General features: G+C 32.7%; 6 protein-coding genes, 1 long non-coding RNA gene and 6 other non-coding genes across 15 annotated transcripts in view; 4 read left to right on the forward strand and 9 right to left on the reverse strand.

Annotated features, from left to right (window-relative positions):
- Positions 1-6,591: 6,591 nt before the first annotated feature.
- LOC142622531 (glutathione S-transferase F11-like) lies at positions 6,592-11,898 on the forward strand. The gene is made up of 3 exons (XM_075796020.1): positions 6,592-6,797; positions 7,594-7,642; positions 11,075-11,898. Exons 1-3 carry the CDS (start codon positions 6,651-6,653, stop codon positions 11,521-11,523), a joined length of 645 nt encoding a protein of 214 aa, XP_075652135.1. The 5' UTR covers positions 6,592-6,650; the 3' UTR covers positions 11,524-11,898.
- A 6,667-nt stretch (positions 11,899-18,565) lies between these two features.
- Positions 18,566-24,354, reverse strand: LOC142616116 (phytoene synthase 2, chloroplastic). Of its 2 annotated transcripts, none has more exons than XM_075789005.1 (7): positions 23,901-24,354; positions 22,834-23,440; positions 22,662-22,712; positions 21,223-21,395; positions 20,456-20,691; positions 19,559-19,751; positions 18,566-18,842 (listed from the first exon to the last, which is right to left on the reverse strand). In XM_075789005.1, exons 2-7 carry the CDS (start codon positions 23,306-23,308, stop codon positions 18,663-18,665), a joined length of 1,308 nt encoding a protein of 435 aa, XP_075645120.1. In that variant the 5' UTR covers positions 23,309-23,440; positions 23,901-24,354; the 3' UTR covers positions 18,566-18,662. The 2 variants fall into 2 exon arrangements, with proteins under 2 accessions (XP_075645120.1, XP_075645123.1); XM_075789008.1 differs by lacking the exon at positions 23,901-24,354 and adding an exon at positions 23,719-23,885.
- A 5,583-nt stretch (positions 24,355-29,937) lies between these two features.
- On the forward strand, positions 29,938-35,725 carry LOC142638960 (protein SET DOMAIN GROUP 40). The gene is made up of 5 exons (XM_075813038.1): positions 29,938-30,289; positions 30,387-30,518; positions 30,625-30,765; positions 31,295-31,588; positions 34,969-35,725. Exons 1-5 carry the CDS (start codon positions 29,978-29,980, stop codon positions 35,626-35,628), a joined length of 1,539 nt encoding a protein of 512 aa, XP_075669153.1. The 5' UTR covers positions 29,938-29,977; the 3' UTR covers positions 35,629-35,725.
- Positions 35,726-39,615: 3,890 nt separating this feature from the next.
- LOC142640816 (uncharacterized) lies at positions 39,616-41,611 on the reverse strand. The gene is made up of 2 exons (XR_012845261.1): positions 41,364-41,611; positions 39,616-41,001 (listed from the first exon to the last, which is right to left on the reverse strand). It is a non-coding gene; the product is annotated as an uncharacterized LOC142640816 (long non-coding RNA).
- LOC142623024 (small nucleolar RNA Z103) lies at positions 39,712-39,807 on the reverse strand. Its single transcript, XR_012842049.1, has one exon. It is a non-coding gene; the product is annotated as a small nucleolar RNA Z103 (small nucleolar RNA).
- On the reverse strand, positions 39,978-40,099 carry LOC142623001 (small nucleolar RNA SNORD14). Its single transcript, XR_012842027.1, has one exon. It is a non-coding gene; the product is annotated as a small nucleolar RNA SNORD14 (small nucleolar RNA).
- LOC142623027 (small nucleolar RNA Z103) lies at positions 40,310-40,407 on the reverse strand. The gene has a single exon (XR_012842051.1). It is a non-coding gene; the product is annotated as a small nucleolar RNA Z103 (small nucleolar RNA).
- On the reverse strand, positions 40,699-40,797 carry LOC142623025 (small nucleolar RNA Z103). Its single transcript, XR_012842050.1, has one exon. It is a non-coding gene; the product is annotated as a small nucleolar RNA Z103 (small nucleolar RNA).
- On the reverse strand, positions 40,926-41,047 carry LOC142622998 (small nucleolar RNA SNORD14). The gene has a single exon (XR_012842025.1). It is a non-coding gene; the product is annotated as a small nucleolar RNA SNORD14 (small nucleolar RNA).
- LOC142623028 (small nucleolar RNA Z103) lies at positions 41,144-41,247 on the reverse strand. Its single transcript, XR_012842052.1, has one exon. It is a non-coding gene; the product is annotated as a small nucleolar RNA Z103 (small nucleolar RNA).
- Positions 41,612-50,923: 9,312 nt separating the features above from the next.
- Positions 50,924-56,750, forward strand: LOC142642334 (sucrose synthase 5-like). The gene is made up of 15 exons (XM_075816692.1): positions 50,924-51,245; positions 51,361-51,515; positions 51,865-52,057; positions 52,177-52,295; positions 52,370-52,586; positions 52,683-52,778; positions 52,867-53,040; positions 53,222-53,338; positions 53,416-53,582; positions 53,840-54,064; positions 54,178-54,744; positions 54,880-55,018; positions 55,245-55,321; positions 56,385-56,414; positions 56,514-56,750. Exons 1-15 carry the CDS (start codon positions 51,009-51,011, stop codon positions 56,527-56,529), a joined length of 2,529 nt encoding a protein of 842 aa, XP_075672807.1. The 5' UTR covers positions 50,924-51,008; the 3' UTR covers positions 56,530-56,750.
- A 1,448-nt stretch (positions 56,751-58,198) lies between these two features.
- On the forward strand, positions 58,199-61,481 carry LOC142621668 (ALA-interacting subunit 3-like). Its single transcript, XM_075794998.1, has 8 exons — positions 58,199-58,356; positions 58,927-58,985; positions 59,147-59,221; positions 59,352-59,468; positions 59,588-59,658; positions 59,828-60,128; positions 60,316-60,605; positions 61,268-61,481. Exons 1-8 carry the CDS (start codon positions 58,269-58,271, stop codon positions 61,326-61,328), a joined length of 1,062 nt encoding a protein of 353 aa, XP_075651113.1. The 5' UTR covers positions 58,199-58,268; the 3' UTR covers positions 61,329-61,481.
- Positions 61,482-67,318: 5,837 nt separating this feature from the next.
- LOC142607760 (uncharacterized) overlaps positions 67,319-70,808 on the reverse strand; it is a 6,136-nt gene continuing 2,646 nt past the window's right edge. Inside the window, exons 4-11 of one of the 2 annotated variants that reach the window (XM_075779378.1) lie at positions 70,703-70,808; positions 70,498-70,569; positions 70,232-70,318; positions 69,644-69,682; positions 69,053-69,157; positions 68,213-68,378; positions 67,708-67,817; positions 67,319-67,612 (exon numbers count right to left, since the gene is read on the reverse strand). The exon at positions 70,703-70,808 is cut by the window's right edge and continues 113 nt beyond it. In XM_075779378.1, the coding sequence (XP_075635493.1) occupies positions 67,526-67,612; positions 67,708-67,817; positions 68,213-68,378; positions 69,053-69,157; positions 69,644-69,682; positions 70,232-70,318; positions 70,498-70,569; positions 70,703-70,808 (772 nt within the window). In that variant the 3' untranslated portion in view covers positions 67,319-67,525. The remainder of the gene's footprint in view (positions 67,613-67,707; positions 67,818-68,212; positions 68,379-69,052; positions 69,158-69,643; positions 69,683-70,231; positions 70,319-70,497; positions 70,570-70,702) is intronic. The other variant, XM_075779386.1, reaches the window with a different exon arrangement.

A 70,808-nucleotide genomic window follows, 5' to 3' on the forward strand; every position in this document is an offset into this window, starting at 1 on the left:
TAAACTTACATTTAATCCATGTGAGACATTAGTATTATAACAGTTTGATTGGGCAAGAGAATAGGACTCGAAATTATCTAACCAGAATACTAACAATCAAGCATTTTCCAGAAAGCATTGGTGTTTTTCTTCAATGCCAAAATGGGAACTTTTTTCTTACAGCCTTTATATTATTTAATAGATGATCTCAGAATGACAAGTTTTTGAAAGTTACTTAAGAAACTAGATTTGGTTAGATGATTGGTGTGTAACATTCTAATGGCATCAATAATGGCATAGCTGAATCACTTATGATTTCTCTTTATGAACATTTGAAGGACTTGTTAGATTTAAAGAATTTTTGGAAGTTGATTACCTTTTATTCCATTGTTTCGCTCTCTCTGTGTATGTACATGCCATGATTATACTATGCATTTGGTTGTTTTAGTTCAATACCGTTACTTATTGTTGCCATGATTATACTATGCATTTGGTTGTTTTAGTTCAATACCGTTACTTATTGTTTTCCTTCTGCAGCCATGAAGCTGTAGTACAGCATGTAGGGAATATACATGAAACTCCTAGGTATGTGAGATGCACAAATAGAGGAAAAAAAAATATGCACCAAAGAAAATAATTGTACAAGAAAATATTTATATGGTTCGAAATTTGCCTACGTCCACAAAGTTACAGAGATTTCATTATTCATAGGGAAAAAATACAAAGTGCAGCAATACAGTTTTTCTCTCTCTAAACAACACACCAAACCCTAATGTCCAAACAACAATTTGTCTATCCTTGCACAGAATTCACTAGAGCAATGAAAGTTGGTACATGGTTTGAGTAGGTGTTTTCCTTTTTCAAATAATTATTTTACAAATAACTTTAAAAGCTCTGTTTGGAGAGATTTTTTATTGCTAGAACACATATCAAGATTTGATACATTAGGAGTTGGAATCGATTTAAAAGGGGGTGAGTCAAGTATGGAACTCATGTCAATGGGTCACCCATTGACCGCTACCATTATGCTTTCTGTTGAATAATAAGAAAATGTAATTAATAAGTGGAATAAAGTAAGAGACGGTGTAGTTATAGCATTAAGCAACAACATTAATAGTAATGATGCTCAAAATCGTCAGTAAGTCTATTGCCCAAATCTACAGTAGTCTTTAGTGAAATGTGAAGAGTAGTGAACTTGCAAAAAAATAGAAACACCTTCAAAGAGCACCGATGTGATGCCAGCATAAGACCCTTCGAAGATCAAGTCAGAAACCAATAATGAGCCTTTTGGAGAGGAGTTAGTGAAAAGTATTTTTTGCATACCTTGGAATTGGAGCGTCTCAGTGTTTATATAGGAGCTTCCGGATGATCACATTAGCTGAATTGTAGTAATATGGGGTTATCCCCTAGCTAATGTGTAGGAGTTGGGAACTATCGATCCCATAGATGATCCATAAGGAGTGAGGAGTTATCCTCAACTGTTTGTAGGAGATAAAGTTTATCCTATTACCGGCAGCCGTGTGCATCTGGGAGAGTCTTAAGCAATGTAGGCATTGTAACATGAGTTGGGTGCTTGGTCGTACTCAGGGCCGGCCCAAGGCCTAGGCAAGTTAGGCCTAGGCCTAAGGCCCCACCAAAAAATAAAATTTTTCTTAAGAATAAGGGCCCCACTTTCCATAGTTAAAAGCCAAAATTTTTATAAAATTATAGATATATTTTTTAAATGTTGTACATTTTTTTATTTGTGATGTTAAGGATACTACAAATTTTACTATTGACTTACAAATTGCCATGTTATTAATCACAAAAAAGTGATGTAAACATTCATTAGTTAAATTGATAAAATTCATCAATGAGAGACAAAATCACATTATATTTTGAACATTTTATAGTGCTTTTAATTAGCGTATTTTTCTTTTTCATTTCTATTAAGACTCTCAAAGTACGAGATCAATAGAATCTTAACTCAATTGAAACCCTAAAATCCTACAAAGCCACACACTAAATAATATCTATCTCTTTCTCTTAAAATCAAAATATAAAATTAAAAATTAGATTACAATTTTATTTAACTATGCATCGTCTTATATCCAAAATAAAGTATTTTTTTCAATCGCAATATATTTTTATTTCTTTTTATTAATATTTATAGTTCAACTATAATATTCAATTCTCTATATGAAATAAACATTAGTCTAGTTGGTATTATTTATATATTTAATGTATCAAATTAACCTTAATTTGATTAGTATTAACTAATTTTGTTTAATTAATATTTACATATTAAAGGCCTCACATAAATTCTCCGCCTTAGGCCCCAAATTATGTTGGGCCGCCCCTGGTCGTACTCGTCAACTTTTGGTCATTCGTGTATCCATGCTGGTCGCATTTGGTCTTCCACTTCTGGTGAGTAAGTGCTCTTCGGAAGACCAACCTATTTGGGAAAGAGTAGCACACTCCAGAAGAGTAGCTGTGGGGTTAGTCAAAATATTCTTCATCAGATGGCGTTAAGATTAGTTCAAAAATAATCTAAAAGGCATTAGATCTTGACATGTAAATATTTATATTAGCGACAAGTTAGATCATGCTAAAAGAGGTGAGGAATAACATAGATTTGATTCTAGTAGTACTAGCAAAATGTAATTAGTATGCTGATCAAAGTTGAGATTAAAAGCAATATGATCTACTGAGTTATAATAACACGTTTAATGAGGTAAGTGTTATTCATCCAGGAAAGCAATGACAAAATGCTAGTGAAGTCAAAAGAAAAGTTTATGATGAAACTAGGACAAAGCAATCTAGTGATCATAACAAAATTTGTCGAGTTGACCTTGTTGTTAAAGAATTTATCCCTTTTGTGGGTAGGCTTTTGTTATGTTATATGATTTATTCACGTCTTTGGGATAAGTAATATTTTCTTTATGATCATGTTATATGATTTATTCATCTCATTGGGATAAGTTACATTTTTTGTTGCCTAATCAGTCTTGCTAACTTTCTTGGGTAAATTTTTCCACCTCTTTGGCAAATCTCTTTTTATTTCAATGTTAAACATTTTTGGAGAACAATTTCTTCTTTTTCCCGAAAAAGTTTTTCTTGAAAAATTGACCAATTTCTTGTGTTTGGTTGCGACTTGCCACCTTGAAAATGAGCTTGGAAACATTTTTTTTGTATTTATTTGACTCAGTCATAAAATCATTAATATATTTTTGTAATTCCAATATATATTAACAAATGGGTCTTTGATGGAGTGGAGTATTCTTAGAGCAACCACATCAGTCCGTTTAAATTTTTCGTCTATTTTACACTAAAAACCTACTTTTTCTATTTTACACTACTACATTTCCAAAACACCCACATCAAATCATCTATTTTACACCTCTATTCTAATTAAATAATATTATTTATTATTTTATTATTATTATTTATTAATACTCACTCTCACCGTTCCTCTCTATTTTTACTTTTTCAGCTCTCAAGTCTCACCCGTTCTCTCCTTCCCTCACTCTCTGCCTCACAGCCGCCTCACCCACCCCGCCATCGCCGCCAATCCAACTCGCCGCCTCAGCCCTCCACCGGTTCGGCCTCCCTCTTTCCTTCGCCCGTCCCTCTCTCCTCCACCACCGACCCTTCGCCTCCCACCAATCTCTCACTTACAACCGACAAGCACCAATCTCCCACCCCCAACCGACGAGCACCAATCTCCCTAGCTTCGATCCACAAGCACCGATCAAATTCGAGATCTCCCTAGCTCCAATCAGGCAAGACTCATCTCCATTCTAATCAAGCACCGATTGTGTATCTTTGTGTGTTTTTTTTTTTTGAGCAAGTGTATCTCTGTTGATTTGTCTATGTGCGGATGTGTTTGTGTGTGGGGGTGTTTGTGTGTATCTGAGAAAAAAGAAGAAGATAAGGAGAGGAGAAGCAGTTCGTTGAGCACAGAGAAGAGAAAAAAAAAAAACCAGCGAACGTGAAAATAATAAAATAAGATATAGACGTGCTACAGTAACCGTGTAAATATACACGGTTACTGTAGCTCGTGTATGGGTTTGCACATCTTTACCCAACTTTACACCATTGATGTGGGTGTTTTTTTTGCCAAAATGTGTAAAATGAATGAATTTTTGTATTATACAAGATTATCTACTAACTAATATGGATGCTCTTATGTACTCAAAAGAGCACATTTTACAAGCTTTGAATTTTTTTTTTTACTCACTCTATATGTGATTTGTATTGTTTGAACTTTGAAGGGGTTTTGACCTGTTATTTTTGAAGTTATAAATTTCTACGATAATAAACAGTATAAACTTGCAAGTAGATGCCATACGTATCAACTCGTGCTCCAATTCAACTTGTGCTCCAATTTGTTGTGTATTATTGAACCTTGATTATTGGAAGATTAAGGGCCTGAACCCAAAAAGTTGGGAATGTAGACTACAAAACACTTTGAATTTTCCATAATAAAAAAAAAAGGCCCAAAAACCATGACTTCCCTTTTATTTTAATTAAATAGAGATTGGCTCTCAACCAAAGGGAAGAGTCTTAAACCTTTTAAAGTGCGCTCTAGGCCCATTAGAGCTATGGCCTCTTATGATATGATTTTTTTTTTCCACATACGTGTTCTCACTTCGGCCACCTCATCTAAAAAGTCTGCAAGGGAAAAATCCAAATTATGGATTATGGAACAGCTGTGCTGAAAGTGAATAGATAGGTCATAGGTTGGCGAAGCGAAATAGAATCTAAGTAGACCGTGAAATCCTTTTAGCATGGACAGGACACCTACCCTTTTTTGTTTGCCTTTTTTTGGGACTCTCAGAGGGCTTTTCTTTCATCACCAAAAGTAGAAGTGCCTCAAATATAAAAAAAAAATGTGATATTTTTGTTTTCGGCTGTGTTTGTACTACGTAGTTTTGGGTCTGTAATTAATATTTTTGTTTTTGGCTGTGTTTGTACTATGTAGTTTTGGGTCTGTAATTAATATTTTTGTTGTTGTTGTTGTATTTCTGTGGTCATCAACTTAGTCTTTTCCTTTTTGTTTGGTTAATAAATTTCAGTCATTTTCATGAAAAATTTTAAAATTAAAAAGTATACAGAGCACTACAAATTTTACAACGGTCTAATAAGATGAAAAATTATTAATTATAAATAATAAATAATCGTCTATAATGAGTTCATCTTATAATTAATAATAACCCATCAACTTAATAATTGAAATTTGTTGTGAAATTTGTTGAGTCTATAGTGATTTAGTGGTCTGTCTCTACAGGAAAGATTCACAATTTTGCCACGTGAGTTCTTAGAAAGATGACATTGATGTTCCATTTTAGTTAGTTGTTGTTACTGCATGGTGGCTTTGGGGGTTGTCACATGCTACTGCATCAACTGGCGGAGTGGTGGGTATGGGAAGAAATGCCAAAACCAAAACTTTCTAATTGCGTGAAAAGTAATGTACTTCAAATTTGGGAGCAAAGTCTTCACTCAATTTTAACCCACACGGCGAGTCAGCCACGTGAGTGGAACGTCCAGCTGAATATTGAAAACTCAGATGCAATTATAGTTTGAGAAAGTTTATAGACACAAAAAAATTTAACACTCGCTTTTCACCCCATCTATTATATCTGTAGTACATATGATCTGGAAATGGATTGACGATTTTACCAGGAATTGACGATTTTCTTCACAACGCTCAAGTAGTGGTCCTTAATTGTAGTTGTAGATGTTTGATATAAGGGGGTTGTGATATGGATTCCTTGTTCTTATTCTTTTTCCATTAATGAAAGCCTTGTTTTTGGAGTGTGTATAGTAGTTATAGCAATTTTGAGTTTTCAAAGTAGTACTAAAACCATGAACATTAGTTTCGGAATTTTAATTTCAGCTATCGATGGGTTAGGCAAGGGGTGGGTAGGGTTCTATTCAAACGTGTTCTTCAGATGGGGAGCGACGAGAAGTTTGCTATTATAATTTCTGGGTTTTTTATTATTATTTAATTAACCTTTTTTTAATTAAGGAATAAATAATATATTAAATATTAAATTAAGACCAAAACTATGTCGTTTTGGGTAAGTTAACGGTAGGAATGGATGAAATGTTAACAGGTGACTGAATTGAGAAAGATTAAAAACTTAAAGGATTGAAATAACAAAATGTAAATTTAGATGACTGAAATGAAAAGTGGTAAAACTTAAGAAGGTGAATTTTACATTTTGGCCCAAATTTTTTGTATTTATAAACTTTCTCAAACTATAATTGCATCTGAGTTTTCAATATTCAACTGGATGTTCCACTCACGTGGCTGACTTGTGTGGGTTAAAATTGAGTGAAGACTTTGCTCCCAAATTTGAAGTACATTACTTTTCACGCAATTAGAAAGTTTTGGTTTTGGCATTTTGCCCATACCCACCACTCCGCCAGTTGATGCAGAAGCATGTGACAACCCCCAAAGCCACCATGCAGTAACAACAACTAATTAAAATGGAACATCAATGTAATCTTTCTAAGAACTCACGTGGCAACCCCCAAGCCTTGCAAGATGATAAAAACTCACAACAAATCTCTCTCTCTCTCTCTCTCTCTCTGCTATAAATAACAGTTTGGATCTTGGCAAAATTCAAAGAGCTTTATCATAGATAATACAAACTGTTGTGCGGTGCCTTTTTTATTTAGAAAAGATGGCAGTGAAAGTGTATGGTACAGTTGAGTCAGCATGTACACAGAGAGTGATAGCTTGCCTTTTGGAGATGGGGGTGGACTTTGAACTTGTACATGTTGATCTTGATGCCGGAGAACATAAACGACCTGAGTTCCTCGTCCATCAGGTAATAATAATATTAATTAAGATTGCTGATTAGAATTTCTGGCTCCCAATACTTCCCCTTAAGTGTGCACATATATATATGTTGGAAACCCATTTGTTTATATTAGAATGTTGATAAAAGTACAATCATAAAATATGAGGTTAGTTGTTAAAGATTATAGACTGCCAGATTTCTTTCTTGCCAAACATACCTTAGACACTGCTTGTATTTGTCCGTGAAAGAAATAATATGCATACAAAATTATTATATTTATATGTATATGCATGAACTTATGTTCTATCAACAAAAAGAAAAAGAAAAGGCATGTAGCCTATGTAAAGAAAAGATTAAATAAAGTTTCTTCACAATTTCACAACAGATATGTGGTCATTTGAGAACAGCTTATTTAATTTTTTGTTAAAAATATACTAAAGTATACTTATATTTACAAAATGTAAGAAAAAAAAAAAGATTTTAGAAAACTGTATATAGAGCTAAAAAGCTAAAAGTTGAGTTAATAAACTTGGTCATTTTGTTTTTCATTATTTATTTGTGTATAATATACTTTAAAGTTTTTCTTTTTTTAAGAACTTCACTTATTAAAATGAGTTTTTATCTTTAAAAATAAACTCCCCAAAATAAGCCATCATGACCGACACAAAAAATAAGTAATGGGTAGAGCTTAACTAATGGACCCCATAATAGATTATGCGTAGAGCTTAAATTTGGTTTCTTAAGGCTTATTAATGGTTTTTGATATTAATTTTTTTTTATTAAAAAGTATATTGATGGGAAATGTTCTAATTCTTTGGCGCAGCCTTTTGGACAAGTTCCGGTCATAGAGGATGGCGACTTCAGACTTTATGGTGAGAACCCGGATCACCACTTTCACAAATATACGTGGGAAATGTTAACAAGCACCGCGTGGTGCTTGTTAACCTTTTTTTTTTTTTTTTGTATTTCATTTAAAATAAGAAAAAAAAATTTTATCACAAAAATTGTTAAAAAAAGTTTAAAAAAAATTTGCCAAAAACTGAAAAAGTATCAAAAGTTAAAAAATTATATAAAAAATTACATAAAATGTGTTGTTAACGATGTCCATTAACACAACCCAATATACATTTATACATGGATCCTTTCTTGGGAACAATATGTCATTATTCTAAAGAGAAAAGAATATTTCAGCCTATAATAAATGCATACTAACATGTTCTCACGTAACAATAAGTTTTACTGTTTGTGTGAGATGAAAATATATGTATTTATGGTATTGTAAAATTATAATTTTATTTTTTTATAAAAAAAAGATTATTATTCTATAGTTTTTCCTAGAGGAGACTGACTACACATTGACAGACATGGCTACTATTAGACATTAATTATCATTACAATGAATGTAATCTAATTAAGTTCGATCGCTACCAGTTTTTTTTCCTCAATATCTCTTCATTCATAATTATAGATATGAAAAATGTGAAAAATACCAGGAAATTTTGCAGTCTTACAAATTGATGATTGTGATTAATAGAGTGAAACACACAGTAAATAAATTTCTGATTTTTTATTTTATTTTTTGTGACTAGTAACACATCAATTTATAAAGACTATTGAGTCTTAATAACATATTTCTCTAGAGGAAATTATTTATGAATGGTACCTCTTTTTAATTTACCCTTTTTTATTCTTAAAAAGTGTTGACATCATCTGCTAGATGATTAAATCTTTTTTCTGTATAAGTAAGAATATAATGGGGAAAAAAAAAAAGAATAATGTGAAAGTTCTTCCAAAATGATTCTTAAATTTTCCTCTTCTTTTTTTTAATCTTATCCTTTTTTTCCCTACAAAAAAATCAATCTTTTTTTTTTAAGAAAAGATTTAATTCCTTAAACCCTAAAGTCCAAACTTTCCCCATTTATTCGTTCAATCCAACTTTTGGCCTAGTATTAATTTCAAGTTTAAAGGTAACAATATATAAAAGTCCTTTCCCGAGACCCATAAAGGAGACGACAATGAAAACCCCCACAAAGGACGGCCAAATGCCCACAAACAGGATAGAGAGAGGCTCGCACTGAAGCAGAGCTCACAACAAAGCCTAGGAGAGTTCCAAAAATTAGCCATACCGATTATATGATTGCAACAATTTACAAAAACATATAAATGGTTTAGTTTTGTTTATATATATATATATATATGTATGTATGTATGTATGTAAACTAAAAACATCTTTTTGTTGACCTCCTAATATGTTGTCACATAAACTTTTAAGCCTTCAGAATTTTACAAGCCATTATTTTAATTTTGTTAATTACGTTTAAATTCTATTTTATATTTAAATGTTTGGTTAAAATCATATTATCTGAATCTTTTTTTTAAATGGTAGAATAGATTGTTCCATATACACTTTCTAAAAAAAAAAGGATTGTTTCATATACAAATACAATCATAATAAATACTTATTAATAACTATCATAATTATCAAATTTCATTTTTAAACAAAAAATTTTATATTTTAATAAATTTTTTCGTGCATTGCACAGACTAGTTATCTAACAAATTTACAAGTAAATCTAATATCTTTACACCTATGTCATGTTAATCTGGAAATTTAGTATCATTTTAAATATTTTTAACTGCCTTTTTTTTAATGTTCCCTTGACTTTTGTTTTTGTTTAACATGGTAACAATCATACTATAATCCAATCATAATCATATTTTTAAAGGATTTTGGTCCTTCTGGAGGGAGAAAAAAGGATAAAATAAAAAGTGTAGTTAAGAGATATTCTTTCCCTTATCAGAAAGTCTTGCAGGAAAGAATGAAATGGTTATAAATAAATGGTCATTAAAATTATGAGATTAAATTTTGTAATGATGTAATGTAAAACTCATATTTTACCCTTTCAATCCTAACATGTCACATTATCTTATCAAATAATTAAAAATAAGCACAATTACACCCAATCAATTCTAATATCCATATCTCTCTCAATAAAATTTTAAAAAAATTATAATGCCCTTATATAAGTTCAACCAAATTGGGAGTTTATTGAGATATTATTAGGTGTGGTAGAATGTATTGAATTTTAAGTAAAATGCTAATATGACAATTTCTAATTAGATGGTGTAAAACATGGGTTTTACACCCCATCCTTACCAAATTCGGGCTCTAAAATTATATATTTATTTCCTTTGCATTATCTTCTTATGTATATATTTATTACTTGATTAATAATTTAGATGAAAAGATTTTTGATTTTTGATTGTCTTGAATTTTTTTTTTTTTTATACAAGATAGAATTTCTATTCTAACCTAATCTAAGTGTATATGTGTGTGAAGCTCCTTTCTGGAGACTTAAACCCCAGCCTTTGCCTTCCACATCCCACAAACACTTATACTTATAGAGTGACCACTGCACCAAAGGTAAAAAATATATTCAATAAAAAGTTATTAAGAAATTATTATATAATATTAATATTCTAAAAAGAGTATAATAATATTAGATTATATAGCCCTAAATAATACACCTTTAGCTCTGGCTGATGGAGAGTGGGAGAGGTGGAGTCCACGCACAAAGCTTATCTGATGAGAACCAATACCCTCATACAATTCGGATCTGATTGAAAGTCCCTAGCTAAGATTTGGATCATGTGATTGAAAATTCTTAGTTAATTTCGAAATATGAAAAAATTGCGCTTTTTTCTTATATTTATGATGGATTTCACCATAAATTTAATGAGTAAATTCTACCATAAATGTGAAAGAAAAAAATATTATTTTTCATACTTAAAAAGTACCTAAAAATTACTTTACGTGAGTTATGATGTGACCCAAACCCAACCTCGGGAGTCCGAATTGATTGAGCACTTAAAATTGGACATCTTTCCCTTTTTAGTCAAATCAATAAAGGATTTTTTTCTCTCAAAAAAATTAAATAAATAAGGGATTTTTTTTTAATTTAATAACTTTATGATATACTGTACTATGTAACTTATCTTCAAACATAAATAAATGTATGGATCTATTTAATTCCACGACACATCATGTGTAACATCCATCTCTAATTACAATATTGTTTGTAGTTGTAGATATACAAAATAGATTAGTTGGAAAAGAAAAATGGATTGGAAAACGAAAATCTTTGTTTTCTTTTTTTACACAAGTGGTTTTAAGACTTTTTTTTTTTTTAATCACAATTTTGACATGACACATTATAAGTAGTTGTTTATCATTTTCATATAGACTTACTTTATTTTTTTCATCATTCACAATTTTCTTACTCTTTTTTTCATTTTTATTTTAGAGTCAAGAGCAATTGTAAGGTACTACGTGGCAAAGTACGCGGACCGTGTTCCCAGCCTAATGGGAAATAATTTGGAAGAGAGAGCTATGGTGGATCAGTGGCTGGAAGTGGAAGCACACAACTTCAATGACCTGATTTTCACACTTGTGCTTCAGCTTGTGATCCTACCACGGATGGGAGAGCCTGGGGACTTGGCCTTGGCTCATAGCTGTGAACAAAAGCTAGAGAAGGTGTTGGATGTGTATGAGCAAAGGTTATCAAAATGCAACTACCTTGCTGGAGACTCTTTCACTTTGGCTGATCTTAGCCATCTTCCAGGCATTAGATATCTTATGAATGAAGCTAATATGGGGCACTTAATCACAGAGAGAAAGAATGTCAATGGATGGTGGCAGGACATCTCAAACAGACCTTCTTGGAAGAAGTTAATGAAGCTTGCTGGTTACTAGTTACCTCTCGAACCTTGTCCAAGATATAATATTGGTCCCGGGTTGTTTCATGTGTGGTGCAAAACATAAAATAAAGGACAAATTGTATTTGTTGGCTCTAAACTGTCACTCGGATTATGCTTGACCCTCTAACCTATTGAAACAAACGTCAACTCTTTACAAATGTGTTATACTTTGGAGGGTCAATCGTGTGTTTTGACAATTTAGGAGATTATGTATAATTAGATTGTTAGTTTTTGATAGAAGTGTAATTTGTCCTAAAATAAGAAAGTGTGCAAGTTTAATTTTGAGAATGCTTCTGTCATATGCTTATTGTAATTCGATGGTGCTACTTAACTATTATTAGCAATAGCATAATTCACTTTGTTTGGATTTTATTTTTAATAAGCTCAACCAAAGTACTTCAAAATTTGTTCATGTGCGGTGCAAAAAATAAAATAAAAAAGGTGTACAGATATAATTTCAAAAAGGCATCTCTTTCATTCCCTCTCCTCCCCTCTCTCATTTTCCTTTTTTTCCCCCTCCCCTCTTACACCTTGCCAAACATAGAGTTAGTTTTTACTTTTTAACCACCATTCCTTGATATGCAGCATGAGTGGCATTTCTTGTGTACATTTTGGCCCTTTTGCATAGGATTTAAGGAATTTAACAGCAAATTTCATCTTCCTCTTTTTTAACTAATTGAAGTGACAAATTACTAATCGAACATCACTTTTACTAGAATTATCATGACATTACTTTTATTACACACCACTATAATTAGCCACCTTAAAGATTGTCAAAAATAAAGGTTTCTAGTTTAGTGATGTAATTGTGGGTTTTTGGCCTAATATTCTAGTGAAGTGAAGTAGGTCCAAAATTGTTTTGGTGTAGGAAATAATTTGTAGAGACTACTTATGCTTTTTTTGTTGGTGACTAGGCAAGTGAAGTTCTAAGCTATGAGGAATCTCACTTTGTTTTATCTCACTTTGTTCTTTTTTTTTTGCCCAAAGATATCTAAACTAAAGAATTTTTGTCTTAATCCAGTGAGGTTGGGACATGTGGCCTTTTGAAAAAATTGTCCTTCAATAATGGAAAACCTCTAATCTCTCCGTCCTATACTACTTGGTCTAGCAAAGCATGTAGGCCCTTTACCCACAATAAGAACAATTACGGAGACATTGGATCTCCTTGGCGTAATCCTCTTGAGGGATTGATAAGACTTTAGGGTTTCTCGTTAATCATAATAGAATGAATTTTGTGATTAATGAGATCCACTCTTCCTAAACGCCCATCTTGGTCATCATTGCTTGGAGAAACCCCCACCCCCCCACTATACCCTATCATTGGCTTTTCTTATTTCTAATTTAAGAGTCATATAGCCTATACTTCCATTACATTGGGTTTTAATGTGAAGCAAGGATTCAAAAGCCACTAAGGTAATTCTAGTGATTAACCTACTAGAGACAAAGGAACTTAGGGACGCTAATATAATAGAGGGTATGATAATTTTTAACCTCTTAGACTTCATTTTTTTTAATAAAATAGTTTTTGGAAAAAATTTTCCCATTTTCAATCATTTGTTTGCAGGTAAAATGTGGTCAAACTAGTAAACTAATTTCCATTGACCATAAAATCCTTCATAAAAAATTGTAAACATTTTAGTTTTAAAATTTGGTAAAATATTTCACAAAAACACATCGTGGCTTCTCTCACCCCATCTAGAGGCTAGGTCATCAGTCTGGTGGACTAGACAACCGATGTTGGTAGTTTGGTGGTCGAAGCCGCCACTCTAGTGTCCGGATCTACTAGTGCAATCAATGCTAGTGGTTCAATGGCCGAAGCCGCCACTTCAACAACTTGTGTTAGGGTTTGATGGCCAGATCCATCTCTCTAGCAACCAATGCCTAGGGTTCAATCACCAAAGCCACTACTACAACGATTGATATCAATGATCTAGTCACTAAAAACCCCTTATCAGCCATCGGTGTTAGCTATCTAATGGTTGGAGACACTGTTTCGGCCACTAATGTTGGCGGTTCAATCAAGACACTAATCTAGCAAAGATCTCCAGAGCCACAATTCACCAGACCTCTGGCACTAACGGCCCCGGTGACTGAGCCATCGGTTTTCGGCCACTAATGTTGGCGGTTCTATCAAGGCACTAATCTAGCGAAGATCTCCAGAGCCACCATTCACCAGACCTCTGGCACTAATGGCCTCAGTGACTGAGCTATCGGTTTTGGTGGTTCACTTTAAAAAAAATTTCTTATCATACCCAACACCTGAAAATGTTTTACATGTAAATTTTTTTACCTCTTTTAAAAATATTTTACTTCAATTCAAAACAAACAAAACATTATTAATCACTTTACTAATAATCCTATAAAACATTACACAAGCTTATAGCTCAAAAGTTCGTTACCTTTTAAGGGCTTTTAACTTTGGGGTTAGGGTAACAAAGGTATGGTTTATGGACTTCAAAATCTTTCTCAAAAAAAATTATGTAGTTTGGATTCTAACAACAACAAAAACAAACAAAAATTTAAAAACCAAATAAATAAACTGAAAAATGAGAAAATAACATATGTTAGAAGGAACATTAAAAGTTATGAAAAGTGTATGATAATTTTTTTTCCCCTGGAAATAGTTTTTTGCCCTTAATGACAACTAAACCTCCAAATCTCCTATTTCATTTCAATATCTACTAGCTATATAAAAATAGTGAATGCCTCTACAGTTAATTATTGGTTTAGACAATTACCACCCAAACTCACCGTTTCATCTCATGCCTCTATCTACACGCTACAGTATTTGTGCTACAGTGCTTTCGTTTATTCAATCCCACTATTAAAAGAGCCAATTAGAACTTCTGCTACAGCACATGCATTTATTCAATCCCACTGTAAAGCTTTATTATACAGTTATACTTGCCTTTTTCTTTTTCTTTTTCTTTTTTTTCTTTTTTACTTGCTTATATGATAATAATAAAATATTGATACAATAAATTGTCACAATATTTTCATAATTGTTTATGTGTAAATTTCTTATATGTTAAAATAAAATAATAAAATATCATACTAAAAGCAACCACAAATAAAAATAAAAGTATTGTAAAAAAAAGTACAACATCTATAACATTTTTACAATATTTTTATAACAGATCTTACGTTATAAATTGTTATTCTAATATAAACTTACCGATTTACAGTACTTTCGTCTATTCAATCCCACTGTTATAAAATTATACTTGCCTCCTTCTACTTTTTTTTTTTACTTGCTTTTATGATAATAATACAACATTAACACAATAAATTGTCACAATATTTTCACAATTGTTGAGGCGTAAATTTTTTATATGTCAAAATAAAATAATAAAATATCATACTAGAACTAACTACAACTAAAAATAAAGGTATTGTTAAAAAAAAAGTATTACATCAGTAACATTTTTACAATATTTTCATAACAAATCTTAGTTGGTAAATTTCTATATATAAAAAGTGTGAATGAGTAAAAGAATAGAGTCTTTGGTTTATTCAAGTGGCACTGTTTTGCTGGCCTTTCTTTTCTTTTTTCTTTTTTGTTGTTAATATAGCCTGCTCAACTCTATTGAAACAATAAATTGTCACAATATTTTCACAATTGTTAGAGGTGTTAAGTCTTTTAGGTCAAAATAAAATAATAAAAATATCATACTTGAACCAACCAGAACTAAAAATATAGGTATTGTGTAGAAAAAGAAGAGTTACATCTACAATATTTTTCATAACATTTTCATAACAAATTATAGTGGTAAATTTTTATTGGCTTTACTTTAAATTTCTATACATAAAAAGTGTCAATGCCAAAAAAAACAGTGAATTTGGGTTATTCAACTCTTTCCGCTTTCACTTGATTTTTTTTTTTTTGGAAGGTAAAATAGCCTATGGAACTCACTTTTTATTTTTTATTCTTTTATATACATATGAGCTACTCTAAAAAAATAAAATATTAACACAACAAATTGCTACAATATTTTTACAATTGTTGAGGTGTTAATTCCTTATAGGCTAAAATAAAATAATAAAATATCATACTGGAACCAACCATAGCTAAAAATAAAGGTATCTAAAAAAAACGATATCCATAATATTTTTCACAACACTTTCATAACAAAGCATATGATTTAAATTGTTATTGATTATCATTTAAACTTACCAATGAAATTACTTTTTTACTCACCAATAACAACCCGTAATAACATACTATAATAATTTGTTGTGAAAATGTTGTAAACATAATATTAAGACAATTTATTGTCGTCATAATATTTTTGCAACTACTAAAGTATCAATTCTTTACTAATCAAAATAAAATATAATGAAATTATGGTATTACAAAAATGTTGTACCATTATGTTGTGTTTCTAGATTTTTTTTTTTTTTGTTTAGTCAACTTTATTTAGCCAAAATTCATTATTTTACATACAATTTTCTTAAGTTGACTTTGTGTGTGTGTGTGTGTGTATATGTATATATTGGACAAACTTTAGTTACAAAATTGGTTGTAGTTTTAAGCTCAACTTTATTCATTTTTTTTTTTTAATTGGAGGTGAATTTTGACAAATCCACCATTGGATTATATCTTATTCTTATATCCTCCATGCTTGCAAAATTTTTAAAAAAAAATTAAAGATCAATAGCTATGTCATCAATAAATTGTTTAAGTTGCAAGTTTTTGTAGTTTAAAATTATGCATAAAATATAAGCTTATAGATCATATAGTAAAAAACATCTGTTTGACACAAAATTTGACATACGTATTAAGAACATAAAGAATATTAATTCAATGGTTAGATTTTCAAAATATATAATAGTACTTATTATGGGGAATAAAAAGACCCTGATGGGGATGTGGGCCTTTGGGCCATGCTAAGGAAGGCCGACCTGCTCTTGGGTTTAGAACTTGTTAGTACTACGGGTCGGCCCATACGCCGAGGATCCGAGGATCCAGCTGAGGGTGAATTTCCCTTCGGACGGACACCGGAGAATCCGGGACTTCATGATAAAGGTTAGGGAATGACACGGTCAAGACCAATGGTTAAAGGGGGTGAACCCTTGAATATCCTAGAAGCACCGATGTTAGAGAAATACCAAAGATAAAGGCTGCCACCTCCACATTAAAGACCCTGCACCTACCACCCTGGCCGCATTAATGGGGAAGTGACACCTGAACAGTGGAAGGGAAACTTCTGGTTACTATTCAAAGGCACTGAGAAAAGAAATATCTAGGCTAAGGGGGAGTTAGGGCAACACGTGTACAAAGTATCAAAAAGAGGAGTATTTAAGAAGCAACCTAGAACAGGAATGGGGGGCTCCCTTCTTTGTAATCTAAAAGAAAAAGAAAAAAGAGAAAGAGATAATATAAGAACAGCTCTCGGCTTACGTCCGAGCAGGTTGATTTACAATATTCCTTGTTGTTTTCAAGTGTTTGCAATATTTGGCTTGTCATTTAATCCTCAAACACTTCTAACCTGGGTTTCAAGCCCACGCTCTACAAATTCATATTGTTTAAGGCTCATTGGGCCTGAGCCCGTAACTGTTCTTGGGGCCAGGTGCAATTGTGCACTTACACTTATTTTATTGAGCAAAGTTGTAACCTAAGGTTACAACTCACATCCAATAAAAAGATATTTAGTAAGGTTGTAACCTAAACCTACAACTAATTTTATAGTTAAATTTTATCCTTTTTTATTGTATTTTTATCTTTACGTACAATTTTAAGTGAAAACACATAATTTTACACCAAGAAAAAACTTAGGATAAAAACACATTTCATCATTTATGTTTGAGATAGTTCAATTCCTTCTTAAACTTTAAAATAAAGTAATTCTCCCTTTTGTGTTTTGGAAAAGAGCAAATATATCATATTGTTATTCTCTCAGTTAAACCCTAATGAAAGTTTATGATTCTTAGAACATTACATTGTGTAATGTCTAAAATACTCCCACTAAATTTTAACATTCCAAAAATTTTCTTCACGTATTTTGAGTTTTAGATCATAATAATGATTAGAAAGTTGAAATGATGATATAAGGTATTTTATTTATTTCATTCTCAAAAAAAAAAAGGTATTTTATTTATTACTTAAAGAACATTGATTTTCTAGGTTTAAATCGTTAAAACTTATAATTTATCTAATGAAAAATTCGATACACATGCCTTTTGTTATTTATTTATTTTATTATTTTCTTGCCTAAAATGGGTGTTCATTAAAAACCAAGCTAGCTAAACATTGTACCTAGATCATGTAGAATGATAAATTTCCATTGTGTATGGTTAAAGGTATTTGAGGAAAGGGTTCAATTGTAGCATGACATCTTTTCTTATGAAAATTTAAATATTGTGACAATGTCCTAGCAAAACTCAGTAGCTTATTGTTGAAAGATAATAATATTTATTATCATTCTTAAAGTTTTTAGTGAGTGGATATTATCATTAACAAATAAAGACTAAGAAACTATTAAAATAAAATAGATATTCATATGTTAAAAGTTTGTGTGTGACATGCATTTTTTTTTATGTATGTAGTTTCATACTTCTTTAAATATAAATTTTATCTTATTTTTTTCACTCAAGAGGTGACATACATTTTCTTCTTTGGAACCATTCTTCATTAATGTCTGCATCCGGATCATAGTTATCATAGTAAGAGTCATCATGTCCAATTAGGGGATTGGGCATCTCCTAATGGTCTTCATGTGGCCATTGCTGTCATGCAAGCTAGTCATTAGAAAAAATCAGAAGAAAAAAAAAAAACTCTATTTTGAATTTTGCTAGAAATTTCAAAAATCAAATAATTTACAATAGTGGCAAGTGGGTTTTTTCTCACAGATTTTTCCTATATTGCGTGTAATGTTAACGTTCAGAAAATGGCTTATTTTGTTTTGCTCAATTTCCGTTTGATTAAGGAATGTAGCTTACACCAGAGTCCAGAAACTGCAATTCTGAAGTATAAATTGAATCACATATAATCTCAATCACACACACACAAAATACTTAAAAAGGTGGACGATGAATACTAGCTGCAAATATAAGATTTCATGATATACAATATTTTTACAATATATTTCCCTGTATAACCAAGTTGTAGAATTTTATACAATGTTCAACATTAATTCATGCCTTAGTCAACAGAGACTGTGTCGTTGATGGTGGGATGAGAGCTCTTGTATATGCAATCGGCAAAGCAAGCAACTTCTTGCCTTTGCTTACATAAGCCCTCTTGGTGAAGTTGTTGTAGTCGTTAGCTTCAATCTCATCCAATATTTGGCTGTACAATAGCAAGGACGCCCATACCTGCAATATACAAGACCATTATGCATTCATATAGTACAATGGGAAGCTCAGAAACAATCCCACACACAAAGATTAACCCAACAATCCTTTCCAACCATTTTATCGACCAGAGACAAAAACTAGTCTTTCATATGACCAACAAAGGAGGAAAAAGAAACTTTTATAATAACTATATAAACCAGATATCAAAATAACTCTTAAAAGATTTCAAGAACGTCATTTTTTCAACCCACGAGCCAGTTGGCCAAGCTTCCAAATTTTAACATGAACTCTTGAAGAACTTCATTTCGTGACCTCAGATAATTTTGATAGCTAAGCTTTTGCATGGCAAAGTGATATGCCAAGTTTCCAACACATTACATAGATAAATATTGTCATTCTAACATACATTTATACACCATCATAACTTTTATATGGTTAATATAATGGCATAATATTATATCAATAATATTATCAATTTATCATATACATAAATCAACATAAGATATTTGCTAGTAAAACAAATTAGCTTTGTGTTAATTTTTTTAACATGATCGCAAGGGATTCCCTTCCACCTTATTCTATTAACTATATGATAGGGGAAAATAGCAAAAATTGATTATCATAAAACAACAATTTGAACCCCCTTTGTCCACTTGTTTTCTTGGATACCAAAAAGAACTTGGTGGATGTTCTACTGCATATTTTCATATTAATAAAAGTTTTTGATTGTTTACCGGCCATCTACTAGCTGCACTCAGCTCTTTCACCCCTTTCTCTGCCTCATCAAAGAACATCCTTGCCCTCTTTATTTGATTCTTCATGAAGTTTCTCCATTTGTCTGTCACCTTTCCAGCAAATATGTCCTCATCTGAAAGCCCTGCCTGAGCAAGCTCATCTTGTGGTAGATAAATTCTTCCTCTTGTAGCACTGGATAAAGATAAATTCAGGAGAAGATGATATGAAGAGAAATGTCAAATCATTACTAAAGATAGAGTAACTAGTGTCCAACAAGAGATGTTTATTAAAGCAGCAGACATTTAACTGATGTTCAATTTGATTCTCAAGAAGACAAAGGAAAATAAAATTTGCCCCCTGAGTAGGATTAAAATTAAAAAAACAAAAGTAAAGAAGAGCCAAGTAAAAATTTACTATAGAATGGCTGCCATAAAATTCCAAGTTGACTTTAATCATTCCCATTCTTCTCTAGGGAATTAAATGAAGCATAAGCATACATAAAACAGACTCGGATCTAGGTCGCTTGGAATATCTATATAAATGTAAGGAACATCAAAGGCTGGATTGGACTAGGCAGCCTAGTTGAACAGCATGAGCCAGTTTCGATAAAAAAAATAAAAATCAGTTGGAAATTCCAGTTTTGCAAATAAGCTAGGTGCCATATAACCAGTTGAACTATATATGTCACTTAATTATATACTTCACTGAATAAATTATTTTTACCATTTCAAATCTTTTGAATTCTAATACTTTTCAGAATATGATTCTTTATAACTGGATGCCCCAACCATTCAAGCCAAGAATCAACCTCCATGTTTTGGGCATTTTTGTTGTGACAACATTGATAATAAGACAGAAAAGTTGTAGCATATCCATTTCTAAAGCACTGCACTTACTCTTCTCCAACGTCCCTGAGTATGTTGGTTAGCTGATTTGCAATCCCTAATGCCAAGGCAGCATTATATACACTCTCTGTCGTTGCTTGTGACTCAGGTGCAATGCCCATAACCGGAACACTCATTAATCCAACAGTCCCAGCAACATAATAACAATAGAGATAAAGTTCATCAAAATTTTTGTATCTAGACTTCCTTAGGTCCATTCTCATTCCTTCAATCATATCCTTGAATGGCTGCAATAATATATATAATACAATTGTGTTAGAAGTTGTGTAATAATAAAAACCATAAACTTCAAATGCTATATATTGTGTCAAGGATACTATCAGTAAAATATAAGACATCAATTAAACCTTAAATTAGATTTAGTATAGTAAGAGTAGCTGTAGGCTACAAAGATGGTGTTCCCAAATACCTTCCCCCTTAACCCAAGAACATATGGCTTGTTAGAGAATGCCAGACCCTTTGTGGGTGGCAATATGCTGACCCTACCTCAGGGTTCAGCTCCAAATGTGAAAGGTAATAATGGTCAACTTAATTCAAACATGGGGATAGTAGAATATTGGCTGGAATATGAATTGACAATGAAAATGCTAAAGAAACTGAATTTTGTAAAATTGGCATGTTCAAGAGCATGTTATGAAGAATACACATGGATGTAGGAATCAAATCAAGAGGTCAGGGCAAGCCTAACTAAAGAATTTAGTTTTATTATTGAGACCTTATCTGATATTTTAATATATTTCTCAAAAATGATGTCTAACCTGGATATCAACAGGGAATTTGGCAACTGTATCTGATAAAGCAGCATCAAGCATATCAAATGGCTGACCTTGAAAAAGATCTTCCAACCGTGACTCCCACCTATCTAAAGCTGTTGGTGTGATGTGTGAAGCATTAGGTCCATCAACAAGCTCATCTGTCCTCCTACACCACACTGTATGTACAAGCATCATCACAGGACATAAAAAAGTCAACTCAACTTTGCTAAACCTTAATAGATGAAACAAGTTTATCTTTCTTCATATTGGATTCATGGACATAGAAATTGCTTACAAACACATGAATTACAAGGAAAACAAGTAACACTCCTGTTCACCTATCTGGTATATTGAATAAAACCAAACAATGGGCAGATGTAAAAGTGATACAATTTATTCTAGGATTGAAAGATATGCACTAGAACTTCTTGTGGTGCTGGTAGCAGTTACCACACTCTTGGACACTGGAATAAAATTCTCATTTTGTTGATACATTTTCCAACTTGTTTTCTAAATTTTCACCATAAGTAAAAACCTAAAACTTTCCTTCATCTTTTAAAGAACCTCCAAGCTTGCTTCCAGATATCATATGGTGAAAACTGTCCTCACAGGCTCACAGCAATAGCTGGGCCCATCCTTACTGAGATTAAATCAATAAGTGTTGCCTTTTTATTTTAGTGTCTATCTGAAAAGACCTTAAGATTGAACCTGTTAGTGTGCATTTATTGGATTTCATTCTAATTATAACATATAAAATAATTTAAGATTTGAAAGTAATGTCCTTAAATAATCTTTAGGTTTGTATAACGAGGGCCTACTTTTATGCTAAATTAACTATTAATTAGGAAACTCAATGAAGAAAACTAAAACCTTCTTTGGAGGCAAGACACTACTTATAACTTAATGATTATCACCATCTCATATATTTGTTCTTAGTAAAGGAAGAACTATGCGTTTAAAACAGTAACGAAAAGGTGCCTAACTTCTTATTAAGCAAAAGGGAAAGAAGTCATAAACCAGATAGTTACAAAAGTCATTCAGAACAAAAGCTATATAGCATGACATGTCAACTAGTGGAACTGATCCACGGGCATCATTGTGTTGGCTTTGACAAGTATTAGCCACGAAAATTTCATGCAGATATTCAGAACATATCTGAAAATCATCAAAAGTGTATGCATTAGCACACCTAAGAACAAAGAAAGCAGTATTACTCATGTTTCAGAAACTAGACTTAAAAATTTAGTATGAGCCCGACCTTAATACAAGTTAATAAACAAGCATGTTTTTTACTAAACCAAGATCCTTTGAATCCACCAGAGTTTACTATTATAATCATTGCCCTCTTAACCTCTACATTCCTATTGGAGTTAAAAATCAGTAAACTATTTCTACATCATAACAAGAAAGATGTTTTCTGATTAAAGGTCACCCCCACTCACCATATATTGCCCAGATAGCCCTTCGCCTTTCAGGGGTCATGAGCAGAGTTCCTGAAACAGCAAAAGCAAAGAAGAATTGAATTTCAAAGTACTACTGATTCTGCATTTAAATCTCTAATTGAACCTCAAAGTAAAATTCCTTAAGTTAAATGATAGATAGGAGAAGACTAACCCAGGTAAAATGTCTTTGCATACTCTGCACAGACTTCTCCACAACGATCATAAGCTTCACTCAACAAGCTCAGATTTCCGGGAAGTACAATATCCGGTCTCACATCAAGATCCACACTAGACCTCAATTGCTTCTTAACCAGGGCTGCCTGCTTCAGCACCACATCATAAACCTTCTGTTCTGATGAGATTGTCATTTCTCCTGCAGTGTTGGCTACCATGCTTGATAATACAGGGAAGTGGTTTCTGCTCTCTAAGCCCGACTCACCAACACATGAATACTTCAAATCTGTACTAAGAGAGCAAGACTTCCATTTCTGTTTCCTACTCTTCTTCGCTCTAAACGATCCCCAATCTCGGGATATACACCTTGATGACTCTAAAAGCCAGTTTCCATCTCGGACTGAATCGAAGAAACCAAAGCAATTGGATATCTCTACATTTGGGGTGACAACCCATAGTAATGCTACTGACATGATTAAACTTCAAAGTCTCAATCACCTTACTACCCTGGAATATACTTCTCCTTCTTGCTTTCCTATTTCTCCAACCTTAATTTAAACAAAAACAATTGTACTATATATTCCTTCAAACAAACACAGTTCAGCCTGTAGGAAAAGGATCAAAAGAAATCAGCTTGTCTATTGAAACCACCCACGGATGACAACAATTCAGTTATTGAAAAACAAAGGAAGCTCAGTCAAAACAATCTGTAATTGAAACAGAAAACAAAGTATAGAAACACCTTATACATATAAAAGAACATGTACACTCAATATTACAAGAATATCATATTACCAGCATCTATAACTCACAAAATGGGATCTTTAATAAGTTCATCTAACTGCTTGACATTATTTCTCTTGAAGTTTTCAATTGGGTATACCTTTTTTTCACTATCAGTCTGACTAAAACAAAGATTTTCCTCAGCAGTTCATTAGAACTTCGGTTTTTTTTTTTTTACATTCCAAAATCAGAGCAGAGAAGAAGGACCATACAAAAGAAAAACAAAAAGTAAAATAACAATCTTGCATTGATATATACAAATATAATGAAAGAGAAGCTTACCAGCAAATTGCTGTTGCTATAGACCCACACACAGGAGATTCCAAACTAATAAAGACTATAAGCTCATGTCATCAACATCATGGAAACAAATACGAACAAATGAACCACCATTAATAACAATATCTGACCCCCCTGCCACTCCCACTTCTTCCACTCACACCTCTCTGTTGTTCTCTATTCTTCCAGACTCTCTCTAATCTAATTATTACAATGTTTATTTCCTTTTATTTTTGTCTCTATTCTTCTTCTTTTTTCTCTGCTCGTAAAAATGTCGTATTTTTTGTTCTGTTTAAAGCACTTTTTATTCATGGCTTTTGTAAGTTTGTTTGGATTAGGATTTGGGCTATTTTCAGTTTTTCCCTATTTGGCTTTTGTTCTGCTCGTTAATTGCAAAGTTTGTCTGGACAATGGGAATTGAGATCAGCGCCGGACAAGATTGACAAGACTGGGGACTAGGAATATGATCCTGCTAGTGTGATTAATTCTTGAACCCGCCCATTTTGCAAAGGTCCATACGGGTAACCCGGAATATTCTAAACTAATTTGAAAATTTGTTTGTTACTTTTTGTATTTTTTCCCCCTCTTTTTTATTTTTTTTTAAATTATAGGAATTCCACCCTCAAAGTTAATAAATCCTAAAAAGAGGATGAGTGTCATTTTATTTTATTTTTAAAATTTTTTAAAACTATAGGTATTCCATACCCCAAATTAATAAATCCTAAAAAGATAATCAGTGTCATTTTATTTTATTTTTAATTTTTTTTAAAACTATAGGAATTCCACACTCAAAATTAATAAATTTTAAAAAAAGGATAAATGTAATTTTTTAAAAAAATTATGGGAATATCACACTCAAAATTAATAAATTCTAAAAAGAGGATACGTGTCATTTAAAAAAAAAAGCTATAAGAATTCCACACTCAAAATTAATATATGCTAAAAAGAGGATAAGTGTCATTTTATTTAACTTTTTAATATAAGGAAGTGGTGCGCAATCTTGACGGGATTTGAATCTGGTACAATAGCATGCAATACTTCCTAATTTACTAACAAAAGTTTAAAAAAATTTCATCTTTTATAACTTTTTACTTGTTTACTCTTTTAACTACTTTGATCTAATGGCTCATATTAAAATTTAAAAGTAATCTTCTTAACTTTGATTATAATCTTTGACATCACTCTCTTCAAGTTCATTGAATCTAGTTTTCTTTATAAGTTTTTTTTTTAGAATACTAAGTATTTTTAACATACACATGAGAGGAGGAGATAAAATGTTAAAGAAACTGACAATTGTATATATCTAAAAATGTCTAACTCTTGGATTCACCATTTGGGTGTTCCCATGGAAATTAATAGGCGTCATTGGTCATTACATTACATCATTCTTTATTAATCATTTAATGCATAAAATTAGTTATATTTTTCTTTATTTTTTTAGGACAAAATTTATATATAGTACCTTAGATATAATAAGGTACAGTACTGTTATTTTAAAATTCAGTCATATAACTTTTTTCTTATAAATAGAAGTGTTTTTTTAGTCAAGTACAACAATGTAACTAAATTTTAAAAATAAATTTAAAAAATAGTATTTAAGTACTGTATCTAAATTTTACTTTTTTTTATTAGTAAAATAATTTAAGGAGTAAATAAATTTTAAGAGGAAATTTGAGAAACTTATAATATCTTTTTCATTTTTATAAAATTTTCCTTATAAAATACTAGTAAATATTTTGAACTAGATAAGAAATAAAGTCGGTAAAATATACTCCTAATAAAAAGGGGATCCGGATCCGAGGGGATTTGAAGGGAAATCTCAGATCCGAGAGAAAAGATAGGCCTAACTCTATCTAATTGGAAAAAAAAAAGACAAGAAAATCCAAAGAGGATTACAGGTGGAGAAAATCAGCCAATGGGTGAAAGATAACGTTATCACAGTAGTAAGGCGGTGGAGGTCAAAAAAATTGTTGGGTGGGTACAGTACACGTGGCGGAAAGTGAGTGAAGGTATGACGGAGATTGGTGGAGTTCAGTTGAGTATGGGAGTGGGACCCACGAAGTGTGTGATATTGCCGTATTGGGGGAGAGACTTTGACTTGACAGTTGACAATTTTGAGGTGGACACGACAGCAATTTCAAATTGTTAAAGTTCGTTTGGTTCGCTATTCCTAGACTAGAGTATTCTAATTGGACAGAAGTGCAAGTCGATCCTACAGTGTATGTTGTCTACTCCACTCTCCACTCCCCGCTTTTTTTTAATTTCTTGTCTTGTCGTTGGTGAGTCGTGAGAAAGAAAGAGCACAAGGTTCAGTGTACCCCCTCCATTCCACTCATTTCATAGTCGGTCAGCTCTTTGACACGCAACCCTTTTGCGTTTCCCCCCACTTTAAAATCACCCACACAAAAAAAAAAAAAAAAAAAAAGGAAAAAGAAGCTAATGTTAGTTATACTTTACGATAAAAACTTACTTTTTTATAAAAATTTTTTTTATAGATTCTAATTTTTCAAAATACTATGTGAGAGTAGAAAGTATATTGGGCTATGGACTATGCCTGAGGATGAATAAAAGCCCACGAATGGTTTAAAGGATTATTAAGCCTGAGTTAATGGACCGAGGATAAGGAAAAAGAGTAATGGGTCAGCTGTGGTTCTCAAGGAGCCGAGCCACCTCGTAAGGGATTGAATCTCTAGAGTTGCGAAGCTACAAAGCATTTCATTAAATCCTAACCATCTTAAATGATTTAATGGTCAGATTTCATATGCCGCATTTCATTAATAATAATCTTAATTGTTTTGTTTTCAACATTATTTTATTATTTCAAGAATATTATTAATGAAATGCTGACATGGCAGAATTTAAACCATTAAATCATTAAAGAACGGTTAGGATTTAATGAAATCTACAGGTAGAGTACCCTAGGAACTCTAGAAGATCTGAATCCCCTCGTAAGAGCTTTTGGGAGGTAACCATTTTGGAAGGATAAACTTCAAGGAATGTGACAGAGGTGAGTTAACAATAAAAGAAAAAATATCTGAGAAAAAGGTTGTCACCACCATATTAAATGCATTATACCAAATGAACTAACCGCATTTATGAAGAAATGACACTTGAACAGTGTCATCTCAGCTCACAGCTACTCATAAAACTTCTAAGAGGTCCTAATGGGACAAGCATCCAAGGGATTACCTACGAAATCAACAAGTGGAAGGCTGAGATGAACGGGTGAAGGACTATATAAGGAAAATGTCACCGTAAAAAATGAGGATGGAATCTAAAACGAAAAAAGAGAAGAAGAAGTACACACTGTAATGATAAAAGTTTGAATTAATAGAAGAACATCTTATCCTTAGACTTGACCGAGGAACGTTATTTCTATTAATCTGCGCTTTCAGTAATATTGGCTTGCACCTATTATCTATGGTCCATACTTAATTTGCAGAGTGATTTCCTTGTCAAATCCATTCTCTAACAAATATTTTGTTTTGGGCTTGTTGGGCCACCATCCACCGTTCTTTGTGGGTTGAAGTTCAAAATCAAGTTCTTACAAAAGCAAAATTAGAGGATTAAAATAAATTTCAACCAAACTTAGAGTGTGAAATTCAATTTTAGCCTAAAAATAAGTTGAGCCTAGAGCTATTTATGGGCTTGAGAAATAATTTTATATCTTACTGAGCCTTTAATTAATTAAGAGTTTGAACCACTCATTCAAATTACATGGGCTTGATAATGTATTTGGATAGGATCTTGAGCTTGAGCTTAGCTTGATTATTGAATCAAAACAAATCAATCCAAGTGTAAGGTTTTGGACTTTTTGAAGAGCTTGAGTTCAAACATTATTCATAGGTTTTGTTCAAGTTCAAGCCAAACTTGAACATCTTACTTTTGTTATCAAGCTAACTCAAACATTCATTACTCAAAAAAAGTCGGTTCATTTACAGCTTGAGCTAAATGTACCATTTGAAAGTAAATGCCAAAGAGTTCAAAATTTTTTTAATCTCAATTTTTGTAGTGATCTTTTTTTTTTAATCTCAATTAAAAAAAAAATCACTTTTACTCCAAAATTTGAAAGTTTTTCTCTAATATAAAAAGTAATATACCATATATCTGATGCATATATCATATTTTCACATAAAAGTAGACCTATGTGAAAAGATGGATACATATACTAGATACATTGTATGTAAGTGGTCTAAGCCTAGGGCTGAGCTGGCTCTGCCAAGAAGACAAGAAGTTGGAAACTCATGGTTGTCCTATTGCCCATAACCGCCGCATACACTACAGAAAAGTCACACACTCACACTCTTCCCTTCCTCACATCACTCCACTCAAAAAACATTTCAATAAAAAGAAAGACGCTAATATTGGGAGGACCAAATCCAATATTCCTTTAAGCTCGTGATCAACAAATGGACTTGGCCAATTCACCCTTGTGCACAGTTGGCCAGATTTTCTTCCCTCCATCATTAATAAAGTTCGTGTCTATAATCTGGAAATTTTATTTATTTATTTTTTGATAATATATAATCTGGAAACTTGATGGTTGATCGATGATCGTGTCATTATTTACAGTTTCTTTACCATTGGATTTATAATTTTACTGATACCCTATCACATGACACCCATGATTATATTAACCGTTGGATCTGTATTATCTTGTTTTTAACCATACCGTTACATATGATCTAAAGTTCCTTTATTATCCCTACTCTTGTTCTTGGGTTTTAGGCCTTCTATTTCTTGTGGGCCAAAAAGTGCAATGATAGACATTAGTATTCATTGGGTCGGCCTCAAATTGTTAAAATGTGACGGCATACCTAAAAGACCCGGCTGGGTTTTAGTGCTGTCCAATGTCCATGATGTTCTTAGTGGAGTTCTTAGACTTTATAATTATAAGTACAGTATGTTTCTTTAAAAAAAATTATAATTACAATATTGAACAATAATACCTATACATCAAAAGTAATCTGTCACACATAAGTAATAACAATAACAACAATAATAATTTGTCACACCTTTTTTTTTATAGATAAAGTATTTAAAACCTTATATTTGATGTGTTTCATTTAAATCTTAAACTTTAAAAGTATTTTATTTAAAAATAGTTTCTTAAATGGTTTATTTATTTATTCTAACCCCCCCACTTGGAACAAATGTCAAGTGGTTCAAATGTTTTATTTAAACCTTATAGTTTCATATAGTTTACATCTATATTAGATTGTGTGTGACAAATACATTAGCATATAATTACTTATTTATTTTGTTATTAATATTGAATACTTTTTTTAAGGTTAATTTAACTTTCAACCCTTATCTTTTAATCTTGTCATCTGTATACTAAAATCCTAACTCCATCACTAATCCATATAAGTAGCTTAGTAGAAGTAGCTTAATGGTAAACAACTTTTGTAGCTCATCACACTTGCGAGTTTGTCTAATAGCAAATCCCACCATTGTGCAGATAGTCCCACGCCATGCATGACCAGATTTAAGTGGGCCAAGAGAGTGACCACACTTGCTAGTCCTTTTTTTCAATTATAAATTTAAAAATAAAAAGCTAAAATTCAAATTACACCATCTAAATTTGATTGAAATGAATTTCAATCATCTAGTTTAATTTTTATTGAGTTCTCTAAATTTTGAATTTATTCAATTCAAACATTCCACAAATTTATTCAATCCTGTCATTCCATCCAATTCAAACCTTTCATCCAATTTTTATGTAAGAATTTTTTTTTCCCAAAAAATATTTTTCACTAGTAAACTGCATTAGTTTCAAATTTTTTAACAAAGTTGGAAAAAATTCTTAAATTTTTTTTGAGAAATAATTACAATATGTTACTAACCCTGCAGCAGCTCGAACCCTTTTCTAAATTGAATAAATCTAAAAACTTAAAAAACTCAATATATATATGGTGCTATTTACATTTCGGCCTTAAAAAAAAAAAAAAAAAACTTATCGGGCCGGACATGATCAAAGTTGACGAAAGGCCCAATCCGGTCTTCGAAGCCCACTGATCCGAGTTGGAAATTTGAGTTCTGAAAGAGCAAAGAGCAAAGAGAGAGAGAGAGAGACAGAGATGGAGGAGCAGGAAGGAGTGGAGCTGGAGAGGTTTCTGAAGTGGGCAGCAGGCCTTGGAATTTCAGACTCCACCGACGATGATTTTGATACCCACACTGACACTCGTTCTTGTCTGGGCCATTCTCTCTCCCTCTCTTATTTTCCTCAAGCAGGAGGTCGAGGTTTGGGTGCTTCGCGTGATCTTAGAAAAGGAGACCTCATTCTCAGAGTTCCCAAATCTGCTTTCATGACCAAAGATACCCTTTTCAACAATCTCTCTCTTCCTCTCCATAAACTCAACGCTCACGCTTCTTCTCTCTCCTCCACCCAGGTCAGACAGAATTTCCATTCATTCATTCAAATACAATACTGTTTATTTATTTATTTATTTGATTTTTAATTGAAATTTTTTCCTATTTCTGATACAGATATTCACTGTCTGTTTATTACACGAAATGGGTAAAGGAAAGAGTTCATGGTGGCACCCTTATCTCATCCACATGCCTCGCTCTTATGATCTTTTATCAACATTTTGTGAATTCCACGTGAAAGCTCTGCAAGTTCGGTTTTTTGTTTTCTCATTTAGAAAATCTTCACCGACTTATTGTGTCTATATTACGCTCATGTTAACTTAGTGATTAAAATGGTTGGTGGGTTGCTTGCTAGGTTGATGATGCTATCTGGGCTGCTGAAAAGGCCATATCAAAGGCTAAATCCGAGTGGAAACAAGCTAATCAACTCATGGAACTACTTCAGCTTAAGCCTCAATTTCTAACTTTTAAGGCATGGCTTTGGGCTGCTGCAACTGTGAGAATACTTGCTCTCTTATGTTTCTAATCATGTAAATGAAATGCATACTCAAATTAGTTGCCCATTTGATGATATCTTCATTCTGGTTTTTGACTCATTGAGCATTGTTGAAAATATATTGACAAATCTAGTTTATGGTTAAACATCGACTGCTCTTTTTTTTTTTTTTGATAATTAGTTACAACAATGGGAGAGGGGGGATTTGAGCCCTGATGTCTCCCTTGGAAACACCAGGAGGTGCCAGTTGAACTACAAGGCTCTTGGCAACATCCAAGAGCTGCAAAATCTGCTGCTCTTCGTACAATAGTATACCAGAAAGATGCTCTTGGGCTATGTTCACTATTTAATAGTCTCTATCTGTTTATTGATGCACTTTGATTAAGTAGTCCCATCTGTTAATTGGTGCATTCAAGAGGTGTAATCTTATTTGTTACTTTTGGGATTTATTTACTTTATATTCTTCAACTTTGTCCTTGTTTTTAATTTGTTAGTAATCTGAATCTTTTGTATCTGTTTCTGTTCAAAGATATCCTCACGGACGCTGCATATACCATGGGATGAAGGTGGATGTTTATGTCCTGTGGGAGACTTATTTAATTATGCTGCACCAGGAGAGGAGACATTGGATTCTGAAGATGTAGACAGTTGGATGTGTGCCTCTTCCTTTCAGGTTGCTTCTCTGTCAAATGGGGACTGTACACATACGTCAGATGTGGTGCAATTCGATCCTCATTTTCAGAGGTTAATTGATGGTGGGTTCGAGGAGGATGTTGCTGCATATTGCTTCTATGCTCGGCAAGATTATAAAAAAGGAGAGCAGGTATTGCAAGCTTTGCATAATTCAACATTAAGTTTGGGTTCTATAGTAGTTATTGGCTGATCAATATTTCATATGATTTCATGACTTCTTATATTTGCTTTAATGCTCCCAGCTTCATTTTTCTATATCTTAAAACCTAAAATTTTGAAGGGACTTTCCTGTTTTTTTTAAAAAGAGAACCCATTATAAAGTTTGCTTAGGGGGTGCTAACCAAGTATACAAGTTGTTTACAAGAGAAGCCACCATAGAGTATTAATTAAGAATTAACAATGCAACATATGAAAAGTTCTAGAATATAATGCTCTACACCTTTAATATGACCTCTGTTTGCTCTCCAGTCTCCTCCCAAAACTCCAAAAGAAGCACATAAAAGTAACTCTCCAAACTTGCAATGTGAGTCATGTAATTTTCAAAGCTACCATGCTAGCTAGAGTGAACATCAGATACACATTGTGGCAAAACCCCACTCTGATCCAGGGCAGAAAGTATCAGAGCTCCCTAGCCACTATTCCAATAGAAGATGGTTCGGTGACTTATAATTAAATGTCTACATTCAAGATCAATTAACAGAAAGTACTTCATTTTTTTTCTAGATTACTCATAAAAAATGATCTCTTTTTTATTGGATTATCAGTAGTTAGGCTCTTCTTAGTGTAGGAATGAGAATCAGAATTGATGTGAAGAAAGTAACCGTTACAGAAGCCTTTTTATTAATTTATGTTTGTAGAGATAAAAAGATAAAAGAACTTGTAGAAGTCTTAAAAAAAAGAAGACAATAATTAAAGCAATTGTTGCTTTTCATATGTTACACCTCTTTACAAAATAGTTATGTATTCCAATGCATTGCATGGGGTTGCAACTAGTTACTCTAATAGGTGTCATAGGTTGTGACCCCAACATATATTCCTTTAGAAATAACATTGACATAATTTAATTGAATAAGACTTGAGGGGTGGGGGTAGGTGTTGTTTTGGCTTCTCATCAATGTCTAAAAAATTGAACCTTTAAATGAGTTGGAAAATTGAGAGAGTCCAGCATAGGAGTTCCATAAAATCCTGTAAACCCTTAATATAAAACTGCTAATTTGTGCGACATTAGTGTGAACAGTAACTTATATAGTAAAGTGCAACTTCTTTCCCTTGTGGTGAAAATAACTGGACCACAGTGAGAAGACATGGATAAATAGATTTTCTTTTAAAACTCCAAGTACTTTAAGTAGCATTTTTGCCAAACCACTGGATGTTCTAATTGATAGTGATTGATCCTAATAAAATTGGACCTTCTTCATGTCAAGAACCTCTTCAGTTGTATCATTAGGCTTCTTTGGTAATTGGTCACTCCAATCTTTGGCTTTTGATGCTTTATATATTTTGTATATTGTATTTTATCAAAAGAGGAGAACTCAAATGATAGAGCCTACTAAAGAATTACAACATGAGATCTAAAAGATCGTGAAATCAGCTATAGAATTACAAGGTACCCCACCAATCGAAGTACAATATTCAAGCAGAGAATACAAAAATCTAGATTTAGTCTGAAAACCAATCTCTTTACTCTTTCAAAGGTTTGATTTTTCCCTCTCAAATGGTCCGCATAACAAAATGAGTATGCCCGACCATTCAACCCTTTCCAAGTAGCATAGACATCACCTTCTACGGCATCACTCAGTTGATCCCAAATGTAGAAAATACAAAGGGCCACATCTGTTAAGCAAACGAGCAATGTAGCAACAAATGATCTTGAAAGTCACAGCGATACTTACAGATACAATACCTATTGTCCATGACCACATTGCATTAAATAATATTATCCACTGTCAGAATTTCACCTAATGCCACGTCCCCCCCCCCCCCCCCCCAAAAAAAAAGAAAAAAGAAAAAAAAGGAAGAAGCTTACACTAGAATACAACAAATCCATTAGGCAACCTACTACCTCCAGTTCCCAATCATGAAAAGCCTGTATGAGGCTTAGATTCCAATAACATGGTCATTCTCCCCTCTTGAATTTGGTAGAGCAAATACAGATGCATCTTCAGTTTCTACAATCAGATGTAAGTTAGTTAGGGTGTAAATCTTTTAAGGCACGTCCTCCACACATCATGTCAAAAATGGATTCTTTTACCACCCTCTATAGCGAAAGGAATATTGGCAGAAAATTTCAAACAAACCTGTTAAATCAAACAAACCAAATTTCAAAGCTTGGTTCAAGGAAGTCAACTTTATCGCTCCCAAACCACCTAATTTTATAGGGAAACACACCATGTTTAAATCTAACAACGGAATTTAACAAAATATTCCTTTGGATCATCTTCATTCCATTTGCTATGTGTAGGTATAGTAGACAAGGAAAGAAAATAGGTTGGAAGGCTAGATAGACTATTAATTAAAGTAAGATGACTGCCCTTCAACAGATATAACTTTTTCAAACCAGTCAACAGTTTCTCCATCCTCTTTAAAATCGTAGTCAATGCCACAGTATGAAAGCATATGCAAAGAGGTCAGGAATAAAGATCCCACCTTACAACAGTAATGTCCACAACCCCTATTGGGACCAATTTACTCTTATGCAAGTTGATGTTCAGCCCTGAAATTGCTTCAAAACATAGAAATGTAGGTTAAATATTCAAGCCTTGATAGAGCAAAGCAGTTATTACTGGATAGCTGGTCCGTGTTTTGTCCCATCAAGGTAACGGTAAACTAAAGAGTTGGTTGTATTCATTCCTAGCCACACTATGGCCCCGGTTCCAACATCCTTTCCCCTTTTGTTCAGATGGGCTGCACTCTATCACTTTAGCCAATCATAGAGTGTAACACTTTACTCCTAATCTGCAATTCCACAGCAACGTCGTTAGCTCTAGCAGAACCAATTTCATAGCTCCCAATATTTGAGATGGATCATTTCTACTCCCTCGAATTGTTTCGGATTTATTTTGAGAAATACTCTTATTGTCTGTGACTAAACAAAGTTCTATTTTGGCAAGATCAAAACGAAGAAGCCCTTGTATGAAATAGAACTTAGCAAATGGCAGTCTATGAATTGCTGCAAAAATAAGAGTCCATTCATCTCTTTAGCGAACGAGAAATGATAAAAACTTGATTTTGTCCAGAGCGTTAGGTTTTATATAAAAATCTTACAATTAATTTAGTAAATATTGTTTTTCGTTTACAATTAAGTTCTTAGTTTAAAATTGTGACCAAAAACCAACACAGGTTATTGGGCTTTTACTTGGACATGTTACCAAGTGAATTTCTAAAAACGAGGTGACCTTATAAAAGCGGTGATTCATTAAGCCTAGGGAGGTTTACAATTGACTTACATATTTTACCTTTATTTGGTGCATGAGGAGATACGGAACTGAGATGGTACTTTATTCTCTCCAGGTTCTTTTATGCTATGGGACATACACAAATTTAGAGCTGCTTGAACATTACGGGTTTATTCTAAATGAAAATCCAAATGACAAAGCGTTTATTCCCTTGGAACCTGAAATTTATTCTTCCAGTTCATGGCCAAAGGAGTCCCTATATATTCATCAAAATGGAAAGCCGTCTTTCTCCTTGTTGTCAGCTTTGCGATTATGGGCAACCCCACCAAATAAGCGGAGATCTCTAGGACACCTTGCTTATTCAGGCTCTCAACTCTCAGTAGACAATGAGATACTTGTCATGAAGTGGACAGCAAAGAAATGCAATACCATTTTGATGAATTTGCCAACATCAATTGAAGAAGACAGTTCGCTACTAAGTGCTATCAATGAGATCCAAGATCTCGATACTCTTTTGGAGCTTGGCAAGGAGTTATCCACTTCTAGAGACGAGATTCAGGCATTCATAAAAGCCAATAATTTGCAAAATGTAGAAACTGGTAGTAACTTACTTTTGTCCAGGAAAACAAGAAGGTCTATGGACAGATGGAATTTGGCTATCCAGTGGAGGCTCAGATACAAGAAAATACTTCTTGATTGTATTTCTTATTGCACTGAAATCATTGATTCCTTCTCGCCGAAAAGTATTTCTACCTTGAGAATTGAACAAGGCTGAGTTTGATGCTCTCTCTGTGTGTGTGTGTGTGTGTGTGTGTGTGGATATCAATGAACTTTAATGGCTTGGAAGAGTAACCATAATATGCCCAGATGCATCTTATACTTTAATAACTGATCGGTTGTTAAAAGCAAAAACTGAAATCTAACTAAAGTTCTTCAAACCACAGGCTCTGGTGGCAGTGAAAGAGGCGAGTGTGACAGTCACCTCTAATTACAATACGACCACAGGCTTGGCATACTGGAACACATGGAAATACACCCCATAAGTGGTATGGTATGGTTGGGGTCCTTGAGAGAGTACACTTGATATGACTCTAAAAAGAGTAACATGGTCTTATATTATTAATATTGCTTAACAATGATTTTATTTAAAAAAAGAAAAAGAAAAAACAGGACACAACTTGTCACACAAGAGGCCCAACCACAAGATTGTGTGCACTATTCAAAGAAAGTATATTCTTTTTGGAAATTTGATTACATTCATCACCTTCTAAATTCTATTATCCGCATCAAGCAAGCTTTGGGTGTCCCGAAAATCAGACAATATGAAAAATATTTAGGCTTGCCCTCTTTGGTAGGACGGAGGAAAAAAGCTAGCTTTAATGTCATTAAAGAGAAGGCGTGGAGGAAGCTTCAAGGTTGGAAGGAAAAACTTGTCTCAAACGAGGGAAATTTTGATTAAATTCGTAGTTCAAGCTATTCCTATATATACGGTAAGTTGTTTCAAACTTCCTTTAGGTCTATGCAATGAAGTTGAGAATCTCATAATAATATTTTGGTGGGGCCAAAAGGGGATCGCAGGAAAATTCATTGAGTTAAATAAGAAACTCTCTGTCAAGCCAAGTCTGAAGGAGGTATGGGCTTTAAGGATTTGTCTTTCTTTAATCATGTTATACTAGCAAGGCTGGCTTTGTGACTTCTACCCAACAAAAATTCCCTCTTTTATTGGGTTTTTAAGTCATGGTTATTTCCTAATTGCTATAGACTTTCTTACTCAAGAAAAAAAAAATCTACATAGTTCATGTTAATTAGTAATTTTGCATATAAAACAAGAATATAGAGTTTAAGCAATATTAAATTTTTAAAAGAATCATATTTAAATATATAAAATTTCCTCAAAAAAATATTTAAATATACTAGCCTTATCACACGCACTTCACATATGCGATGAATTTTTTTTTTTTTTAGTTTAATGTCATAATTTTCAATTTGAATTTGTCTATTGTTAGTAAGGTTATAGGGGAATGGATTTTTAAGAAGCTAAAATTTACGATTTTGAAAAAGAGTAAATGTGTGTGAGAGATATATTTATATAGAGAGTGTGTGCTAATTTTTATAAAAAATGTTTCCGGGTAGTTTTTTGTTTTTGAATTTTTTTTGAATTACAATTTTAACCCTATATTTATTTTTTAGGAATAAAGATTATCTAATTAGATTAGGGGTATATTTGATATTTTTTAAAGTCATAACTAACTTTCTAAATCCTTTTAATATATAGAGATAAAATGCCTCAATTCATTAATTCATTTTTTCGCCTTAGGCCCTCAAAAGCATCAAGCCGCCCCTGAGCCTTAGGTTGGGTTGGGATCAAGTTGATAATTTTTTCAACCCATCAAATCCAACACAACTCATCATATATATAAGTTTATTTATTGCCAGCATTTTGTTTCCATTCTTCCTGAAATCGTCAGCTTTGAACATCTGGTTGGTTGGTTATGAATTCTCAAAAACAATTATGGTCTTCACAAAGAAGCAGATCCATTTCTTGTGTAACCAGAAAAAGCCTATGACCGTGTGAAGTGAGTTTTTGGAGAAAAAGTGTGGGTAAAAAAGTGTATAAAGTACTTGTAATGTTTAAAAACTAAAAATATGTGAGTATGCTTACCAAACAAACTCTCAGAGCTTACATATTTTAAACGGTTTCAGCTGTTGTGATTTTTCATATTTTTCTTGGTCTAGAAAGGACCTGGTTGGTTCGTCAAATTGAGAGACAAGTGAGAGGTAGATTAAAAAAAAAAAAAAAGAAATAAGTTTGCAAAATGCCAGGTCTTTTACAATTCCCCTATTCTTTTTTATTACTCCTTTTATTTTATTTACGCAAACCTCACGTGGTGAAAGAAACTGTTGAGTTTGGGGCATTAGTATTTAGTATTACTTTTGTTGAGATTTTCTAGGGAACAAACACACCCTGGACTGAAAAAGATTATATAGAAGCAACCAAATCTATGCAGAGTCATGAACAGTCCAGTCGCATCTAGGATATTTCAGAAAATCTTTTGACGAAGGACCGAACAATCACATTCGCGTTGCAATTTTTCATCTGGCTTGTCAAATTGAGAGACAGGCGAGAGGTTGACTAAAAAATAAATAAGAAAAGAAGTTCTATTGGGAGGAGAGTATCGGGTATGAGAGAGAGGAGATCATATATATTTAATAGAAAAAAATAAGTATCTATTTGGATTGTCACGTTTGCGTCCACGCTATTATTGTCTATTGAGGTCTTTGAATCTGTCTCTGGATCCTATGCTTGGCAAAGCATCTCTCTTGCCAACCCACTCCGGAGGACGAGTTGATTTGGACCTATGTCCCTTTAGGAACTTATTTAGTTAAGTCTAGATATAAATTTCAGATGAGGAATCCGTAATCGTAGCCCCCCAAGGTGAGAAAATTTTTATGGAAGGCGTGTAAAGAAGCTAATCCCAGTAAAGAAGAATTTGTGTTGGCGTAAGAGTTCTTTTCAAAGACAAGTGTGATCACTGCAAGCAAAATTCCGAGGATGTTTTACGCTGTTTGATCTTGTCCAGCACTATCACCAATTTGGAATTCCTCTCCAACATGGTTATTCCAGCAAAACATTACCCATCTGGAACTATAGAAATCAACTCTAAACAAGTTAGTAACTCTCCAAAGACACTGGCTAATACTTCTACTCCATCACCCAATCGGCATCAGTGGGATCGTCCTCCTTTGCAATGCATTTATCTTAAATAAAGGCAAACAAAATTGAGGATTTTTTTAAGGATGCCTTAAAACCTCTTCGCAAGTTTGGGAGGAAGGAGGGCATCCTTACAACTTAAGAAAGATTTGGGGCAAAACAGTATTTTGGGAAACTTTAGGGTCAAAATGAAAATAGGTAAAGATCCAGAGACAATATGTAAATTTAGAAAATATGACCATTTTATTGAGCAACAGAGTATGATTATTAAATATAGGAAGAAGGCTAACTTTAAAATATGATTATGAAATATATGATTAACTTTCAAATTTCCATACCATATACTGGAAAGTTTTATGTTAGAACCATATAACACTGCGGCTGTTTGGTAATATTTTTTTTGAACTAGCATTTGCAAAGTTATGTGTTGTAGAATTTCTTTCAGCCAGTTTCTTTGCAGCTTGTTCCATCTCTACTTGAAAGGAAAGCTTTTGGCAGAAGAAGCAGATTTACGGTATCTTCATAGTTGTTTCTTATCTTTGTAAAATTGAAGAGGTATTTTGGGTTGTTTTCTTGCCGCCATAGTCAATTGTTTCTAGTCTCAGAAGCAAATCATTATTATCATTATTATTTGTTGCCGGAAAATTCTAGTTGAGAGACTTTAATTGTACTTTTAACTGCTTTAAATCTTCAGAGCATATGTTATAACGTCTGTTTAATCAACTCGTTTACTAATTTTAATAGATGTCTGTAGCACCTAAGTACCAAGCAATCTCAGTGAGAAAAATTGTCTATAACTTCTCGTCACGATTATCATGTTGGAAATTATGTCGTTATTTCAGTACAAATTTGCTTGTTCTTTTCACTCTTGTTTTAAAGAGTTCTGTGCTAAATTAACCGACATTTGACAAATTAAAATAAAGTATGATGAGGATGCAGCCAATCTTAGGTAGCCACTGCAAACTTTTGAGAAACTAATATCTGGGATTTTATAATCATCAGACATTGTTTTCAAAAAGAGAAAAGAAAAGCCAATAGAATGCAAAAGCAGGAAAAACTGAGCACATTAAAAACAATAATTGAAAAAAATCCATAAATCGTCAAATGAAAATAAACAACTAATTACCCATGATGATTAAAATAGAGATGGATCAGATATTTGGCTTGGATTCTCAAAAGAGAGAAAAAAATCGCTCAGTTTGTTCAGCTTCGATCATTTGGGGAAATAATCATCACATCCATCTCCATTCATATTCATCTCAAATGAATTAATCACAAACAAATTACTATATCCAAAAGAGCAGTTGTGCAACATTGAGCTACCTATTAGAACAAAAACAAAAAAGAACAAATCTAATGGGAAGAGAACAATATATACCAACAATTAAAAGAACAATGTCTTAGAACATAAAGACCTCAGACATCCAAGGAAGGATGGAAGCAGCAATAGCTCTCAAGCCTGGCGAAGGCGAAAGCTCTTAGGCGGCCCTGCGAATGTTTTGAGAAACAAGCCTTAGATTTGTCATCATCGGAATATTCATGACATGCTATAAGAACTACATTACAATCAACACCCTTTCACAACTAACTATTTCACAAATATTTAAGAGAATTGTCCTCCAAAACGCTAAATTACACCAATTAAAAATGCTTAGCATAACGATTGAATTATATTAAAGAACTAAATTTTAAAAACCAATTTAAATCAAAAACCCAAAAAATCAAATTATTAAACATTATTGAGATGGATCAGAACTATTGGCTTGGTTTCTCAAAAGAGAGAAAAAAAATCGCTCAGTTTGTTCAGCTTCGATCATTTGGGGAAATAATCATCACTTCCATCTCAATTTTAATTAATCTTTAGTTTCCAAAAGAACTAGTAAAACAAATAAAAATTTCTTATCCCGCATGCTTCTATTCAACAAAAGTTGGCACAAGTTTCACAAAAGATAAAACCATACAATTAAAATCATTAGGGTCTGTTTGGTTAGACATTTTGGGAAATGAAATAGTGTTTTTAAAAACCAAAACTGTCGCTTATTATAAACAAAAAGGCTCATTTAAACTCAAAACACAATTTTTCAACAAAAGAAAACGCACAAAAAAATTCAACATAATAACTATAAAATAGAGATGGATCAGAACATTTGGCTTGGTTTCTCAAAAGAGAAACAAAAAATTCGCTCAGTTTATTCAACTTCGATCATTTGGGGAAATAATCATCACCTCCATCTCTACTATATATATAAGATCTAGTTTCTAAACAGATATTCAGACATTAACGTGCAAATCATTACAAAACAACAGTCCACAAAAACACTGAACAAGTAAAACAATCAAAATCTATCTACACAACATAAGACCTCAGACATCCAAGGAAGGAAAAAAGCAGCATTAGCTCTCAAGCCTGGCGAAGGCGAAAGCTCTTAGGCGGCCCTGCGAATGTTTTGAGAAACAAACCTTAGATTTATCATCATCAGTCCATACTTTCATATTATACAATTCAATACCAATCACAAGCAAAGTCACAATTCAAGTTATCAATATGTAAAATAGCAATTGACATGAATAAAGAAAGATGGATCAGAACTATTGGCTTGGTTTCTCAAAAGAGAGAAACAAAAAAAAAATCGCTCAGTTTATTCAGCTTCGATCATTTGGGGAAATAATCATCACCTCCATCAGGTAATCACATAAAAATATGATTCAGATCTAAATGAATAGAGAACAAAGAGAAATAGAATTTATCCAGATCTGCAAGTATTATACGAAAAGAGAGTAGAAAGAGTCTCTTTTACTGTGTAGAATTGCAGAGACGGACCAACTATCGGCGTCGGCTCATACTCAACGCCCACTGATATGAGCGCCGGTAATCAGTATAACGACGCCGCACTTTCAGAATTACTTAGTTGAAACTTTAAAAACCCTAGAGGCTGAGGCTGAGGCTGAGGAAGAGGCAGAGAGGCAAGAAAAAAGACATTCGAGAGAGGTTTAAGAATGATTTTAGGCTTAGAGAGGCGAAGGGTATTTATATATAACTACTTGCTCTGCGTCTTCCATCTTCAAAACCCTAAACCTAAAAACCTCTTCTCTTTTTATTAGGTTTTAGCCATCGACGGATGCATTTTTGCCACGTGTACGGTTGTAAGAAAGCTTAAATATGGACATAAATATGATGTAGTAATTCACAATTTGGTAGTATAACATGATTTGATAATAAAATAATTTTTTTGGAAAAAAAATAAAAAAAAGTTCTTATTATGTATATAAATTAAATAATTTTTTTATAATTAATATCATTATTATTTGTTCACAATTTTTATCTCCATAAATGTATTAAAAAAAAAAAAATACTTGTAGCATCTTCCATAAATATAAAATTGTAATAAAGGATACATTCACCTGCTTAAACAAATTGAATATATAAAAGAAAGTTTTAATTTATTTTTTTAAGAAACATGTTTGATAAGTTAATACATTTATAAAATTGAAATAAATAAATATATATATATATAGGGAGTTTGTATTTTTTTTTCTTAATGAATATAAACCATAATATACTCTGATTAGAGGCATCTTCCCCACTGTCCTCATTTGAGACATCTTCCTCAGAGTCTGTTATAGAGGCCTCTTCCTCAGAGTTCGGAGCACATGCCTATGTATTTGGTGGTGTGCAGAAATCACCAACATGATAGGATGGTTGGGAAGGTTGTTCATAGCTAAACTGGCTATCTTGACCATGATTGTATTGCCCAAAATAGTATGGAGGTGGCGATGGATGATAAGAGGGAGGTGTTGAACTAGGTTGGGGATAATGGTCATAGCTAAACAAACTCTTAAATCCTTGTCCTATGGAAGTGGATAATCCAATTTGTTGATATAAAGACATGCAATACTCGTTGACATTAATTGGATTATACTCATTGAAGGTGGTAGGCTCATTACGGGCAGATGTGGATGGCCCAGCTTGGGTAGAGGTGGATGGTCCAGCTTCATCATTTCTGCGTTTTCTACATTGTCTTCCTTGGTGCCTCTGTCGTCGCTCAAAGTGTGTCACCCTCTCAGTAGGGACGAAGGAAATATCTGCTTCCATCGATAACTTCACTTGATTAAGGCCCTCAACTATTGTCGGAAGGACTTGTTGTGTAGTCAGGTCAGTCCTCCCTTGGTTTACAACAGCCAAAGTTAACATATTATTAATTTTTGTTTGCTGCCACATAAAAAGAAAAAAAAAGTATTAGTGCAGTATTATTGAAAAAGCTAAAATAATAATTTGTTATCAATATTAGTGTAGTATTTTGTTTGTGTAAATAATTTGTTATCAATATTAGTGCAGTATTGAAAATGCTAAAATAATAACCTAGTATATATGGGCAGCCACCTCTAGTGTCGTGAATAAGTGACCATGTTACTGGTATCATGTTGTGTAGTCCACACCTACATGGAAATTGTCATCCCCAACTACATGGAAATTGTCATCCCCAACTACATTTTGAGCTCACTGGTTTCAAAGTCGGTAGTATTGTGCATGCTGCTTAAGCCAATCAACACTAGACTTTCCTGTCAACTTTACACAATGCACGGATTTATCAAAATTGTCAGTAGGCCACTTTTGACATATTTGCAACAACCCAAATTGTCGCATGACTCTTTCTGGATGGTAATACTCAACAATTTGGAAGTATAGCAATGACGCTGTTGTAAGCCACATATGTTTTTCTGCAAGACACCATGGATGCAAATAATTATCGTACGATGTCCAAACAACCTGCGATTCCAATTACAATAACTATGTTATAATCGATCAAGACAATAATATAACTAGTAAATTAATCATTGATGCATTGTGACAACATATATTACCTGTTCATTATTATGTGTGTCGTGATTAGAACGGTACGCACGTAGAACATGCGTTGGTGTGTGAGTAAACGTTCTCTTGGTATCCCACCTATACACAATTAATGATTGCCACTGATTTTAGGGTTTGGAAGTATCAAGGACAAACGCTACAGTATACAATATTGTATAGAAATAGAAAGTAAATATTATACCTGCAACCGTATGGGTCATCACCATTTAAATTTATTGGAATTATTGGAATCGGGGTCAGATATGGAAGATGCTCCCATGCTTGTAATTGTAATATGAAAATAGGACCTGCAACCTCCGTGCTTTTTTTAATAGCAGTAGTACACAGCTCTTTATAAAGGAAAACAAGTGTGGCACTACACCAACTACACCAAAGTCCTCTAACAACTTGAGAAAGCAGCAATGTAATCTATTTTGACTCTTATTTCCAAATAGTAAGGCCAAAACTTGGAACATGTATACCCTAGCATATTGTTGGGTTGTTACAGCATTGGCACCCTCTGGTAGGTTTGAGAATGTATTCTTTACCTATGTTATTTTAAGGCCAGCATATGCCAATGCATTTTCAGGTGGTGTCACTCCAAGTAAATTCTGACAAACTATTCCCCATTCCAAATTAGTGGGCCCATACACTGCATTGCCATCAATAGGCAATCCTGTAATGATTGCTATATCCTGTAGAGTGATTGACATTTCACAATTAGGTAGGTGAAATGTATGGGTTTCAAATTGCCACCGCTCCACCAAAGAAGTGATAAGACTCCAGTCAATATCTATATGTGGTAGGTGGTTAACACGGTATAGTCTACATTGATGCAAATATGGGGTGATACACTCGCCTAACTGCCGGGAGGGGGGGTGCAAATGGTTGGGATCGCACTCGTAAGGTGGAAACCTGAATTTTTTTTTTTAAAATGTACAATGTTATATTGCTAATGTTGAAATTATTTTCATGTAAATTGAATAATTGTAGATATTATTAGGATATTAATAAATTTTGATCTCGCAACGTACACTGCCTTCCATTGCATCATTAGAGATGTGATATTGTTGTTGGGTTAGCAGAGAATGATCGAATAACCCAAGCTCCATTTCAAATATATCATACATTAAATGCTATAATGAGTTAAACTATATCTAAAGATGCGTTTCCACAGTATCTTTAATATATAAAGAGTGAGATTAAAAAATTATAATATCTGAAGGTACATTTTTTACAAACCATCTATATAAAAAATTACAAACTAAGAAAATAATTTTCAATTACATTAGGGGTTGAGAAGCTTACTACAATTGCGATACAAAGTGAAGGAATGTAGGAATTATAGAGTGATACTTGCAAGAAAAGAAAGAAAGAACAAAAAAAAAAAAAAAACATAATCAGATAATCATAAAATATCTTCTAAAAACAAAAGAACAATAATAAAAAATAATAACATTAATATAACCATATATAATATTTACAATATATTAGCGTATAATATTTATAAAGCATATAATCAATTTTTATACCAACTAAACTATAAAGAAAAATAAACACAAATGTACAATTTATTGTACTAAATAATAATAATAATAATACACATACATATCTTTATTATAAACCAACAAAAATATTATGCAATATATTTTTTCCCAATAATAGATGTAATAATTGATAATAACAAAGTAAAATTGATTATAAAAAGATCACAATAATACAATTTATTACAATTTTTGTGGTCATATACTAATAATAACAATAAATAATATTAAATAATTTGAAAATTAACAAAACACATACATAAATTTAATTAGAGAGTTGAGATACTTACCACAATTGTGATACCAACTGAAAGAGTGAGAATTATAGAGTGATACTTGCAAAAAAAAAAAAAAAACACAATTAGATAATAATAAATAAACACAAAATAACAACAATACTAAAAATGTTTGTAGTCCTAACCATAAAAAATTCACTAATCTAAAATTTGAATAAAAACAACAACAACAACAACAACAATCATAATCATAATCGCATACAAACAATATTAACTACAACAATACATAATATTTTACAATGTATTAGCTTCTAATATTTACAAAGCATTATTTATACAATAATAATAAATCTGCTAATTTCTAAAGCTGTAAGTTTTTTAATAAGCAAAGCAAAAAAATTTACATTAATCCAAAACTTACAATCCTTAGTTGTGCACGCTGAAGCAAAGCAGAAGAGTAACTGAACAATCGGAGGAGATGCAAAGTAGAAGAGTAACTTTGTGAGGAGATTTCAGGAAGGGCACTTGTCTTTTATTAAGAAGAGGTGAAATAAAAAGACAAAAAATAATCTTTTGTTACAGGAGGAGGAATAAAAAGTCAAAAAGAATCTCTAAAGATAGATTTTAGGCGTGATATGGTTTTATTGGGAATGATCAATGGAATCTATTTCAGACAGAAAATAAGAATGGGAAGAAAAGGTAAATTGATTGGTTGATTGACTCATCGCAGGTACTTTTACAATATAAAATGAAAAAACATAACATATACACAAACCATGTCAAAAAAACTACTGAAAGATAAGAATATGTTTACTATATATATATATATATATTTTATTTGGACAATATTTTCGCAACAAATTATAAGTGGCAGGTTGTTATTAGTTGTTATTATTGAGGCCAAAAAGTAATCTTAGCATTAGGCTTAAATTTGAATCAGCAACAACTAACCACCTATGATTTGTTGTAAAAATATTGTAAAAATAAAAATGTTGTGGACGTACTTTTTTTTTTTTTTTTTTTTCATTCTATTTCGGCAATGCCATTGCAAAGAATCTCTGCAAAAATCTCAGTTTTTTTTTTCCTGTTTACAGTGTGCACATAAATCATTTTTTTCTTCTATAACTTTCTTTCATGCATGGACAAGAATCTAAATACTTTTTTAGAATAAGAATCAATGCACTCAGTGTACTTGAATTTGTTTCATATAGTACTTTTACAAAATGAAAGAATATGACATACACACTTTTTTTTTTCCCTTCTATTTCAGCAATGCCATTGCCACAAATCCATTCCCACTTTTTTTTTTCCCTTCTATTTCGGTAATGCCATTGCCACAATTGGTTTTCTCTTCTTCTTTTTTTTTTTTTTTTTTTTTTTTCATTTTTGGCAATGGCATTGCCACAAATCAATTGCACAATTTTTTCTACTCTATTTCGGCAATAGCATTGTCACAATTAGTTTATTTGCTTCGGCCACTCACCTAACACTTCGGGCACTCACTCACTCGGGCAACAGTTTGGGTAGCAGGAATTTCGGTAATGAGATTACCGAAATTCAAAATTTTCTCTCTCCAACTTTTTCTATTTCTCTCCTATACTTTTGTTAGAATTTCGGCAACACCATTGCTGAAATTCACTCTTTTTTCTCAATTCCCTAAATAATTTGGAACAGTACCTATAACGCAAATAAACTCCAAATTCCGCAATATTTAGCCAAAGGACTCCTTATACTTGTATATATTTTCTTAATTAAATTATTATGACCAGTAATTAAGTTAAAATCTTTTTCACAGTTTTTAAAAAGTTCTAATTCATTATATTATTAAATTTTTTATTTAATTTATATATAATTCTTGATTAAGTTGTGCATCATATGGGAATAATACTAATTGTATAAAATATTTGAACTTTTATAATAAGTTGTGGAGCCAATGTTTGGCTGCAAAAAGAGCAAATTTTATAATGTTAGAATATTCATGTGTGAGTAACGCAATTAGTTAAGAAGTGAATTCTCACGTTAGATAATAATAAGAAGAGTAAATGATTAATATAATATCGTTGAGTTATACTCATTGGGCTTAAGTCTTTTGGGTTGAGTGATATTTTTATATGTTATATTAACTATCCAAAGAGTCTTTTTAAAATGTTTTTCTCCCCAATAAATGGTATTAGGGTTGATGGTTAAAGGGCAAATGTTGGGTTCCATTGAGTAAAGCGAAGAAGACTTCCATGCCTCCACCTATTGTTAAGTAAGGATTCTACCGGTGGTGAGTCAAAGCGATTGTGTATTGGTGACTCCCATAGTTGTACAAAGAAAACTCTCATGTTTGCCCCAAGCATAGTTGAGTGAAAGGCACATTTTTGTTGCTAGTGATACATGACACTTGGATTGTCAAGAAAAAAAAGCTTTAGTTCAAGGGGATGACTAACCAAAGTGCCAAAAGTGAGTGACTTGCCACTGAGTAGAATAAGGAAGACTCCCATGCCTCCACCCATGGTTGAGTAAAGGTTCTACCAGTGGTGAGTTAAGGCAAATGTACAAGTGATTCCCATAGTTGTGCAAGTAAAATTACCATGTTTGCCCTAAGCATAGTTGAGTGAAGAGCACACAATTAGTGTAAATGATGTATAACACTTGAATTGTCAAGCAAAAACCTTATATTTAAGGGGGGAGACTAACAAAAGTGTCAAAAGTGAGTGACTTGATAGAAGACTTACGTGTGAAGTGAGAGATTTGTTGGAATATTCACGTATGAGTAATATAGTAGTTAAAGAGTGAAGTTCCACATTGGATACTAATGATAAGAGTGATTGAATAATGTAATATAGTTGAACTCATACCCAAGGAGTCTCTCTCTCTCTCTCTCTCTCTCTCTCTCTCTCTCTCTCTCTCTCTCTCTCTCTATATATATATATATATATATATATATATATGTAAGGACATGTTTTGTTCCCAAAGCCCAAAAGAAAGGTCAGTGGCCTAAAGAGCCAAAATCAATGAATTTGTAGAGGGTGGACTTGAAACTGAACTTTTAATAAGTTAGATGTACAATGATTACGATAGGTGATTGTTATGGTGAAGCATGAAACAAACAGTTTGAACAAGGAAAATCCTCTTCGGCAAAGTTCGAGGAATGTTGTTCTTATATATTTCCCTTTAACTTAACCTAATTACAGTTCTTGAGTGTACAGTTCTCTTTCTACTGATTATCTCATGATCCCCTTGTAATGGGAATCTCCTTCCTCACTTCATCTCAGCCCTTCACATGTAGATCAAATTGCTGGCTTTGATATTTGTCTCATCAGCACATTCCTTAAGTCTTTGTGGGCAGCTGTAAGGCTGGGGGTCACTATTCAGGTATCACATCCACACTAATACGGCCAGCGAATTAGTTGTAGAGCATTCAATGCGGTGGTAGCAACTTTCTTTTCAGATATTTCCCAAATCTCTTTTGTCTTATCACCTCTTGATGTTTATCATTGCCAGAATGATCGTTTGTTGCCCTGTTCTTGACGAAAGGTCGGACGTATGACCTCTACCTTGCTCAGTCGAGGAGGTACTTCTTCTCGGACAACATTTCCAATTCCTCGTGACCAAACTCCTTCCACGAGCCTTTGCTCTATAGACCTCTGTCATTAGTACCCATCCTTAGGCTACTTGAGGTCCTCGGACACGGCCCATGGCCCAACACCTATACCTGGGCCCTTTATCCCTACAATATATATATATATATAGAGAGAGAGAGAGAGAGAGAGAGAGAGGGGTACGTAATTATACTCATATTTTAAGTGCACACACACTATGTACATACATTATATATAATACTTAATACCAAAATGAAATTAATGTGAATATTAAATGGTATTTTAATGTTGTAAAACACATAAAAATATAAAATAATTGCTATATTGTGTTCATTTCTTAAAATTTATTTTATAAATAAAAAAATCGTGTTGTGATTTTTTTTATGATCAAAATTATACTTATAAATATATTGTAACGATTTTTATTTACTGGATAAACCTTAAGTATAACTTATGTTAATTTTTGTTAAATTATAAAATGATTAATGTTGTAACAATTTTAAGTCATATTTGTAACCATTTGTAAAATCTATAACTTTAGAGTTCAACTTAAAACGAATATCAAATTATGAAGTTTATTAAATATTTTTATGTTTTATGACTCATACATTTATTTTTATAAAAATATAAATAAATAAATATTATTTTATAAAAAATTGACCTCTTCACCCTTTTAAAGGAATTTTTTTTTTGGTAATTTTTGTTTTAAAAAACGTTTGCTTCTCTATTAACTATTTTTTAAAATCCTTTTTTTAATAGCTTTTTTTTGAAATTAAAAAACACTAAAATAGAAACCTTTTGTCTTTTACATTTTTCAATTAAGCTTGACATATAAAACATATTTAAAGAAAATGAAAAAGAAAAAAAAAAGAAAAAATTTTGGCAAAAATACAATTTACATATAAAGCTTATCTAATGAAAACATTTTGACAAAAATACAATTTACATCGTCAACTTTGTCCAAAAATATAATTTAAAGTTGGTCACATTAGTCTAATAACTCTACCCCAAAGTCATTTTAGTCTTTTAAGTTTGACTATTGTTAACTTTACCTAAAAATCATTTTAGTCTTATAAGTTGGTAGTTTTGAGTAATTTTTGGGTAAGATTACTAAATTAAAATGACCAATTTCAAACTCTTTGAGAAATCAATAAATTTCAAACTTAAAGGACTAAAATGATTTTTGGGCAAAGTTACAGGAATATAATGAGTCAATGACTAACTTCAAACATAAAAGACCAAAATAATTCTTGGATAACATTAGCAGATATAAATTGTATTCTTGCCAAACATTTAAGAAAATGAAAACATAAAACAAAAACTAACAAAAACCATGAAGTATGGAAGGTGGGGGTTTGGGTGGGGCCGGGTGGTAATTGTCTCCACTCAACCCCCGAGAAGGTACATTATGTATTCGATTCATGAGTCTTCCCCTCGTGTGAGGGTGAACCTCACAAGTGTGGGATCTATTCTCATGTAGGAGGGATGACTTATACATCTGAAACATGATGTATTTTTCCTGATCGCCCTACTCCCCCCTTGTTTATGATTTAATGAAAAAAAATTTGTTAATTCCGTAAGCACAGATTAGAAAGAACTTCTGGTACTATCAAAAAACGAAAGAAGGAATGAACTTTTGGGAATGATACTAATGAAATGAAGATCCAAGAGAATGGGTACATAATGAGCCACTTTGACCCAAGGAAAGAAGTTGACGTGAACCAGTTGAGTTAAAATTCAACATGGAGAATTCCAACCTTGAAGGTTTGCAATGATACAAATATGGTGTTGCCTTAGAAATGACAATTTTTCATGTTCTTTCCTATGTTCACAAACAGCATCAGACATTCACAGACAGAGAAATAAGGAAAGAATGATACCCAGTTCTTTCGTGTGAAAAATAATTTCCATGGTAGCTTTGCTTTTTAACTAGGAATATTCTTCTACAGATACATTCTTTTCTTTTCCTACCCTTTCTTTGTGAAATGTTCTTTCTTTCTTCTTGCACCAATGCACCCTTCTTTTCCAGCTGGAGAAAGTTAAAAAAAAATCCAAAACGTTGACGAAACTCAAAGCAAGCTATCATGATGAACAAGTTAGCCATGCATTAAATACAAAAAAAATCCTAGCTCCATAGACTATAAAAGCAGAATCCTATCCGCTAACCAAGCCAAACTGGTAATTGATTTCCACCATTCAAAACCTTAACAACTTGTCTTCTGAAATGGCTGCAGCTGCAGCAGTCTTAAAGCGTTCTGAGTCAGTAACTGATAGCTTGCCCGAAGCCTTGAAGCAGAGTCGTTACCATATGAAGAAGTGCTTTGCTAAGTATATTGAAAAGGGAAAGAGGATAATGAAACTGGCCCATCTAATGGATGAAATGGAGAAAGCCATTGATGACAAGAATGACAGAGCTCAGGTCCTGGAGGGATTACTTGGTTACATATTGTGTTCTACACAGGTTCTTGTTTTTCTTTGACGTTCACTTTTTTTTTTTTCCCTCTTTGGCTAACATTGTGAAACCAAGATGATAGGCTTGTTGATATCAAAATGCCTTTTTTTATTATTATTATCAGGAAGCGATTGTTTTACCACCTTATATTGCCTTTGCCATAAGACCAAATCCTGGGTTTTGGGAATATGTTAAAGTCAGCGCTGATGATTTATCGGTTGAGGGAATCACCATTACAGATTTCTTGAAATGTAAAGAAATGATCTATGATGAAAATTGGTATGTTTTCTCTCTTCATTTAGCTCTGATTGCTTGCTTCATGTGATTAGCATAGCACCAGCTAAATTTAATTTCCATGTTTCTAAAATACTTACAGATTTCCATGTTTCTTTTAATCATATTCCTAGAATTTTTGGATTTGTTTTCAAAAGTCAAATACAAGTGGAACAGTGCCACAGGGAAAAGAACTTCGCCCATTATTTCAATGAACAAATTGCTAGCTTCTCATGCACTTGACATGTTTTTGATCATCTGTATTACATGTGTATATTTCCTGGCTTATAACCAGCATTGTATCCAAGCTTATAGCTCAAAGGTTGTGTAATAATAACTCTGTTTTATGTTGCAGGGCAAATGATCAAAATGCTTTGGAAGTGGATTTCGCAGCACTGGACTATTCTATGCCTCGCTTAACCCTATCTTCTTCAATTGGAAACGGAGTCACCTTGGTTTCAAAGTTCATAACTTCAACGCTTAGCCAGAAATTGGAGAATTCACAGCCACTTGTGGACTACTTATTATCACTGAATCATCTAGGAGATGTATGGGAAAGACAGCATTCGATCATTTAAAGAAAATATTATCCAAAAACGTTGTTGAATTTGCCATTGTAACATATATTAAATGGTTCTGAATACTTATGGTGATTTTAAATTTGCAGAATCTTATGATAAATAGCACCATTGATACTGCTTTGAAGCTTCAGATGGCACTGATAGTAGCTGAGGTGTACCTATCAGCACTTCCCAAGGACGCTCCGTATTCAGATTTTGAGCTAAGGTGATCTATCTAATACTAAATTTTGTTATCAGATCCTGAAGAATTGTTATCTGATAAATCAAATTACTTTACAGGTTTAAGCAGTGGGGCTTTGAGAGAGGGTGGGGAGATACTGCACAAAGAGTAAAGGAGACAATGAGAACACTCTCAGAAGTACTCCAAGCACCCGATCCAATTAATATGGAGAAGTTATTTAGCAGGCTTCCTACAATATTCAATGTTGTAATTTTCTCTCCTCATGGCTACTTTGGTCAAGCAGATGTTCTAGGTTTGCCAGACACTGGTGGGCAGGTACAAGTTTTTTATTTGGCCTTAAAAATCAGTCTGCCTGCAGTAATTAACACTGATTAGTAAGCTGACATTGCTCTTCCCCTATACTTTAAACAGGTGGTTTACATTTTGGATCAAGTAAAAGCTCTTGAAGAAGAATTGCTCCTTAGAATTAAGCAACAAGGGCTAAATGCGAAGCCTCAAATTGTTGTGGTGAGTTTCATAAGGAGCCAGGAATGATATCTCAATTATAGCAGTTTTCTTTGAAAGCATCATGTAATCATGCTATTGATGATGACAGGTCACACGACTCATACCAGATGCTCGGGGAACAAAGTGTGACCAAGAGATAGAAGCAATCAATGGCACCAAGCACTCCAACATTCTTAGGGTGCCTTTTCAGACAGAGAATGGAGTCCTCCGTCGATGGGTTTCTCGTTTTGACATTTATCCCTATCTTGAGAAGTTCAGTCAGGTATGTATTCCATCTATCTTTGAAAACATGATTTAAAATTTCCTATAATGGCATTTTTAGTGGGATTTAGTTCCTATCAATTTAAAAAAAAAATTAAACTATTACTTGTCCCAAAAGTTTAAACTAATAATAAATGGTAGATTTAATCAATTAACCATTTCTAACACTTTTATATCAACAGGATGCTACAATCAAAATCGTTGATCACTTGGAAGGGAAGCCAGATCTTATCATTGGAAATTATACTGATGGGAATTTGGTGGCAACACTCATGGCTAATAAACTTGGGGTCACTCAGGTGTCTTTTCTTCATCAGTTTATTCAGCTATAAAGTTTCTCTGTTATATTTACTAACCTAGTGTGCTTAAAAACCAGGGAACTATTGCGCACGCATTAGAGAAGACTAAGTATGAAGATTCAGACATCAAATGGAAGGAATTAGATCCCAAGTATCATTTCTCATGCCAATTCATTGCTGATACAATTGCAATGAATGCAACAGATTTCATCATAGCCAGCACATACCAGGAGATTGCAGGAAGGTTAGAGAATTACAAACAAAACTATATATATTTAATAGAACTGGAAGTAATATAACAGACTTGTCAAAGAATTAGAATGATATAAGAGAACAAGTTTTCAGAATGATGTCAGATAAAAATTTTCAGATTTTTTTATAGCAAAATTCAATATGGATAGAATATAACTAGTAATAAATTCACATACAAAAAAAGGAAAGAATTATTTGATGTATAAGTGCAATTAAGTTTGTTTCATATGAATTCGATTGTTCTTGCAGCAAAGAAAGACCTGGACAGTATGAAAGCCATACTGCATTTACACTCCCGGGGCTTTGCAGAGTAGTTTCAGGCATCAACGTATTTGATCCAAAGTTCAACATTGCTGCACCAGGGGCTGATCAGTCCATCTATTTCCCTTACATTGAGAGACAAAAGCGACTCACATCATTTCATCCTGCCATTGAAGAATTACTGTATAGTAAAGATGATAACAATGAACACATGTAAGTTTTGGAGCCTCAAAACATGCATGTACTTCTTTTACTGCTATTACTGTATGGATCATAAAATTTGTTGAAATTGGCTAACGTCTTCTATGAACTTTATTCGAAAACAGTGGATATCTAGCAGACAAGAAGAAACCTATCATCTTCTCGATGGCAAGGCTCGATGTGGTGAAGAACATTACTGGATTAACTGAGTGGTATGCGAAAAACAAGAGGCTGAGAAATCTGGTTAACCTTGTTGTGGTTGGGGGCTTCTTCGATCCTTCCAAATCAAAGGATAGAGAAGAAATTTCTGAAATTAAGAAAATGCATGCATTGATAGAAAAATACCAACTTAAGGGTCAGATAAGATGGATTGCAGCACAAACTGATAGGAAACGCAATGGAGAACTATACCGCTGCATTGCTGACACAAAGGGAGCTTTTGTGCAGCCTGCTCTGTATGAAGCATTTGGTCTAACTGTCATTGAAGCAATGAACTGTGGATTACCCACCTTTGCAACCAATCAAGGTGGCCCAGCTGAAATCATTGTTGATGGGGTCTCAGGTTTTCATATTGATCCCAACAATGGGGATGAATCAAGTAAAAAAATTGCAGATTTCTTTGATAAGTGCAAGTTGGATGCCACATACTGGACCAAGTTCTCAACAGCTGGTTTGCAACGTATAAATGAATGGTAATCACAAAACTGAGTATTTCATAGCTTTCCAACTTCAGACTATTTTCATTGATTAGGCCTCACTTTTATCAGTTTGTGAGGATTCATTACTTATATCATTTGAAATTTGAATTATTTTTTCTCTCTTTGTAGCTACACCTGGAAGATATACGCAAACAAGGTGCTGAATATGGGGAACATTTATAGTTTCTGGAGACAGCTGAACAAGGAGAAGAAACAGGCAAAGCAAAGATACATTCAATTGTTATATAATCTCCAATTCAAAAGCTTGGTATGTTACTACACTTCTAACCTATAATATTGCGTAAATATTAATTGTCACGATTGATACAAGTTTCAAGATCACTAATTGTTATTGCACATTCTGAGTTACACACTGCCACGAACGCTTTAAACACGATTTCAATTGTATGTCTCCCATATAGTGTGTAACTATCACAACTCTTTCAGGATATGGGTTGCTATTATTTCTCACATCATGTCATTAATTGTTACAGGCACAGAACGTACCTATCCCAAGTGATGTAGCTCCACCAGCGCCAAAACCAGATGTCAAGCCGCAGCCCTCAAAAAGGCATGTTACTGGACCAAAAATATAGAGGGACCTTTGTTAATAATTACTTGATGTTATAAGAATTCTAAAATACTACTATACTAAAACAAATTCATGTTCTTTTTTATTACTGAACAAAATTATATTGAATGGAAGGTGGATCATCTTCCTCAATAAGATTAATGCATAGTCTATATTATATGAATGAGAAGATTGTTATAATTATAATTTTTTTAGAATAAGATTGTTATAATTATGGGGTGCCAGAACAGTGTTCAGCTACTTTTTACGACTCAAAGCATGTAAAATGGGAATCCTTGATAAATTATTGGAACCATATTTAAAATAAAAAAACCTCGAGTAATGAAGTGTTTGGAGCTCTTTAATAACAAAACTAAACCTTGACCACATGGAAACTGAAATTAGTCTCGAAGTTATACCAATTTTCTTCCAATTTCACATATTTCTTCATTATTCATTGTGTCATTTTGCTTATTAAGTTAGACAATGAACTTTCTTAAAAACCACCTGTAAAAGAGAAATATTAAGAACACTACAAATGTTATTAAAAAAACTTTATAAATTGATGGAAAAATGCTAAAGTCACAAATTGATGTATAACCAATCACTAAAAATATAATTCAACATTTATTTATTATGTAATACTAATTACATTCATTGTTAAGCCACTTTGTAAGTCTTTTATAATAAATAAAAACAATTGTAACCCTTCAACACTTCCCTTTTTAAAAAGGAATCTTTTGCTTATAATTTCACAAACCCAGAAAACAACGAAAAATAAAGTTATCAAATACGGAATGATGTTTTTCTACTTTTATTTATCGGTTTATATAAATTAAAAACCATTGAAATAAACCATTTTAAAAGTTAGTTCTTTTATGAAAACACAATCAAGCAGAACTAATTCATAGATATAGAGTTTTATAACATATTTTGCATATATTGCTGATAACACATCTAATTTTCTTTCTCTTTTATTTGTTTCAGATAATATTTATTCTTTCTACAAAATAAAATGTTTACTTTTCACTCAATATAAAATACAAAATTTTGTTTTGTGCAGCACAAAACGCTCTCAATCTCGACTACAAAGGTAAGGCTTCTCCCTTATTGACTCATTGGCATTGCTATGGATTATTTTGCACGTTAGCCACCTAACAATTTACTCAAACCAATTTAACTGACTTTTCAGGTTGTTTGGATCTTAAATTGCACCTCAAGCCTTCAGACATTGGTGTTGCATGCAATTACAGTGTTGTGTCTTCATAAATTTCCATTTCTTTTTAACATTTGTAATTAAAATTATTGTGTAATGATTGAGAATTGGAGAACTGGGTTTTATGATATAAACCAGTTCTAAGTGTGTATGAACCAGATTTTCTAAGTGTGATTCTTTTAATTTTTATAAAACATTCTATTACTTTTTTTTTCTTCTGTTGAGATCAATTTCTTGTTGTTGATGTTTTACACGGTTATTGTTGATGGCTTAATTTGGTAAAAATAAGTGTCAGATTCCTGTTAATCCTAAGGATTCACACATATTGTGTGAGAGATCTTGTAAAAACTGTCTCCTAAGATTTTATTTTAACTAAATGATTTTATATGTATAACTATCATTTGTAATGGGGTATGTCAGATTCCTTTTTTTTTTTTTAAGTATTATTAATTTAATTTATATATACACACATATATGTATTAAAAGAATTCATTATTCTTACTTTTTAATATGCAAATTACTAATTAAATTTTAAATAAGTTTTCCTAATGTCTACATTTCAATTGAAAATATGACTAATTCACTTAGATTGCTTTTTTAATATGATCGATATTAATTATAATTTTAAAATTTTTAATTTGAAAAACCATATTTCAGTTGTATTATTTCATTATGTTATAACTCTTTTTTTTCTTGGTGAGATTTTATATATAAGTTTTATCTTATATTCTTAATAACAAATTTATTAAGAGATCTTATGTGAGGTTCAATTCAACTTCTCTATTCTTCTCTCATTTTTTTTTTCCTTCAAGTTTTTCATATCGAGAATGACATTTCTAATATAGATTTATAATTTTTTTATAAAAAATTAACAAATAAAAGAAAAATATCTACAATTGAAATAATATTGACAAATCTATGGCGGCAAAGAGATATAAAAAATTGAAATTTTGTCCTTATAGTAAATTTTAAAGACATAGGGCCCAGGCAGTATCTAAGAGCCCACTGAATATTCATGTCGGTCCTTACCTTGCTGCTTTTTGTGAATATTTTTGTACAACCAATTTTTTTTTTTTTAATTTATAAAAGTTTAAAACTTCGTTTTTGTAGGTACAACAAAAAAAAAGAATAGAAAAAAAAAAAAAGGCCATAGTGTGGGTCGCATGTCACGTGACGTGATCCATTCCAAACGGTCTATCCACACTTCCACAGGGAAAGTGAGTAAAAGGACCGGTAGTTCCGCTTGTGCATTGTGCTAAAGTGCAACCAACAAACAAACAAACAAACTACTCTTTTGCTGATTTGCGGTTCTCCTTTCCTCCCTCTCTTCCCAAACCGTTTTTCACACCCAACTCTAATATCATCACAACTTTGATGCGGTAAATTATGAGCAGTTATAAAAAAAAAAAAAAAAGGTGAATTTATATGAAAGTAATACGAAAAGATTGCACTCGACCACGTAAAATAATTATAAAAAAAGTTGTAATAATAATCGTAGTTCTAGAACTAATCAACCCAACTCAACCTAATTTTTCTCTTTTCATTTTTAAAATATTTTTTTTCTTTTTGTAATTTTTATCAAACATAGAAAAAAAATTACATTATCACCCACCCTTACCTAAACAGAAAGTCTCTTCTTAAAATTTAACCCAAAAAACAGTGTAGCGATTTATATCATATTAATATTGTTTTCCTACACCGTTTGGTGTGGGGGGGTTTGTGTGTGTGGAGATGTCTAGCAGAGGAGCAGCCAGCAGCTCTGGGGGCCCCCAACTTGGGACTTCAGAATCATCCAAGAGGATTTCCAAGAAACCCAAATGTCTGTATTTCCTTTTCTTTTCTTGTCCTTTCTTTTTTTCCATTGTTAGAAATGCAATGCATCTTGATCTTCATTACATTACACATTGTGATTTCTGAGTATTCCTATCCTATCTATGCCCGCAATGCCGTTCGTTTTTACCCATGTTTTTCTCTATTCTAATTTCTACACATTTTGTTTTTGGAGTAATGTAATGTAATCTAGAATTTGATGAGCCATTTATCTTGATGGGTTTTTGTTGTTTGATCAAAAAGGTTTTGTCTTTGCCATTGAAATCTCAAGGACCCAGATGTTGGACTCTGAACAATATTTTCTAAGATTGGGTTTTAAACCTTAAAGTTTGATTTTTTCGTAAGAGATCAAAGTAAAATAGGGTTTTAATCTATGTACACAACAAAATTTCATAACATTCTTACAACAACCTTGTATTGAGTTGTTGTGAAATGTTGTAAGATTTTATGATGGCTGTAGAAGAACTCTTTTTGATTTGCTAATCTTCTGTCAGGAAATTGTTTTTTATTTTAAATTTATATAATTAAATGATTGATAGTATTGTTTTGTTTACTGCAGATTCTAGGTTCACACAGCAAGAGCTTCCTGCTTGCAAACCAATTTTAACACCAGGATGGGTATAGCTGAACAAATATATCTCTTTAATCTTTATTTATTTATTGATTTATTCAATTTTACATTGCTAGAGCTTTTTGTTTCACATATGTTTCTTTTGCAATTGCTCATTTTCTTTCCATTCATCAGCTACTTATTTATATGTTACAAATTTGGTTTTCAGGTCATTGCGACTTTCATCGCGGTTGGCATTATCTTCATACCGATAGGCCTTGCTTCTTTATTTGCATCACAACGTGTAAGATATTTCTAATCCTTTTTTTTTTGTTTATTCATTATTTTGCATCAAAATCTAGTAGTGTCAGCAATAGCAATGGGACTGATTTGAGCTTTGAGCATGAGGAAACTACGCTTTCTTTGTCTTGCAGGTTGTGGAGATTGTGCACCGCTACGATGAAGAATGTGTTCCTCCTATTTTTAGCGGCAATCAGCTTGCCTATATTCAAAGTAGTATAACTAACAAGACGTGTACTAAGAATTTCACTGTTAGTTTTCATTTCCTTCACCACTCATGTGTTTGATATAGCTTACGCTTTGGTTTTGCTTTACACATTATGCCTTATTATCAACTTCTAAATGTGTGCATTATTTGGATGTTGTGCAGGTTCCAAAGCGAATGAAAGGTCCCGTCTATGTCTATTATCAGCTTGATAACTTCTATCAGAATCATCGTCGGTATGTTAAAATCACTGAGAAAATATATTATTTATTTTATCCAGTTAATGCGCTTGGAGGTATTATAGGAATTAAATCTTTAAACATCTTGCACTCATAATTAACTGTTTATTATTTCTTTTTCTGAAATAATTTGGACCTTATCTTGCATGTGAATTACTGTTTCCAGATATGTTAAGAGTAGAAGTGATAAACAATTGCGGAGCAAAGCAGGCGAACTTGATACAAGTACCTGTAAACCTGAAGCTACAACAGGAAATAACTCTCCAATTGTTCCTTGTGGCCTTATTGCTTGGAGTTTGTTTAATGACACATATGGGTTCTCAATGAAAAACAAGGTGCTAGATGTCAGCAAAAAGAACATAGCTTGGAAAAGTGACCAAGAGCATAAATTTGGCTCTGATGTCTATCCAAAAAATTTTCAGAGTGGAGGCTTGATTGGGGGTGCCAAACTAAATGCGAGCATACCTGTAATACATCTTCATCTTCTTCCTAGCTTGTTGCATCTTTTCATATCCCCACCCCCAAATATATATATATTTTTTTTCCCTTTTTCGTTATCCCTTTTTCCTGGTTATGTCCTTGTTCTCTTATTTTGTATTATATTCTTTTATTTGCAAAAGAAGATATAATTTTGATTGGCTCTGCATGTAACAGTTGAGTGAACAAGAGGATCTTATTGTTTGGATGCGAACTGCGGCACTGCCAACTTTTAGAAAACTATATGGGAAGATAGAGACAGACCTTGAAGCTAATGATGAAATAACAGTAGTTATACAGAACAACTACAACACCTATAGTTTTGGTGGCAGGAAGAGGCTGGTTCTTTCAACCACAAGCTGGATTGGCGGCAAAAATGATTTTCTAGGAATAGCATATCTTACTGTTGGTGGATTCTGCATGTTCTTGGCTATTGGCTTCATACTTCTCTATGTGATCAAGCCAAGGTGAGGGGATGGTTCAAAAATTTTATTAGTCACTATGCTCAGCAGAAACTAGTTCCTGTTTTTGTTAAAGAACTTTCTGATTTATTTTTGTATAATGGAGAATATATGGTAGCTTTACTGCAGTTTAAATTTTTTTAGGCTAATAGCAGCATGTTTAAATACCAAGTCCTCCCAAATTTTAGACGTCCATCAATGTTGATAAGCTTCTGGTATTTATCATCAACCCATATTAGTACTTGTACCTCCTTGTGTACTTTTCCGGATTTTGGGGGATGGCATGCACAAATTTTGTGGAATCGTCCTTCTTACTCAATTTCTTCAAAGGTGATACCACCCAGATCTAGGTTCCAACACCTGAAGGGTCCCACAAACAAGATGCAAGTCTAAAACTTAAGCTGGTTCTTGTAAGGTGTCAATCCTGTCATTTTATTGGTCTTGTTGAAAACAGGCACTTACTCTGTGTGATTCATAGCCTAGTCAATGTTGAACTTGTAGCTTTATCTGCCTTGGTGTGTTCCACTATTTCTTCTTTTACATTTATAAAGAAAATCAAATTTGATGCCACCCTGATTCATACATTGATGATTAGAATGGCTCCTTGAATTGTAAAGTGTAGGTCATTTGTTAAGTTGAGTCTGAATTTGTAATTGCTTTTTATGCAGGCCTCTCGGGGACCCAGCGTTCTTGTCTTGGAACAGAAACCCATCAGGAATAATGAATTAGGCTTAACTTTTGAAGATATGCTCTATCCCTCATGTGCAAATGTTTTACTATTAATGTTCTTGCAAGGCTGAGCCTAATTTATGTTTGCAACATTCTAATTTGAGTGTATAGAAAGCTCTGCTGTTATCAATATTTATCTTTTTTAGTTAGCAATGGCACTGTTTTAATTTGGTGATAGGATCAGTTTTGTTATAATATTTTTCATCTTACTTTATACTTTGTTTTCTCCAAAGCAAGTGGGATTACAGGTTTAAATTCACTTCCCTTTGGGTTGCCGCAATGGGCATAGTTTGTGGACTATTGTGTGCATTCATGTTAATTAGTCTCAACTCAAATGGATTGCAAATATCCTAATGTAATTGAAAGAAAAGAAAGCAAAGTTGGACTGAACCTTTTTTATGGATTTCTGGCCTAAATTATTAGTGTAATTTCTGTTGCATGGAATTACTGTTCATCTTCCATGTTTTTTGTAGGTATATTTGTGGTTTCTGTTTACCAATTATGGATAGTTAGTGGATTAAACACTACCCTGTTAGTCCCATCAAGTTCTCTCAACCTAGGACCAATTAGACTCTGGTGGTCTAACTAAGTTTGTTATGAAGATTTTAATGCATCATGGGACTTCAACCTGCCTTATATTGTAGGCTTTTTTTTTCCCTAGTTCAACTGGTAAAATATATAGGAAAGGAGTTTCACCTAATTTATCTTCAAAAAATGCTAAAAGAATTTCAAAATTTACTACAAAATCTTACAAACTGATGTGATAAAATATTAATTTAACATGTTAGATTGTAAGACTCATGTAGTAAAATTTAAAATATCCCTAGTATCACTCTTATCTTCAAAAAGGATATCTTATGGTTTTTAGGTGCTATTTTTCTATATGATGGTGAATGTTAGTCATTAATCAATTGTGTGCTTTTGGAATTCTGTTTTATTAAAACGTAGTGTCTGATCTATGTAGAGATCACTAGAGCATCTTATGTAGTTCCTACTCTAGAATTTTGTTACTAGCTTTCAACTCTTGCATTTATCAATTGCTTAGCAGCATGCCACAATATGCAATGGACAAAGTTTATATACAAACTGGTTTGGCGCAAATTCCTCCAAACTAGTCAGGTGTCAATATTATAAAGTGACACATGTCCTGAACATGTGAGATGCACATGACCAATTTAACTTTGTTAACATTGTTTGCCTTACTAAACCCACTTTTACTTTTTTGTTGGTGCCATCCCTCCCACCCTCTTCACCCATTCTTTGTCCTTTGTTCCCATCATCCACTCTCTTCTCTAGCAAAATCTCTCTCATACATTAAATTTAGACATGAAACAATTCTTTCCTTAAGAAACATAGGAAAGAATTCTTTAAGAGAGAAATGTAAAATGTTTCAAAATTGTCTTAGGCATGGGAGTCCAAGCACCCCTAAAAATTCATTGCAATATGCCAATATGGGAAAGAATTCTGCAGTGAGAAATGTTTCATAATTTGTCTCTAAGAGAGTTTAATGAGTATTTTGTCTAGTTTGCATGATTCTTGTGAATTAGTTTCATAGCCTCTCAAGATCGATCTTAGGCAGGGGGTCCCAGCCCCATGAGCAAGCCAGGATCAAGAATACAAAGATTAAAGGAATTTACTGGATTGGTTGATGATAGTCCAAGAGATTATGATAGAAAAGAAGGAAAATATAGGAAGACAGTAATTAACAAATAATATATATTTTTTATATTTGGTTTTCACAACCAACAAACAATACGTCAATAACAAAGATTTTTTTAAAAAAAAGAAAAGTTGGTTTAAGTGGGCCCCATTAAGTTGATTGGTAGGGACATGACATGAAGGCCTTGAACCAATTTTAAGTTTGGAAAATGATTTCCCTCCTTCAGAGCATCACTTGCAACCTAGTATACCCAAGGGATCTCAACTGAACAAATAAGTCCAAATCCAAAGCTTTCTAAAGCAAGATCCATCATTTTTTATAAGTCGGTTTAAGCATTCACAGTAAAGAACCTAAAAATTAGAGTCTTTACTTTATCTATTTTAACAACTTATTTTTATAATACACCCAGCATCAAAATATCTATATTTTTTCCCACTTCATTTAAATATTATATTTTTATTCTTTCTTTATATCTCTTTCTCTCTCTACATCTCCTTCTCTCTCTTCTTTGAAGCAACCAACTGATAAACTCAACTCTCTTTCTTTTCTACCCAGTACCCAGCAAACCCACACCGTCAGCCACCGCCTCTGGAAAAAAAAAACCAGCAACCCCCCAACCACAACCCACTAACCAGTGACCCACTCAACAACCACAACTCCAACCACCAAAATCACAATCAAATCACAAATCCAAACCCACAACTGCATCACCACCACCACCTGGGAAAAGAAAAAGAAAAAGAAAAAGAAAAAGAAAAACACAATTCACCGTTGAAATCAAAAACCTACCGCAAACCCATTAAAATTTACACAACCACCGCGACCCACGATGCACAACCAGCGCTACAACTTCGACAAACCCATAACCACACAGCCCAACAAACCCAAAAATCTCAACCACACAAACCCATACTGGCAGCGGCGACGATGACAAACCCAATCTAGCCACCACGAGTGACAACCACCACCACACCCAAACAGAGGATTTTAATGAAGTGATGCAGAGAGGATTCTTTGCTGTGAGTGTGTTTTTAGCGTTTGGGTTGCTAAAATGCAACCTTATTGTGAATGCTTTAGTAGAACTTAAAATCTGTAAATGATGTCTTCTTGGGCCAACACTCTCATGGTTGTGAGGCTAAGTCCAATATAGGTAAGGTGATACCTATCATGCAAATAAAAAAATAATTTGTTGAGCCTATGAAAGATGGTGTCTTTCACATCTCAGAGGGGAAATCTTCAAAGGGTCATTGACAAGAGAATACATTAGTTGCATATATCTTTGGATAGGCCTCTCCCTATGCGCTTGGTAAAACATTGGGAAGCTAAAAAATGGCAGTATGCCATAGAAGATTTCATTTTGCTAGGCAATGACTTCTAACTATTCTTTTTTTTCTTTTCTTTTTTTTGGAGGACTTCTAACTATTCAAATGCACTAATGACTCTACTTGCAATTGCATTAGTATTTTAAATGAAGGATCTTTCTGTGTTCTAGGAAAGTTAATGGTCCTCAAGAATTGGAACCCTGGAATGGTATTCAGTCAATGCAATTCAAGATGATATTAGTGAGGTCCTTCATTTCAATCTTCTCCAGCTTCAAATAGTGATGTAGCTAAAGAAGAAAATAAGAGAAGTTTCATTAATAAAAATTCATCAACTAAAGATGGGAAGAGAAAATGGGTTCAAAATGTCTCCAATATCATTACGAAACCTCCTTAGAGCATCCACATCAGTTCTTTCATTTTACACATTCATTTTAACACTAAAAACCTACTTTTTCAATTTTACACATTCACTTTTACAAAACACCCACATCAGTTCATCTATTCTACCCCCTCTTTTAATTAAATAATCAATTTTCTCAAATATTTTATTATTTCCCTCAACCACCCCCCTTTAATACGTGCGGGCTCTCTCTCTCCACACATTTTTTTTTTTTTCTCTCTCTCTCTCTCTCTCTCTCTCTCTCTCTCTGTACCCACTCTCTACCCATCTCTCTCGATCATGATCAGATCCGACCAACGACAGGGTAGCTTCGACACCGCGACCCATGATCCACCACTCTGGCCCAGACGGCGGCGCGACAGATGGAGGAGCGCAGGGCCGATTGGGGGTACTCGAAGCCCGTGGTGGCGTTCGTGGTGGTCTCGGTCTCTCCCTAGCTCCGATCCACAAGCACCGATCAAATCCGAGATCTCCCTAGCTCCGATCAGGCAAGACCCATCTTGGTCAGACCCATCCAAGATCTCCCTAGCTCCAATCTGTCTCTATGTTTTTTTTTTTTTTTGAGCAAGTGTATCTTGTTGATTTGTCTGAGTGGATGTGTTTGTGTGTGGGTGTGTTTGTGTGTATCTGATGAGGAGAGAACTGAGTTTGTTGAGCACGGACAAGAGAGAGAAAAAAAAGGAGCGAACGAGAAACAATAAAATATTGTATGAACGAGCTACAGTAACCGTGTATATTTACATGGTTACTGTAGCTCGTGGATGGATTTACAAGATTTTACACATTATTACACCCATTGATGTGGGTGTTTTTTTGCTCAAAATGTGTAAAATTGGTAGTTTTTTTTATTTTAGAAGCTTTTATATGAACTGGTGTGAATGCTCTTAGAAGCTATAAATTTCTAAATTTACAAAACCTCTTACAAACTATAATGTTCTAATTTTACCTTTATTGCAAGTGATTAATCAACATTTGTTTGTAAAGCTTGGTTTTTTTTCAACCCTTATGGTCCGTTTGGTTGGGGGTGAAACATGAAAGATAGAAATTAGGGTAGAGAAAAGTGGAGAGAAAACTGATTTTATGGGTATTTGGTTGGAGAGAGGGGGATGAAAAATTGGTAGGGCCCAAGTGTTTTCTCCCTTGACCCACCAAAATTCTATTTGCCCAATTTGAGGAGAAAATAGAGGAAAGAGGATTAGTTGCAATCAATAACTAAACTACCCCCTCCTCTTGCATGAACATGCTAGTTGCTTTTTTTTTGGTTTAACTAGTTGTGAATTTTTTTTTTCTGGGCAAGATTTTGCATTTTTAATAAATTTGGGTGATTGCCTTTTTTTTTTTGTGGTTGTTTGTCATTTTTTTTTAATTGGGCATCATTTCTTAACAATGTTATATGAGTAAATTTATACAAACTTATTTTTTCTCTCTCTCCACTTATCCACGTCCAACCAAACGCAAATTAGAGAAACTAAAATGTTTTAAACCAAACAGTCAAGTAGTAAGGGTTCTTGCTTCCCCATTTGGAATGGTAATTTCTATGCATTAGGATCACATATCATTAATGCTTGTTCTACGCTTTTGATGTATCTCTTTAGTTTTTTTTTAAAATAAATTTATTATAAAAATGATTTTTTTTTGAGGGGACAAGATGACCCCTGCCTTGACAATTTGCCATCTTGTTGTCATCCTTACTTTTATAAGTTTACATTTCAATTTTCTTTTTAAAGAGTAGATCATGTAGGGAAAAAACAATAAAATTTCTTTTCAAACTAGTTTGAAGAGTTTCTCTCCAAATATATATATATATATATATATATATATATATATTTTTTTTTTTGTAAAATTTGAAAATCTAGCCGTTGTATTTTATGTTTCTTATATTTTTAACATGCATATCAAATTTCATTCAAAAGGGATGTTATTTACTATTCAATCAATAAACTTATTTTTTATACACAATTTTATATTACAAAAATTTGAAATATTAACATTTGTTTGATGACATAGCAATTGATTTTTGATTTTCTTAAAATTTTGCAAGCATAAAAAATATAATAAGAATATAAAATTTAACGGTTAGATTTTCAAAATTTACACTCATTCCAATTTTCATTTTAATGAGTAGATCACATAGCAGAAGCTCAAACAATTTACAGGCTAGTTTTTTGCAAATATAAATGCTAGTTGAGAATATCTACAATATACATGAAAGTTCATAAAAAAGTAATTAAACACATTAATAATAAAAAGCTAATTAGAGTTCTTGTAGAAAAGATAAATTTAATTAATTAAAATTTATTTAGTGAATGTCGAATATAATGTAATAATAATTTGTTTAGTTTTGCACTGTTTTATTAAAAAAATATAATTGATCTTTTCTAAATAAACACACAACAAATTCGCATTTTTTATGGCTCTAAACATTAAAATTTTTTATGAAAGCCAGGGCTTTCAAAAGCTAATGTTGCTGGAGAGGAAGCTAAGAATCAAATGTAATTAAATAAACATTTATTTCAGGAGACCAAAAGTAATTTAATTAGAGTTTGTTTATTGTTAAATTTCTTTGTCCAAAAAAATATATAAATTGTAATTAGTTTCAACTTTCAAGTGATATGTAACAATGTAATATTTTATAGCTCTTAAAAATTGAATCAATGCAATTATGAGTGCTACAAATTTTCATGAAAAACTAATTAATAGAATTATATCCTTGTGTAGCCTATACCATCAAATTTAAGGAATACTAAACAACCATGAGGACAAATAATTTGAAATTCATTCTAAAAAATAAAATAATTTGTAACCATATGAAGCATTATCCGCAAGTTACAATGGTGGGCTGCAATGCTACGGAGGGATCCCAGTCACACATGCTAGGACTGATGCTTATCACTCCTTCTTCCTGCATGTCAAGATGTATAAATTTGAAGCATAAACATAGAGATTCTTCACCAAAAAAAAAAAAAAAATCATTTTCAAAATAACTAATAGTTTTACCTTCGCAAGGTTTCTAAAATGTGTTGTAGTGTAATTTCCTGTAGGAAATAAAGCTTCAACAAGATCTGCTAAAACCAATTGGGGTTGAGAGACAGCTCCATTGAACCAATCTTCACAAGAAAATTCATGAAAAGAAAAAAGATTAAACAAACTACACATATATAGTCATCAACTATAAGTAAAATTTATCACAGAACATAATAACATGCACAAACATGTTAGAATTGAAGGAATTATATGTTGATGAATTAGATACACCATTTCATGTGGGTTTCAAGTTAGCTCAATTGGTAAGCGGGCACTACAAGTTGAAAATCTATCATATGCAAAGAAAAAGATAAACAATTTCATGTTTCATAAATTTATAACTGCCTTTGACACTTCTGCTTTTAGCAGTTAATTACTAAGCAACCGAAAAATACTTAGCATTACTATGAAAAAAAAAATATGAAACTGAAATCTAGAAAATTAAGTGGAAGAAGAATTTTATTTTGAAAGTACTTACCAAGAGTCGTTGAGTTGTAAACTCTTTTATCATATCTCCATAAGCTTTGGTTTGTAAGAAAAGCAAAACAGGAGTGATCCTCAATATTTACATTCTGGAGAAAAGCGGCTAAAGTGTAGCCAGATGGATCAGTAGTATATGTTTCGTCAATAATGACATCCACAGTCTACAAGGAGGAAATGAATTCACGTAAAAATGTTAGATCCCTATCAATGAAAAAACAAATTTATCTAAGTTTTAAAATTAATTTAGCACATTTGGCTCTCAAATATTCATAATCATTTCATATTCAAAATTCATTTTTATTTGAAGAAGAGAATTTAACATATATTTTAGATCAAGGGCAACAAGCTTTCATATTCGTTATGTAAGAAAAATATATGGACCAATCTTTTTCTCTTTCACATCTTAAGAAAAAAGGCATAAAGAGAACAGAGGACTCCCCAAAAATTTGAGGAAGAATTATGCACTGATAAGGATTGTTTCCAAGAATGCTTATTTTTGATTTATTTGAACTATTACAGGCACAATTTGCTTTAGTACTAAAACATCAAACCATAGATAAATTAAAATTTTTTTTAGGTAACTTACGTTTCAAACAATTGCTTTTGCCAAACAATTTATGTAAAGAAGAAAGGAATAATAAAAACAAACAATAGTTTAATTACAAAATAAAATTTTTTCCATAGCTAAATTTTATAGTTTCTATGGTTGGATATAACATTCCAGTAAGTTAAAACTTGATGAAAAACAATTAGATTCATAAAAATGTACAATTTTAGTAAAATATTTAATCTGGTAATCTTTTCACTTTACTCGTAATTTTGTTGTTCAACTTACACATAGGATGGCATGCAATTCATCCAAATCATCAGGATTAGAGATGTTATAGCTAATCTTATTGATAGAGTTGTCCACATTCCCTCCACCTGCATCTTCTGTGTACTGCATCAAAAGTATATGTACATACAAATCCATTCAAAGAGTTAACAGGATTGGCTGAAGATTTGAATCCTCTTATTTTCCATACTTTTTGGGCGCCAAATCAAGTCGAGAATAAAGTAAATGCCAAAAAAAAAAAATCAAAATATAAAATAGAACTACATTTTTTGTTGGATTTCTACGTAGGTTTATCAATAATATTATTATGAAGAAGTAGAACTATGAAATATATAAATTGACAATTAATAGCATGTTAATTTTGTTCAGAAATTAAAGTTTATTAAACTTCTTACAGTGATTTAGTTTTTCTTATTTTCTGTCCTACAAAAATTGTTGCAATAAAAAGTTAAAAACTACTTTGAATCTGACAAAAGCGATGGCATAAACATTTAATCATAATGATTCATTAACAATAGATCCATCCCTGTGTTATGCCATTACAATTTTTATGGGCCGACATAATGAAAAATTGCAAAATTTGTTTGGTACCTTCATCTTGTATGTTTCCTTTGTAAATGACCAGACACCCTGCAAACGAAGAGCAAACCTAAATAGTTCGCATAATTTTGCTTTGAAAAGCAATTGTAAGTCCCGTATTATTCTTCCATTTGATTTCCTTAATTTTTTTCTATGATTAATGTTAAAGGAACAATAACAAGTAATTTTGTTACTACTATGAAGGCACAATTTATTTAGTCATATAAAGATTAAAAGTATAAAAACGAAATGGATATACTTGGCAACAAATATTAAAGATTACGAGGTAATCTAACAGTGTCAATGGAGGAAAATAGTACATGGAATTACTAGGCAATACTGAAAGAAGAAGTTGCCTTAGGTGGTTGATAATATCATTGAATTACAAAACTCTTTAGTCTTAAACTATATCTTAAGTTGTTGAGAAAAGATACATGAGTCATGACAGTGATTTTGAATTGAATCCTATACATCACTAACCCATTTGATGGTCACCCCAAGATTTTATCCATTACTGTAATTCATGTATGGGTTATGCCTATATAAAAACACTATATATTTTCTGGTAAATTTAGAAACACTATTAAATAAGGTACATACATCATAATATCCCATCCAGGCTACTGTTGGTTTGAATGATTTCTTGCTCGCTGCGACTTTAGTCAAGCACAAATAATTTTCTTTAACCTGCAAAGCAAAAATGATTTGTTAAAACAGATAAAAAGATCTTTGCATGGGTGTAAATATAATATTGATTCCAAAAGAAAAACAAAAAGGGCTGTAATGGTGCACCACTTTCTTGTAATATTGTCACAATCATATATAATTATGTGATATATCAATATATCATATACTGTTATACTTACTGCGTCGTAGACTTGATTGGCTGTAGTTTCAAGATTTGCAAAAACTCCCAAAAACTTGATCCACTCTGCCCTCTACCATTCAAAAACATCAAGTTCATATATATAATACTATGATTCTTTCATACTCATTTGGGGCATATGTGTGTGTGTATATATATATATATATCATGTGGATGATTTTTTATTGATGAAATTACATGCTTACCTGCAGAGGTGTCTCTTCTCCAAATGGAGCAAAAGATGCAAAATTGCAAGCTTGTGGTTGATCAATGTTGGTAATAAAGTGTGCTCCGAATTGTGCAAGCTGTTGA

The sequence above is a fragment of the Castanea sativa genome, chromosome 1 (assembly GCF_040712315.1).
Source record: "Castanea sativa cultivar Marrone di Chiusa Pesio chromosome 1, ASM4071231v1".
Taxonomy (NCBI): Eukaryota; Viridiplantae; Streptophyta; class Magnoliopsida; order Fagales; family Fagaceae; genus Castanea; species Castanea sativa.

Coding starts and splice junctions, on each gene's coding strand:
- LOC142622531 (XM_075796020.1), top strand. CDS start 6,651: ATGGCAGTGAAAGTGTATGGTACAGTTGAGTCAGCATGTACACAGAGA. Junction 6,798..7,593: donor CTGAGTTCCTCGTCCATCAG/GTAATAATAATA, acceptor TCTTTGGCGCAG/CCTTTTGGACAAGTTCCGGT. Junction 7,643..11,074: donor TGGCGACTTCAGACTTTATG/GTGAGAACCCGG, acceptor TTTTTATTTTAG/AGTCAAGAGCAATTGTAAGG.
- LOC142642334 (XM_075816692.1), top strand. CDS start 51,009: ATGGCTGCAGCTGCAGCAGTCTTAAAGCGTTCTGAGTCAGTAACTGAT. Junction 52,058..52,176: donor CACTGAATCATCTAGGAGAT/GTATGGGAAAGA, acceptor TTAAATTTGCAG/AATCTTATGATAAATAGCAC. Junction 54,745..54,879: donor TTGCAACGTATAAATGAATG/GTAATCACAAAA, acceptor CTCTCTTTGTAG/CTACACCTGGAAGATATACG.
- LOC142621668 (XM_075794998.1), top strand. CDS start 58,269: ATGTCTAGCAGAGGAGCAGCCAGCAGCTCTGGGGGCCCCCAACTTGGG. Junction 58,986..59,146: donor CAATTTTAACACCAGGATGG/GTATAGCTGAAC, acceptor TTTGGTTTTCAG/GTCATTGCGACTTTCATCGC. Junction 59,469..59,587: donor CGTGTACTAAGAATTTCACT/GTTAGTTTTCAT, acceptor GATGTTGTGCAG/GTTCCAAAGCGAATGAAAGG.
- LOC142616116 (XM_075789005.1), bottom strand. CDS start 23,308: ATGTCAGTAGCATTACTATGGGTTGTCACCCCAAATGTAGAGATATCC. Junction 21,396..22,661: donor GGCTATCTGGGCAATATATG/GTGAGTGGGGGT, acceptor TTGTACATACAG/TGTGGTGTAGGAGGACAGAT. Junction 18,843..19,558: donor GTGCAGCTAGTAGATGGCCG/GTAAACAATCAA, acceptor TGTATATTGCAG/GTATGGGCGTCCTTGCTATT.
- LOC142638960 (XM_075813038.1), top strand. CDS start 29,978: ATGGAGGAGCAGGAAGGAGTGGAGCTGGAGAGGTTTCTGAAGTGGGCA. Junction 30,519..30,624: donor TCCACGTGAAAGCTCTGCAA/GTTCGGTTTTTT, acceptor GTTGCTTGCTAG/GTTGATGATGCTATCTGGGC. Junction 30,766..31,294: donor GGCTTTGGGCTGCTGCAACT/GTGAGAATACTT, acceptor TTCTGTTCAAAG/ATATCCTCACGGACGCTGCA.